This window comes from Amborella trichopoda, chromosome 3, assembly GCF_054954075.1.
Source record: "Amborella trichopoda isolate Santa Cruz 75 chromosome 3, AtrichopodaSantaCruz75HAP2 v2.0, whole genome shotgun sequence".
NCBI lineage: Eukaryota > Viridiplantae > Streptophyta > Magnoliopsida > Amborellales > Amborellaceae > Amborella > Amborella trichopoda.
In genome coordinates, this window is record NC_142338.1 from 16,606,496 (window position 1) to 16,667,030 (window position 60,535).

Sequence of the window (60,535 nt, forward strand, 5' to 3'; positions counted from 1 at the left end):
TTTCTGCTCCACAATTAGATTTAAATGCTCGGGCATAAAATTCATTTTTCGTTCGATTATTTTGAAATTTTGTTGAGTTAAATGGCCTGCGACTGAACCACAACATGACGTCAATGGTTCCAATCTTACTGTTAACATGTCAAAAAAAACAAAAACCAACTACTGACAAAATGGTCATTTATCATCCACTTCTAATAGGGGAAAAAACATAAAGGTAAATCTAAATCCATTGTTTTCTAGTCGAAACAAAAATGCTAATAAGTTTTTTAGACTGAAATACACCCTAAGTCACTATCACTCCTAATCCACTTCTGCCCCACATCCATGAATATAGAGCTCCAACACCAATCCTTAGCTTTGAAATTTTAAATACAGTTTAAATTGCAAACTTGGGTTAATTTTCTAAACCATTCATCTCTACCACCTTTTTTTATTTCCTAACCAATATGTTTGCTTGGAAAGAAAAAAACAAAGACAAAAAAAGAAAAGAAACATATTACATTTTGAGCACCCTGATCCAGATAAATGGAAGAATCCCAAAGGCATAAATGTGCACCGATTGCAACCTTTTGTTCTCCATGAAGTAGCAAACTAAATTTGAACAATTCCAAATTTAAGGCTAAATTTAGAGAAAAATGATCAAAGGATAATTTGGTATAGTCTTTGATTAATACTTAAACCCCATTTATTTAATTTTTTAGCTCAATTTTAACCAAAATTGCCTTTCAAAATGTTAATTGTCAGAAATTGTGGTAAACAGCGAGTGAGTTTTCTTTTTCTTTTTCTTTTTACCATGGTAAAATATGTGATGAGTCCTTATTATCAACCATGGATTTACGGTCTGGATAACCACATCAGAAAAATTCAGCCCCAAAAGTTAACATTAATAAAAATAACAAAAAGGGTCTAGAGCCAAAAGAACTGGCTTTAGCATATAACACTAGAGGCTTTGGCATGAACTGAGTAATGCATGCATGCCTGAAAATAAAAGGGGACAGTTTTTTTGAGTCCTAGGACTCATATGTAGATATGAGTGCCCTCTTCATGATCCATTTTTTAGATGGATTTTGGACTGAATTTTTTAGATGTATATAATATTTAACATGGAGATCATGAATGTGTAAAAAATATTAATAAAATAAAGAAATAAATAATACTAAAAATGATAATTTTTGAAGGAAAATTACAAATCATTGATTTGCCCTTTTTGTTTCAAGATCGATCTTTAAGATGGATGTGTGATGCCTCGGAGGATGCAAATGCAAATGTAGTTACGCAGGGATGCATAAACTACTTTTCCTTCAAAAAAAAGAATCCCCAATTCTTCTAATATATTCAAATAACTGCCTATCCCTCGAAACAAAAGAAGCATATAAAGTGAACAAAAAGGAAATCACTGAGTTCAGAATCCACAAAACCATGGAAGACAAATGGGTTAAAATATTTCAGAACTGCAGCATACTACACGCCACTGCTTTAAACCTTGATGGCGGATTTCCTTTTGGGGAAATATTTCTCTTTCTTGCTCTCCCTCTCGGTCTTCAAGGAAGCCTACATATAAAGAAACCATGATGGCAAAATAAAAATTAATGCTCTCTGCAAAAATAAAACTAATATAAGCACCACCCTTCATAAAAAACTGAATAACGCGCAAGCACCATAGAGACACAAGTGACATAGAAGAACTCTTGCAAATCCATGTTTGGCAAGTTACACAGTTCAGAGGACTACGAGGATAAAGAAAACAGTTCTAGGAATTCATGTTTGGCAAGTTACACAGTTCAGAGGACTACGAGGATAAAGAAACAGTCATAGGAAGCGCACAAAAAAAAAGGGATAGCAAGATACTTCTATCACACACCCAATGTTACAATTGATTCCAGAGTTCAGAGGACCACGAGAACAAAGAAAACAGTTCTAGGAAGCGCATAAAAAAAAAGGGTAGCAAGATACTTCTATCACGCCCAATGTTACAATTGATTCCAGCTAATATGTAACTAGTGTTTTAAAAACCGGAGAGCTAGGTTGGAAACGGTGAGTAGGTGATCCAGTTCTAAAGACGCCAGACTCACCCGGTTCTCACCTGTTTTTTCATTTAAAAAAAATACAAAAAAAATCTTCGGAGAACTGGCAACCCAGGGCGGAACCTGCTGAGCCAGCTAGGTTCAGCCCTCAGTTGGGTTTCTAAATGACTACATGGACCCAAAGAATAAAAGGGAAAAAAAATTTTAACTTTATCTGTCTGTCATTCATTCTCCAAAATTGTAGAAACTTGACAAAAAACAATAGGAAAGCAGAATGAAAACCTTTTCCCCTATCCAAAAATCGAATCAACTTCCTTTATATTCTTCTCTTTCTTTCACAGGTGAGTTTCGCCTCCCAATCTGTCGAAAATTCGAAACTACACAGCCCAAAGAAAATCATATCCTTGATTATAGCTACTTAGTCAAAACATCCTTACTCAAAACTTCACAACATCATTCCACTCTTTTGCCCTTAAAAGAATTCCAAAAAAATATCCCTATCCTTAAATCACAAAGATATCCCGAACAAAGCTACAAGACCATATTCTCAAACTAATGGTGTGTCTAAGCTTCTTCTTTTTTTAATTATTGTTAACAACATTTAAGAAACATCATTTGAGAAACATGGGCTCGAAAACAAAAAACAGGAGAGCTCAAAGCACTAGAGTCAAACCAAATTTTTGAAAGTAAGGTTTGTTGTTTCAGATTACGATCTATCTCCATTAGCAAGCTGCCTGATTAAAAAACAAAGCAACTTCCCAAGCTTGTAGATGACAAAGCTATAAGAAGAAAAAGGTCTAATGTTCTTATACTCAACATAGCCTCACTAAACATACCCCAAATAATTCCAAACAATACAGCAATATTCATCACTAATCGATCACTATGCAAAAATATATTAACTTTTGGGATTGTGTATTATGAGACCATTTATCTTTGGTACAAGGCGGTTACAATTAGTCTTACCCATTATATGTCAAATTGGATGGCTTGGGGTGTGTCACAAAGTTATAAAAAAAAAATTTTAACTTTTAGTCTAGTCAATGACCAGTGATTCAAAAAGCAGACCGCGCAGCGCCTAAGCAGTCCAAAAGGCCTGGGCGCATCGCCTAGGCCTAGGCGGCCAATCTGGGCGGCAGTCCCTGAGCAACCGCCTAGGCGAGCGGCCAGCCCAGGGCGGCCACCCAGGCCTGCGCACTGCCCAGGCGCTACGAAACCCGCCTAGGCAGGCGCCCCACCTAGAGGCGAAAAAAAAAAAAAATTTTGTATTGATTTCTTTTAAAACTATAAAGGGTTAGAATGATGGTTTTAAGTTCACTTGAAACATAAAACTTATTGAAGCCCATTTTAGAGAGAGAAAGCCTCCAAAAAACTAGTTTTTGGTGATTTCTTTAGGATTGAAGGATTTCTCAAAGTTGACAAAAATTGATCAAAATATCACCCATTGATATTAGATTTAATTTTTGATGTTTTATAAATCTCTTGGGAGTTTTTTAGAAGATTTTGAGTCCCTAGAAGAATCTTTGAGGTGGAAGTTTGAAGATTGAGCAATCAAACTCAAAATAAGTGCCCTAAATACCTAATTTTAATCCTTTTTTTATTCAAATAGACATCCTTTTTTTATTCGACTGGGCCACCCAAGTTCTGGGCGCCCGCCTAGGCGCTAAGCGGCATGGACCCCCAAGCAGCCTAGGACCCGCCTAGCATTTTTTGAAACACTGTCAATGACAATCTTGCAACACCCGATTTGAAATGCGACGGACAAGAGTGGGTAGGACCTCCTTATACCAAAAGTAAATGGTCTCATTATATACTTTTCCTTGACTTTTTCTATAAATCCTTATACGCAAGAAACAATCCAACAAAAACAATAAAAGTTATTTCTAAAGCCAGATTACCATACAACATAAGCAGAAGAGCACAACATTTTGTAGAAATCTCATATCACTTGCAACAATTCACAACAAGTGGTCAAACTATAATCCGACCCGATTTGAAATGTGACAGACGAGTGAGCACGACGAATACCAATTCACAACAGTCTAGTAAGTGACACTCTTATAACCACCCATTTTGAAAAGTGTGTGTGACCTCCTTGTACCAAAAGTAAATGGTCTCTTTGTATACTTTTCCTTAACTTTTTCTATAAGTCATTATACAGAAGAAATAATCCAACACAAACAAAAAAAGGTATTTTCTAAAGCCAGATTACCATACAACATAAGCAGAAGTAGAGAACATTTTGTAAAAATCTCATATCACTTGCACCAATTCACAACTAGTGGTCAAACTGTAATCCACGAAAATGAATTTAGGCACAAAACCAAGATAAAGAAAGGAGTGAACGAGGAGGCCAATAGGCCCAACAAAAAAGAAAATACCTGATGCTTAGTGAGACGGCGTCGAATTGCACGAGTCTTCTTTGGGCGGAGATCCAAGGGGAGGAACTTTTTCTTCTTGTAGGCTTCCCTCAGTGCAGCTTTTTGCTTCTGAGAGATGACAGTGAGAACCTGGGCAATTGAGAGCCGTACCACCTTACTGCAATGAACCCAAACAAAGATTAAAATATTGAGGAAGTAATTACCTGGAGAAATTTTAGTTGAGCCATGCTGGTGGACAACCAATGCACTAAGTAACTTAGCGAAAAGTCACTTACCAAGAAAGAAAATAAAACCTTTTGTAAAGTTCAAAAATATGTGAAAAAAAAAAACATTAACGAATCATATACAGAACAAGATGACCCACATTTTTGAGAGCTTGTTGGGGGCACCCCCAGTGACCTTGGCAACTCTGAGCAATGCAAGCTCAGCCTTAAGCTCTTTCAGTTGGTTAAGAAGCTCTGTCTTGGACTTAGTCCGTAGTTCATGGACCTTGATTCTCGCTGAACCATGGCAGAACCCACAACTCAGGGTCAAAAGAGAAATAAAAAAAACAAACGCTGCACCATGGCAGAAACCACAACTCAGGGTCAAAAGAGAAACAAAAAAAACACATGTAGATATATAATAACAACAGAAGTCCCACATATTTCCATTGAACCTGCTAACTTTTACATAAGATAAAATGACTGCTCATGATGTTGAAGAGACAGACTGTGTGAAAGAGCCTTATGCAACCAAAGTGATTTAAAGCACCTATTCAAACCTACAACAAAATGTAAAGAAGAACCATGATTGGAAAAAGTTCAGTAGGAAGAAGTGAAGAGAAAATAATAACGATGATTATAGGAGATGATATTCTTAGCACATTCACCAGGACTTGAACCACCGAAACTGCCCCGGGATAGTCAAACAAGTCAGTCGACCTTATGTTTTAGAATAAATGACTGGCCCCCCAACATGAGTGAATCCCCTAGAGAAAACTCTAGATATATACAGTTCTAAAGGAACAAGAAATTTCCATCGCAAATCTAGCCTAGGAATAGTGACCCCCCACATAGATAAGCATTAACTGGCCCTAGGCAACATGAGAATGATGGGCAGACATGATGAATCTTAAGAAAATGATCATAAACTAGAGGAGTTCCATAAAGTATGCCATGTTCTGCCGATTTAAGAGATGTTCTGCAGCCACTACTAATACATGCTGGTTTTTGTGGAAACTCAAATTGAAACAAGCAATGCATAGTAGGGCTTAAAAGCTTCATGGTGAGGCCAATCCAATGCCACCAAACTAACAATACCCAGAATCCCTACTCAATATGGACCACCTATTCCATTGAGGCTAATAAGTACGCAATGGAAAAGGAAAAAAAAGGCCCCCTTTGCTCCACAATAACAATATCCCATTAGGACCTGGAAATGTCATAAACCAATAACATTGCAGTATATCCAGAAAAACAGCAAAAAGAGAGTACATTTCTCCACAAACAATGAAACAAAAAGATCTAAAAATAGTTAATTCCAATAATGTGCATAAACAATGAAGGAGAAACCAAGATTTCCACTAAAACTTAATTGGAGCCTCCAAATTCACATAAATTCTATGAGTATGCAGGCGTCCAACTTAGATAGTTAGTTGGGAACATTCAATCAAACCCAAAGATGCAATCAAAACAAAAAATAGCTGAAATAACTGATAGAGCATATGGCTATGTTTATTACTAAGAATATGTTGAAAACATTTTGACGGGACAAAACCAACACAGAGAGCTATCTACCCCTCACCCACAAACCCACAAAACAGGCCATATGAACCCCATATCCTCTGTTTCAACGAACTACAAATCCATAAAAGTCCCTAGAAGCACTATTTGCGTCATCCATGAAACCAAGCTTCCATTTGTGAATATATGGATAACCCTAAATAACCAATATAATCACGAAAAAACTAAACGCATTAGAACAAGATATGTCAAAGTGGAGAGTTGCAGAAACATGAGAAGTGTAATCACAAATGAAAACCTCAGAAAAAATCATTGATAGACACAAAATGCCAGAAAGTTGCAGCTTCATAAGACTCAGAAGCACCATTGAAAGTTATCCCTAAACATTGAAAGTCACAGGAAGCTTGGAGTCTCACCCATGGCGCCCTACGGTTTCTGATGAGGAAGACACGCTGGAAACCAAGGGGAAGGAGAAGGTCGCGATTCTGTAGTAGGGCTACAAATGGGTCGGGCCAGGACCGAAAATTATTGGTTAGAATAGGCTCGAAAATTCAATTTGGGCTCGGCTGTAAATTTTACAATCGAGGATCGAACCCGGTGTAGCCCGGCTTGTAAAATTTTAGGGCCGCGCCGAGGAAAAAAATAACAACTAGAATTAAGGGCGTGGAACGGGCTAGCCCTTGGCTTTGACGTGGCCCCTGTGCCATACGGGCACGTTGTGTCTGCCAATGTAGAAATTTAAAGATAGATAAATATGATAAATAATAATAATAGGATTAGGCCGAACCTGGCACTACACTAGCCTAACCCTCGGGCCATAGTTTGTGGCCCATGCCCTATTTATTTAGAGCCAGTCCGGATTCCTTTCTCTTTTTTTCTTTTTTTTTTTTTATTCCTTTTAAAACTGTCATTGATAATCTCAAACTAAAAACTAGTTAAATCAACCAAATTACCTTAAGGCTAGATATTTTACAGGCTCTCTTATTATGAAATGTAAACTTTGATGAGATAGGAGAAGTTTCGTAATTTTACCCACCTAAGTGACCCGAGTCAAATGGCATAGGTATCACAACTTGTTAAAAACAAGGATTCCAAGTGACAAAAAATGAATCTAGAGTTATCAAACCTGGATATGCATTAGGGTTTAGGGTCACGCAATTCAAGCAAAATGTCAATATTACTTCTCCATGCACTGAGCTAGGAAACCAGCACTCACTTTTCTTCATTGATAATTATTGTTCCAAATCTTCTTTGGTAGTTATTGTTCCAATGTCGGTTTATGGCTCCCTACTTGCATGGAGAGGGGTAGGCCACTTTACCATCCTCTTTAAATTAAAAAGATTTGAAAAAATATTCTTGCTCTATATTCCTAATCTTAAACAAATGTGTTACCGCAATCTACAAAATGATGCACACTAAGAAAGGAGCAATGTCCTTCAAGACTAACATAGAAAAGGCATTTGACAAAATGGATCTGGACTTTCACTTCCAAGTTATGTCGGCCTTTGGTTTTGCAGAGAACCGGTCTAATCAAACAATGCACCAATCCGGGATCTTTATCAATTTTGGTGTAAATGCCAAAATTTTTACGGGTGAGTTTCCATTGACTCGCAAGCTGCTCCAACAATTCCAATAAGGAAGCTTTCAAGGAATCTTGTATTGGTTATCAATGATTCAAATATTGATAGTACACCAGAAAGTGATGATTTTGCCGGAAAACATCATAAGAGGAAGAGTAGGCGTCTCCTTTAGAGTGTATCAACTAAGCAAGATAATATTTTGTATAATTTTATTTAGCAGCTGTGCTGAAGCTCTGTATAGGCCTTGAAATATTTTATGCAGTTGGTGCTGGGAAATATTGTTATAGATCTGTATCTTGCTAATGTTATTTTCACAAGTTAAAATCTTTTAGGTAGATGGTTTTGCAAATTATGTCTACAAATAGTTGTTAAATTGTGTCAAATCATGATCTAGATTCTCCACAGTTCATTTTTGTATTTTGGTGTGGAATTAATACGAATTGATTTGAGTGGTGGTGGTCATAATGTTTTGGGTGGCAAATACGCGTTATTTCATGAGGTGTAAAGTGACTTTCATATGCTTGACTATAACAGGCCGTTTGGATGCCTGAAAATATATTGTCTGTAAAATATGTTACCGGCATAATACATTATTTGCAAATGAATTGCCACTGTTTGGGTAGTATTTAGATGCAACTAAGGAAATATATTGTTATTGTTTGGCTATGTCGAGAAGAAATAAGAGAAATGCATTACCAACATTTTTTTTGTCCTTTTTTAGCTTTATACCCAAAACATGATTGAGCGTACAATCCCTATTAATATGTGGCTTAAACTTTATAATTGCATCAAGCATAAGAATTAGCCACACCTTTTGTATGCCTTTGCGTCTTGACTTGGAATATTTAAGATGTAAACACTTTGGAACAACATACTTTTATTATGATAAGTCATCAGATTTTTTATGTTTTTTTTGTTGTGCTAAAGCATTTTGATCATCTTCTGAAAAAAAAAAATTCAAACACACTAATTTGACGATTTACTGTGAGTGAACTCAAGTATTTCGAATTTATCAGCAAACAATTGCAGCAAAAAAAAGAAAAAATAAAGTCAAAAAAATAAACACAATGATCTTAGAAGAGAACTAAAATCCGTTTATTTTTTTAGAATAATATCTACAAATGTGTTGCAGAACCCAAAAAATTGAATCTTCGATATTGGTAAATAAACAATAGCTATAACTGTGGTTGGCTGCTGTGTAATTTTTGAGATTTGAAGATGGGGTATGTGATTTTTGAAGTTTAAATATCTATGCAATTCTGTTTGCAAACAAAGATAGCTATTGGTTATTGGTTAAAGAAGATGAGGCTATCGCAAGTTAACTGCTGATTGAAGAAAACATTTTCTTTTTTGTGTGGTTTATTAGGAGGTGAATCACCATTTTTTTTTTTTTTTCTTTGTGGTTTATTAGGAGGTGAATCACGGTATTTATGATAGACACGCCCGAAAGATTTCCCCCGATTATCAGTTAAGCACGTAATAGATTTTTCACCCTTAACAAGGCGTAATAGATTTTCTGATTTTTTGGAAAATCTCGAGTAATCTTTTTCATTTTCTTTACTATTAAATTTACTATTAAATTGTACTCAGACAATAGAAATGTTACATTTCCGTATAATCTCTTTTCATGTAATAGATTTTCAGGTTCCCAAATGACTCTAAAGAAATGCTTAGCCATGAGTAAATATTTGGAAATGCTTTTCAGTTTTCATTACTATTCTCCCTACACTAAAAAGACCCATCTCGCTATTTACATCACTTTATGTTCGATTCTTGCATGAAGTGGGGCAAGAATACATTATGGGCAAAGGGAAAGAGAAAAGGAGAGACTTATGGAAAATGATCCTATGAGACCCCCTCATATCCATGTATGAGACCCTCCTATATCCATGTATGTAGGACCTAAACGATTACCATTAAATTTGGTACATATCTCTAGAGAAGTTATCACATGGGTGTGAGATTTGACTTTTATAGAGATTTGTGTCAAATTTAATGGTGATCTTTTGAGGTCCTACACACATGGGTGTGAGAGGGTCTCATATGATCATTACTCGAGACTTATACGAAGAAAAGATTATAGAGTTGGGAAACTCACCAAATTTAAAAGCATTACTTTATTCATTCATTCCCGAATTGAAGAGAGCATTGTCTATACAAAAAGCATTAATATTATCGCTTTGTCTCAAGGTTTGAAAACGGGAAGAAACATATAAAATGAAAATAATGAGTTTTAGGTTCCTGAGCTTGACAATCGAGGTTTCATTTCACATTTAGCTGGTGCAGCCTTGGCGTAATCCAAATGATATAAATCACACTTCTTGTCAATGTTTAGGAAGCCAAGAAAGGAGATTTTAATATAAAAAAGCTTGTTTTAGATTCTTAACTTTAAAAAACTAAGGATATTCAAATCATTTTCCCTTATCCATTTACAAAATTACTAATATCCCTTAACTTGTCCAGAGTCGTCTCCTAGAAAGGAAATGTGAAAAATGGTTAAAAATCAACATAAATTAAAAAAAGTAATAGAAATGATTAAAATACTACATAATATGAACAAAAAAATTATAAAATATAGATTATTGAAATTTTTTAATTATATCACGAATATTTAAAAAAAATATAAAAAACAAAAAATAAAAAATTGGACTATACGATAAGAGAAGTTTCCAAATCATCTTAAAAGCCATCAAAATCATCAAATAACATATTTATAAATATTTTCTGTTTTTTTTACATTTTTTTGTGTATTTTACATTTCTTTTTGGTGCCTAGTGAGCTGGGCACCCCAACGCAACCCTATTTGTAGACTAGGGTTTAAAGTTTTGGCTAGGTGTGTTGGGTTACGTTTGGGATAAGTGGATTTGGATATGGATTGGATAAATTTTATGTATTTGGAATGAGTTAAGATTAGAATGGTTGAGGAGTTTGATTAAAGTTTAGGTATTGGGAATGAGTTGTTATTATAATGGTTGAGGAATTTGAGTAAGATTATTAATCTTAAGATAGTGAAGGAAGAGTTCTTAAAATGGGTTTGGTTGGAGTAAAGAAATTGGGGATTATGGTAGATTTAGTCCTGTGGTTTTAGGGCATGGATTGCTGGATAAGGATTCATTTGGATATGGCTAGGGGATGTAGAAAAAGAAGGCACGCCCCTCTTTGGGATATACCCTCTCTTGTATGGTTATTCATATGGGGCTGTTTAATGTCCTTTTTTATTTTTCTTGTCTAGTTTCGAGATCGCTATGGCCTGGTCCAACTCTAAAAAATTAATATCTGGACTACCGAATATGGCTCGAGGATGGGGCCCGAGCTAGGGAATGCTGGTAAACTGTCTGGAGCCCAAAGTGCTACCACATAATACTCTCCCATATCTTTTATCATGGTTGATGAACAAAGTTGTTAGATTCGAGCGAAGAGAAGCAGTAATCTCTACTGAAGTAGAAAACAAAAAACCATGAAATATGGGCAAAATTCCTCTATATTGAATTTATTTTGGTTTTTTTAGGATCAAGGGTTCACCTAATGTCAGTTTTGAATGCATAAAGAAAACTAATATAATATTGAATTATTTAAATATATGTGGTAAGTTTAAATTTTAAGATTAGAAATAAATAAGGGAAATTTATCAATTTAACGATTTACCAGTTTGGAACTATTCCAACTCATAACTTCTTCTTCTTTTTTTTAATAGTAGTTAATTGGTCATTTGAGTTTTATCCCAACTATTTGGGGTCGGTTACTCAAATCTTATTCCGCCATTCATTGGATTAGGACTCATAAAATAGATGTAGCAAAAGTTTGATGTTGTCTGCAAACCTAACACAACCCTCCGCCTTTCTCCTCCATGTGGTTTTTTATAGTGTTTTGAAATAAAATCCAAAGATATAGACAAAGTGTTAAATCTTCAAGCTCCGATGGGTAATTCGATAAATTTTTCCAATTTTATCTTGGAGAATCCCAAAATTTTCATATTTTATGCCATGTCATTTTTATTTTTTTCCAAAATACCCTCGGTCTAGTACTTGAAGCACCAGGCCGCATCTATAACTTTATTGTTTTTTGGTGTGACAACTGGGGTCGACACTTAGAGTACTAGATCTGAGTTCTTCGTAGATAATGCTAGGTCGACACTTGGAGTACTAAGTCTGGCAGGTTCAAAACAAAGAAAAAAAGAGGAGGGGGGTATATAATCCCAACCCACATCCTTCACTTCTCTTTCTCTCTCTCCATTATTCATTTTATTTATTTATTTTTATTCTTGGTTTTGAGTCAATTCGACGTTGAAGTTTCATATCGATAAGGACGCACTCTGCTAGGTATGCTCTCGGCTCTATTTGCTCGTTAGTTTTTCGCCTTACATCAAGGCCCTCGCATCATACCCTTTTTCAACCAAATGAAGAGTTTGTAGTGTGAAACCTCAGGGCTCAAGAGAATAATACAATTTCCGTAATATCATAGCTAAAATTTTTTAGAGAAATTTACATTCCCTTCTACTTGAAGAAACTAATTGATAAAACTTCTCAAATTAAATCAACATCGGAAATTTATTTATTCTCAAATTAAAAATTTCAAATCCTGATGCTAAGGTGTGCGAGGTTTTTGAGAGGCAAAAACAATAGTCATATGGAACTTACGTTGTATTTATAATAGAATGTCTGATATTATTATTTTGTAGCACTAACATTTTCAAGGAAGATGAGGATGAGGTAATCTGGGAAAGCAAAAATGATGGGTTATTCTCCATTAAATCTACATATAGATTGCTTTCTCGTGACCTCATTGGTTGGAATAATAGGCACCTTAGTAAAATCTAGAAATGGCACATCCCTCAGAAGATTAAAATCCTTATGTGAGTTATGTTGCAAGGTAGATCTCTAACTGTAGACAATCTTCGGAAGCGAGGTAAGATTTTGGTTAATGTTATGAAGAGTGTGGTGATCATTTGTTTCTCCATTGCGAATTTACCAGTTCCCTTTGGAGCTGGGCTTCTTTAGTTACGTGGTGTGACTATGATCTTACCACAAAATCTTATGAACATTGTAGATTAGTTCGTATTGTTAGGTGTATTGAAAAAATGGAAGGTTTTATGGAATGTTTTGACTGTTGGGGGAAGTTGGGTTTGAGCCAAATAGAAGGACATTTGATGGTAAGATAATAGATATACAACATGTTAAGGATAAGATTTTGCACACTACTTGGTTGTGGCTTTCAGTGACTAAGGAAGGTGATGATACTTAATAGGTGGATGTTGTTTTGAACTTTGCAAGTGTAATGTGGCAATCGTCTAGAGTTTGTACACAAGTGGGAACATGGATGCCTCCAGTCAGTGGGTGTATCAAGCTAAACTTTGATCATAGTTCTCCTTGTAACCCTGGGCCAGCAAATTTTAAAGGTGTTTTTAGAGATTTGGATGGTTCTTTTTTGTGTTGCTATTCTGGCCCTTGTGGTCACTCTACGACTAATAAGGCTGAATTGTCTACTTTACTGTTTGGGTTGAAGGTGTTGAAAGAGAGATTTTCAGGTGTTTGATGTATTGTAGAAGGAGATCCTCTCAATGTAATAAACTGGTGCAAGAGGAATTGGAGACCTCCCTGATCACTCAGATCTATATGGATGGAAATCTCATATTTACTTTTTGGTATGCGGATTGAATTCCTTCATGCTTACAGTGGGGTAATGATGTTGTTGATTTCCTAGCAAAACATGGAGTCAATAGCTCCTAGTTTGTAACTAGTGACACTCTTCCATTGTAATTGTAATGGTTTTTCTTATTATCAATAAAGGATCATGATCTTGTCAAAAAAAAAAAGGATGCATGTAGCAAGCTAAAAATATGATATATGTACCATCGTGTGAAAACCCTCCCTCTCTCTATGCTCTGTCGCTCTCAAACCTTCATTCTCTCTCTATATTTTGTTTACATGACTCCCTACTTCTTATGCGTTTGTCAATCACTAATTTAATTAGATTAGAAAAATAAAACTTTCAACATAAACATAGTAGTTTCCAAAAGATGTATTAGATTATAGGGGTGGCAATGGGGTCGAGTCTGGTTGAACTTGGACCCCACCCGTCTAATCCCAAAATTGGACCCATGCCTGTACCCACCATGTCCCGGGTCTGGTCCGGTCCATTACCACCCTATGACTATGAGCATCTTTTTTCTTTTTTTTTGCCCTTTTTTTTTTTACCATCATTTATCCATATTATTGGCAACAAGGTCACAATCACCTGCCAATTAGATTTCAAGTCGTCTGATTTGTCATTTAGTTAAAGATGATTACGAGTTCTTATTTTATACGATCCTTAATACACCCAAATGAATAGGCTTAGAGTAGAGTATTTTTTTCTCCGACGGTTTACGAGTACAGGTCCTGGACCCCAATAGTGTTTGGGTCTAAGTTTTGGACCCGAACTGAACCTAATGGGTCCAAATATTCGACCCATACCCGGACCTGACGTCGGGTTTACTCAGTTGGGTCCCGGGTCAGGTCGGGTCCATTGCCACCCATATTAGACTAGGATATGCAAATCCATCCAAATCTCCATATAAGATATAGATAATTTCTAAAATAGGATGCTAAACTCTTCTCAGTCTCAAGAGGAACACAAACACTATCTCTCTTCTATATCACCTAAATCCTAGAAAATGAATTTGATTTATATCTAATTAGAAAGGTATCTTACCTTAAAATCTATTTATACTGAAGGGGTGGATACACATCGCAAGAATAAAAGGAGACCCTATGCATAGGAATAGGGTAGGGAACTGCCCTACGAATAGCTAGATTTTCCATTTAAGAAAATTGTTGCATAATAATGTAGTATAAACAATGAATAACATGACTTCCATATGGAGTAAATAAAAAATTAGGAGCACTCCCATTTTTGTAAACTCCATTGACTTTCCTCAATTCATAAGCTCCTCTCACTTTCTAACTCCTCAAACACATTCAAAATTTACCGAAGTTTTTCTGCTTTGCCATGATACATCTATAATGGAATAAATAGAACCTCCTTTATATTAAGTCAACTATGCCAAGAAACTAAATATTTGAGATGCCTTGGTGGAAAGCTATTAAGTTCCAAGTAGGGTATTTTCATCATAAGTGGCATGAGAATGTCATGCTAGGGGATTCATGATAGTAAAAATAGTTCTAGGGTCTGGTCTCATGACTTTAACATGGATGGTGTAGTGAAAAAATACAACAAATTGTATTTCTAATCCAATAATACAAAATCAATAAGCCTATTTTGTCAATATACTCCATATTTTGCATATTTTTTCAATTTTTTATGTTTATTTTCTTGACTTGTGGAATTTTTCTAAACTTATGTGAAACTTCCCTAGTTCGGAGCAACCCTCCCTCTCTCTAACATGTCCCTGAATTGCTCTCTCTCATCCTCACCTCATGTCCATTTTATCTCTTCTTTGAAAGTGGGTTTTATTTGTAATATGAATGAGGCCATTCGTTTTGTTTCTTATCCGATTGTAATTGGTGGGGACTTTAATCTTATTAGGTGGCCTGATGAATGCTTAGCAGGCCACCCGATAGATACTTCTATGAGAAGGTTTAACATGTTTATAATAGATAATGCCCTGATGGATCCGCCTATTATTGGCTCAAGGTTTACTTGGTCCAATAATAGTGCGGGTAATCTTGCAATGTGTAAATTGGACAGGTTTTTATTGCTGCGGATTGGGCAGAGATTTTTCCTCTTGTTTATGTGAAATCTTTTGTATGCTTATCACTTGATCACCTACCTGTTTTACTCAATACGGGGTGCCGTAGACGTGACCTGAAACCTTTTAGATTTGAGTTAAGCTGGCTGAAGGATAAAAAGGTGGTCGATCTTATTAGAAGGACTTGGTTAAATACTGAGGTTGTAGGTTCAGTGGATTTCCAAATCCACAAAAAATTGTTGAATATTAAACATAAACTCATTGAGTGGAAGAAAGATACTAAGTGGACCTAAAGGCTAAGATCGATAGGATTTTAGCAGAGATTGAGCTGATCGATCTCAATACTCAAGTGAATGGAGTGTTAACTGAACAGTTGGTGAGTGAGCGCAGTGTGAAAATCAAGGAGTTAGAGGAGTTACGGAGATCTGAGGAACTCTATTGGAAACAAAGATCTAGAAATAAGTGGATGAAGGAAAGAGATATGAATATGAAGTATTTTCATGAAATTACTAGTGCTAGGAGAAGGTAAAATGATATTTCAGGTCTCGGCATTCCTGAGATGGATTCTGATGATAATGTTGCCATGAAAAGGGGTATTATTCAGCACTTCAAAACTGTTTTTTCTAAGGAGGTAACTCTGATCCCTAATTTTGCTATTATTCCCTTTAAGCTACTGGATGTGGAGTGTAAAGTTCTTTTGGAGAGGGCTATCACCTATGAGGAACTAAAAAATACGATTTTTGCATTGCCCGGATGGCTTAACTTTTTTCCAGAAATTATGGAATCTTGTTAAGGATGAATTATTGTTGATAGTGAAAGAGTTCTTAATCAAAGGTCACATTTTTAAGGGAATTAACTCAACGTTTTTTGTTTTGATTCCTAAAAAATCAATGATTAGTAAGCTTTATGATATCAGACCTATCAGTTTGCTTACGAGTGTTTATAAACTCACTGCAAAAGTTCTAGCTGAGCACCTCAAATGGGTCATTCCCTTACTTATCTCAACCACACAGTCTGCTTTTATCCAAGGTCGCCAGATTATTAATAGTGTTTTGGTGGCACAAGAATGTATCCATTCTCGGGTATTGAGTAAGAAGGCGGGTGTGTTGCTAAAATTAGATATGGAAAATGCATATGATGCGGTCTAATGGTGGGTGTTGTTAGAGATTATGAAGTTGATGGGTTTTGGAGCTAGATGGAGGAGTTGGATTTATGATAGCCTTTCTTCTGCCTATTTTTCTGTGATTTTCAAAGATAGTCCTACTGGTTTTTTCAATGCTTCTAAAGGTCTTCGTCAAGATGATCTGCTCTCTCCATTTTTATTTACCATTTATGCTGAATGTTTTAGCCTAATATTGACCAGGGTTGGGAGTTTGGGTACCTTTATGGGTTTCAAAATTGCAAATTCTAATATTTATGTCTCTCATCTACAATATGCTGATGATACACTTATTTTTTGTGATGCGAAGGCAGTACAGTTGGAAAATATCGTAAGATTTTTAGAAATTTGCGAAGTGACCCTGGGGATCAAAGCTAATTTTCATAAATCATCCTTGGTGGGCATAAATTGTGCAGATTCGGTATTACTTAACCTGACTCTTGTATTGGGATGCAAAGTGGATTGTTTTCCCATTTCCTATTTGGGGTTACCACTTTCAGATTCAAAAATTTCTATTGCAGTCTGGGATAGAATTATTGAGAGGGTAGAAGTCAAACTTGATATGTGAAAGCATACATATATATCCCTAGGGGGTAGGGTAACACTCTTAAGATCGTGTTTGGCCAATCTTCCTATGTACAAGATGTTTGTGATCTATATTCCAACCTCGGTAGGGAAAAGAATCAAGAAAATGATGAGAGATTTCTTATGGGTTCATATGGTGAGAGCAAGAAATCCACTTGCTAAGATGGGATAGAGTTTGCACCCCTATGTGTGAAGGCGGTTTGGGTATTCGGAATGTTAGAAAGTTTAACCAAGTTCAGTTGTGTAAATGGTGGCAGCGAAGTATTCATTTGAAGGTTCATCTTTGGTACCAAGTTTTGGTTACTAAATATGGGATGAATAGTTATGGGTTTATGGCTTGGTGGTGGCAGAGGTAAGGAGATGTCTTATATGTGGAGGGTTATTTCCAATTGCAGGCCTATGATCTCTGGTTACTTTAGATGGAATGTTGGAAGCGGTAGGTATGTTTATTCTGACATCACAAATGGCTTGGGGATTTTCCCTTGAAATCCGTTTTCCTAGACCTTTTTCGTGTGGCTTCTAACCCAAATATTTTAATTTGTGATGCTGTGAAAATGAGAGGTCAACGGCTTTCTTGGAATATATCTCTCATATATAGGCACTTAAATAATATGTTGTTGTCCCAATGGTGCTAGCTTATGGAACTCTTGGATAAAGTGTATATCTCATACCAAGTAGATGATATATAATATGGGAGATTGAAAGTAATGGTATATTCTTTGTTAAATCCTGCTATAACTTGTTCTTTCATGATCAGTGGAGATGGTCTTGCCCTAGTATTGCTCAAATATGGAAATAGCCAATCCATAACAAAGTCCAAGTCTTTGTTTGGTTGGCTGCACAAGACAGAATCTTGACTATTGATAATCTTTAGAAAAGTAGCAAGATTTTGCCATATATTTGTCTGCTTGTAAACAAGATGGGGAATTAGTTGCACATATCTTGCTCCATTGCCCTTTTACCTCAAGATTGTGGCATTGGTTGACGGGCTTAGAATGAGTTTCTTTAGTGCTACCTCAAAGTTTGCTCGAGTTTGTTTATCAGTTTAGTCTTCCATTCCTACCTAAAATTGGTTGCGTGATTTGGAATATTACAAAATGAATGATCCTTTGGGAGGTATGGAAGGAGAAAAGTAAGAGAACCTTTGACGGGTCCACTTTGCCGCACAACAAGTTATTCCATTTAATCAAATTTTCTATTTGGTTGTGTCTCTCAGTATCCAATGAGGGTTGAGGGATCTCTAAAGTTGATGTTATGGTTAACCTTTCTAACATGTTTTCTCTTGGTACATATAGATGTCGGCCAAAGGGATTATGGTTAGCCCTGCCTATGGGTTGTTTGAAGCTAAATTTTGATGGGAGTTCTCTAGAGAATCCGGGCCCAGCTGGTATTGGTGGTGTTATTCAAGATTGTTTTGGAAGTATTGTGTTAGCCTATGCGGGACCGATTGGTAATGCTATGGCTAATTTTGCGAAATTATGCGCTTTGCTTAGGGGTGTGGAAATCTTCAAGGATAGGAATTTGGGTACCACATGTCTGATTGAAGGAGATTATTCGAATGTCATTCGATGGTGCATGAAGGAGCATAAGGTACCATGGGAACTTCGATCTTTATGATTGCAGGTTATGGATGCTTCTACGTCTGTATCTATATCTGTTTCTTTCTCCCATGTTTACTGTGAAGCTAATGGTATTGTTGATGCCTTAGCAAAGGGTGATGTTTCTCTTGTCTCTCTTACTATTTCTGATGATATAATTTCCTTTTAATTTATCAATAAAATTCTTGAATGTTGATCAAAAAAAGAAAACTTCTGCATCGAAAACTCAAGCTTGATAAGGGGTGGTAATAGATTTGGGTCGGGTTCAGATCAACCCAAACCTGCACTGTCCTGGCTAGGTTTCTCCTCTCCCATACTTAGGTTGAGTCCAAGTAGCTTGGACTCGATCCCAACCAAGGCACAGGTCGGGTCCAAGTCATTTGGATCTGGGTCTTTAAAGTAAAAATAAAAAAACTATTTTATATATTATTTAATATATATTTTATGTTGGGTTCAATCAACTCTCACTTGACTTGATAAGGTCTATGACAAACCCAGACCTAGATCTGACCTGGACTCAGACCCGAACTGTTGAGTCCAAAACATGGACCTAGTTTGAGTCACCCTACCGAGTCGGCGGGTCGACCCTGCCTAATTGCCACCCCTAAAGGCCGACAGGTTTTTACAAGAATTCATGCTCAAGCGGATTAATCGTGGCCTTGAATTGTGATTTTTATGGTTGGGGACTCGAGGAGAATAAGATAAAATATGGGTCAGGATTTGGATTTTTTAGTGGAGACCAAAAAGCTTCATACTCTTGGGGGAGTATGCTCTCCATATACTCTCCGGGATAAATCCCAAAATCCAACATAACAGTAATATAAGAACCTCAGATTTTTGTGATGTAAATAAAAATAAAAAATTCCAAATTAAACTCGTCATATATTTTAAAAAATGTTTATATAAGGTTGCAACTTTAAAATGTAGAATTAAATATGCACCTCCCAAATCCATCAAAAAAGGTTGTTTTAATGTTGAAAAACCATCTAATTGATCATCTCGACATTTGAGATGTATGAATATGAAAAAAAAAAAGACGAAGATTTGTAGTCCAAAAAATAATGCATCTTGCAACACATTATCTAGACTATCAATTTTCAAGATTTTCATACGTTTATATGTCTACTTGATTTTAACCATTTTTGGAGTTTAAAATTTTATAATTACATGTGAAAATGGATTTTTAGATAATCCTAAAAATATTTTACACCAAAATTATATGTTATGATAAAATTTGAAGGTGTGCCTTAATTAGATTATTTAAAAGTTACAACCTTATAGAAACCACACTCATACTAAAATAATAGTACTTTCATAATGAACAAAGGCCATCTAATTTTTGAAGGGCAACATCTAATAATATGAAAGGAAAAAGTTTATATAAGGATGCTACCTTATAATATCGAATTACGGATGCCCCTAAAAAATCCATCAAAAAATGTAGTTTTAATGTTGAAAAACCCTTTGATTGATCATCTCGACATCGAGATGTATGACTATGAAAAATAAAAAGATTTTAAGTCTTAGAAATAGTGTATTTTACAATATGTTATCCACACCTTCCACTTTCAAGATTCTCATATGTTTATAGATCTACTTGATTTTAACCATTTTTGAAATTTAAAATTTTATAATTAGATATAAAAATAGATTTTGAGATAATCCTATGAACATTTTACATCAAAATTATATACCATGATAAAATTAGAAGGTGCACCTTACCTCTACACCTACATATGCATCCTTAGGCCAACTGCACTCAATATGAAAATACCAAAAACAGGAACTTAAACTTCGAATTTTTTATTTGATAATAATCATCTAGTAATAATCTTTTCAAAATTTCATATTGAAAAAGTTTCATTTGACTGCGGGAGTAGATGCACAATATGCGGGAGTAGAAGCACAATGTGCTTACGCGGGAGAATGGCTTACATGCTCCCGGAGGTTTGGGGATGCGGTACGTTTGGAAGAGGGGAAATTTCCCTTAATTTTCACAGTAAAAATCGTTTTTCCAGTTTTGCTCTACTTGTTCACTCTTAAGTATCAAACCTCACTTGCATTGCATCTGTGTTTTTTCAGTCTTATGATTTACCAGACAGAAGAATCCTTTGTCTGCAATCTCCTAGTGTAGTTTTCTCGGGAGGTGATCTTCTTACTGTAACCAATGGAAACCCTAGAAGAACCAGAAGAATCCACTCAAAAGGTGAACTATAATCTCTCTCACTGTCATGAATTAAGCCATCGCTGCCGTGTTATTTTAGTTATTTTTGCATCGACATTGTGATGAATTATTTCTTGTTTGGAATGGAGTTTTCTTTTCTTGGTCTAATACTCAATGGACACACAGTTCCTTTGATGTATTAAGTTTTGAGTTCGGTTTTTTTTGGGGAAAGTTCCGTTTGAATATTTGGTTTTAACCGTTCATCGTGGCCTCTTGTAATTTTGTGAGCCTCTTGCAATTTTGTGACATAAAAGCAATGTTGGATCATCGATAAGGAGAGGACATTGAGCATCATTTTTTGATATGTCATTTTTATTTTTCTGAACACCCAATCTTTTGAACCTTTAAATTTCCTAAGAACTAAACTGTGTTTCATCAGTGTGATATCTAGCTCAAATTCTAGTAAATGATTATGTATAAATCAGATTTACCCAAAAAAAAAAGAAATAAAATCATGTATAAATCATGTGGCTGTTCCTTTATCATGTCATTTTTATGTTCACTTTTGTTGTTTAAAAGCCCCATGTTTGTTATAAGTTCGTGAATATGCAATTATCATCTCTCTGTTTTGTCTCATATATGTGCATTTATGTGTTTAAGTGGTGTGTGGTTACTGGTTATGAAATTAATGAGGTCCCTACACATGAAATGTAATGATTCGCAGCTTAAAGATTTTGCTTACAGCTTTCCATATATGAAGGAACATGTTGAAATAGATGAAGTTTGTGCTTTATTGGTTCTCTAGAGGCTGCAGAAGTAAAATACAATTGAGGGAGATAAAAGAATCAACTTTTTTGCAAATGATCATTGGGAAATATGTCCCTATATTCTACTTGTATCAAAATTGTCATTTTAGTGGCGCCATTTAGTCTCAATCAAGAGAGGTTATTAGTTTTTGAAATAAAAATCTTTACACCCTTAGAAAATTTATAAAATTTGTCTCGTGTCATCTTGTATTTTATGTGTAATTGATATTGAGAAAATTTAAAGAAAAAGAAAAAATAAAAACCATCATAAAAGAAGATCAAACCACAAGTAGTGACAAAACCAGACTTACGTGGTTTGCTTACTTTGTTGAAGGTACTTCTGTGCCAAATCCACAAATACCAAGAAAGTTCTTGTACATGTTCTCTCTATATTTTTCTTATCTCTGTATGCCCACTGCACTAGCATATAGAACAGGATATCTGTGTTCCCTTTCTAGGTCACAATATGCAAAAGCGTTAAGATCTAACATGTTTTGCATCATTCATATTAAACCTTGAGAGAACCTTCTTAATATAATTTTTTTTGTGATATCCACAACTTCTCATTCTTTTTATCTCTACAAATTTCCACTTTTTTTTTGTTGCATGCCATAGGTCTTTCGTTTCAAATTCTTTACCATACTGAGTCTTTGATTTATTTGTCTAACTCTCTTTTTCCTGCAATCAACAAGTCATCCACATATAATACCAGAATGGTAAATGCAGCACTTTGAAGTAAACACAATAATTATACTTGCTTTTGGTGTACATGCTTTGTCATAAACATGTCGAGTCGCATGTACCATTGTCTAGGAGATTGCTTGAGGTTCTACATTGACTTCCAATCTAAATATCTTCTCTTCTTTTCTTTCTCCATAAATCCTTCAAGATGTTGCCTGTATTTCCTTATCAAGATTTCCATGCAAAAAGGTTCTTTTCATATCTAATTGCTCTAAATGTAAGTCATGTAAGGCAACTATAGTGATAACAAACCGAATAAAACTATGTATTTTTTTATTAGTTAGATCTTATTGAAAGCTTCTTTCGGGTCATATCCCTTCGCCACAAATCGTACTTTATAATTTTCTCCGCCTTCATCATTGCACCCTTCTTTTATCTTTTATCTTTTATCTTGGACACGGACTTATAGCCCATTGCATTAAACAAGTGCAGTACAAAAGTATAAGCTGCACTCCTTTATACCTCTTAACAGTAGCCTTGCACAAAGTTTTGCAGGCCTTGTTGACTCATATGCTCCAAGGGCATATTTCATAACTTTGCTTGATCTGCTGGCTCATTTTGGAAGTAAATATACCCACTTTGCCTACAACTATTCTTCTTGGTAACCTGTAGAGATGTATGTTTTTTATGCCTTCATGATGACAAAGTCCCATCATCATATTCGAAATCTCACATTCCAATACTATTTTATAACCAATAATATCTAAAGCACCAAAGGACATTAAATTCTTTTCTAGTTAAGGTACATGTTTGGCATCGCTAGAGTTTTCTCAATGCCATCAGCCATTTTAACTTTCATTGTCCTCGACCAATTGTCTTACAGTGTGTATCATTCCCCATTAAGACATTCCTTCCATTACATGACTTCTCCTTGCGAAACCACTTCCTAAGAGGACACACAGGAAAACTGCACCCAAAATCAAGGACCCATTCATTAGAAAGATAATTGCTGTATGGCCTATAGAGAGAACATTCCCAGCACTACCATCAGAACTCTCCTTTGCAACACTAGCTTGCATACTGGAGTCTACCATTCCTTTCTCCTTGTCTTTTACGTTTTTGCAGTCCTTCTTTATATGCCTTATTTCATTCAATGATGACATCTCACCTTGTCATTTCGTGTTCTTGACTTCAACCTAAATGTGCCTCTAGATGATCCCTTCTCACTAATCTTTCCCTAACCACCAATGCCTGCGTAGATGCCCCTTCACTAGTGGTCCTTTTCCTTTTCTTGTATGATGAGAGGGCTGTTGAACTGTCTATGGCATTTTTGCCATAAATTAAGATTGTAAGCAAATGATCATACGAAGAAGGGAGTGAGGTCAAAAGAAAGATGGCTTTTCCTCTTTCTCTATTTTCGCATATACAGCCTAGTCACAAATAATTTTCTTGAACCCATGGAGAAGATCCATAATCTGCATACCTTTTTTCATCTTTAGGGTATATAATTGCTGCTTCAAATACAGGTGATTTGAGAGAGATTTTGTCATATAAAGGATGTCAAGGTTTAACCAAAGTACAGATGTCGAATTTTCATCTATCGTGTCCACATTGTACACATTGTAGAGATTGTCATCAGAGAGGCAAAATCAAATGGTGCTAGCAATTGTCACATACTTAGTCTCCCAATTTTCTTTTGATATGCTTCTTGGCCTTTTCCCCTAAGCTTTGATGTATCGATAGGTCCCTTGTCTTCTTCTTCCATATCCTGAAACTGTCTCTCCCACTAAACTACTACAAGATCAAACTTCACGTCGGAGGTTTTGTCAGCCATCCCTAATCATTGCTCTTATACCAATTGTTGAGAAAATTATATGGAAAAGAGAAAAGAACAACATCAGAAAATAAGATAAAAAATAAAAGCGGATTTCCATGGTTCACTTCTTTACACAAGCTACGTCCAAGGGAGGAAATGGCCAAATCCACTATTCACCAAGATAGCTTATTGTGCATGTTCTCTATGTTTTGTTCCCTTTCTTTTCCCAATAAAATGAAAATCAATTTTCCACTCACTGGTTTCTCTTTCAAGAAACCCCTTTTCTCCAAAGGTGCAAGGGTTTTTCTTCTCTCTATATAAAGCTTAATCCTCATCCTAATCACTATGGCTTTATATACCCAATGTTTTAAAAAGGCCTAGGCAACATCTAACCAACTAGGGTGGGGTGGCTGCCTCTGTTTTGATGCGCCCTAATATATGTGGATATATTTTGTGTATGATTACATATAAATATACAATGAATATAATTACATATAAATATAAACGCATGTAACAAACTAATAAATTACTATATTTTAGATAAAGTTTATCTACTTGTATAAATGGTTGAACATTAAAATTTTAAGTGGAAAATCCAAAGTTTGAAAGAAACTAGGTGTTGAATCACATTTCACACATCTAAGATTTAACAAACCACAAAGATAATTGCATTTCCAAATCTCAATGTCTTGGATGAATTTCGACCTTTAAATTATTGAAATTTTCCATTTGTAAGCTCTATTGATATGCAAAATAAATCAAATAAAAAAAATGGATTTGAAATCATTTCTCAAAGTTCTCAGTTTTTTCTTTAAAATTTTTTTAAATTTTTTTTTCCTGATGTTTATCACAATAGGAAACATTTAGAAATCAATATTTTTCCTTATTTTATTTTTGTTACTTTATCTTTTTGGGGTGTGTGCGTGTGTTTTGGGGTGGTTGGGGGGGCACAATGTCTTTTTTCTGTTAATATGGGGGGAAAGACCATATTGCCCATGCCATGAGGGCATTTTCTATCCTTAAGCCATGGGCAGCCCGACACGGGCAGCTTGGCTGAGGTGCTAGGCGGCGCCTTGAGCCCCTAGGCATGTGCCTACCATTATCTAGGTTGCTTGCCTAGCCCTAGGCAAGGTGCCTAGGGATCTGCCCTGCCTCAAAGCACTGCCCTGGCGCCAACAGCAACTGCTTTTTAGACAGTGCATATTCCCATCCTATAGAAAGAATACAATCATGTAAGTAAAATACCCTTTATATTAGTGTTTTTACAAAAGAAATGAGAAACTCCAGCACCAAATCTCCAACTTTGAAAAATAGCAGTTTCAAATTGAAATTCTAATTCAAGGCTGGTCATCACCTCGACAAGACAAGGGGAGAGAATTCAAAACCATCATGGAGCAATTAAAAATAGGAACATGCTTAAATCATTCCCATAACTCTGATTCTATTAATTACATCTCTGTCTCTCTGTCTCTCTCTCTCACTAGAAAGATTGAGAGAGTGATCATTGCAAAAGATAAGAGGGTATTTTTTTGTTATAATTTTTTTTTTTTGAAGCTTTTCTGTTTACTTTTTTTATCCCTCCGCCTCCCCCCCTTTCCCCTCTCTAAGGCTTTGGTTTTCTCATGCTTTTTTTCTTTAAAGGCTTTGGTATTATTTATTTTCTCAATTCTATTTAATTCTTTCTGTCGTTTCTCTAACTTTTTTTTTTCTTTTTGTTTATTTTCTGTGTATGTGCTCCCTTTACAGTTTTGTTTCCACTCATAATCTCATTAGACTTCTCTTTTCAGTGTTTTGGTTTTCTTTCTTAGGGCTTTCTATTTATTGACATGTAGGAAATTAGTTTCATAAATACTATGGGCAGAAAGAACCTTGCAGGCAACATTACAAATGAGCAACAGAAGGAAATTTGTGAATATCATGAGGCCAATCCTGTCATAACAAAAAATGGATTAAACTTGGACTCAAAGGGAATTCTAATTGTTGAAGGCACCTTCTCAAAGCACTATTTCGAGGGGAGAAGAATTTAAAACAATGTCAGCGTCAGGCTTGAGACGTAAAAATCAAAGAATGTTTTGTGCTTGAACTTGACACTGCCCATGCGAATTAGGTTTGGCAATGTGAGCATGAAGGTGTACGTCTGATAGGGGACATGATCATAGCCGAAGGAAAGGAGTTTGCTGAGATGATGAGGCTAACCAAAAATAGGACCCCAGAATTTTCTAATGGTTGGTTGGAAGCTTTTCAAACTGCCACAGTTTTCAATATTTCAAATTTCGAAAGTGGTTATCAATATTGTAAGGCAATTGAAATAGGCTTTCCTTAGATACATGAATTCAGTGACAAATACCTCTTGAAGGACATAATTTAATATGGATGAATCTTGTTTATTTTGGAGCATGGCACTGGATCATACTATAGCATCTCACCAAATCAAGGGAATCAAGGCCATGAACTCCTATTTCACTTTGGCATTTGCAGTAAATGCTGATGGTTTAGAAAAAATGCATCTATTTTTTTATTGCTCATGCCAACAAGCCGCGATGCCTCAAGAAGAAACGTGCCAAGCAACTAGGCTTTAACAACTATACCCATAATGAAAAAGCTTGGATGACTGCAATTCTTTTCCAAGATTAGATTAGAAATGTCAATGAAAATGAAAGCACAGAAAAGGAATACTCTATTGTTACTAGATAATGCGGCGTGTCAAACATCCAGCTCATGGATATAGGCAGCATTGCCTCATTCAAGCGTCCCTATTATCTGTACCAACTTCAATATGTTGGATGGGGATGAAGGTCGAGAAACGGGCCTTTATAAAATTGAATGGCTTCAAGCCATGCGATGGTCAAAAGATTGCATGGAATGATGTGCCATCGGACAGTATAAAAAAGTGTTGGTAGCATAAAACGATACTATCTTCCTATGGAGATGCTTGTTGGCCTCTATGGTTGCAAGATAAGAATAAGGATGGTATCACAAGTATGGGTAGTTTGGAGTAGTGCATAAGGCTAAAACGTCTATATCTCTGTGTTGAAGAAAAAAGAATTCGAGAATGAGCTAGTGAAATTCATAGCAGCTCTTAAATTACAAGAGCAGATGTCTATTGAAAGCTCTTTAAACCCAGTAGTTGAGCTAGATACCTGTGAGGAACACACTGACAAGGAGCTTGTTGAGGTAGTATGTTCGTTGACCAAGATGCATATAAGGAGGATGACCCAGATGATGGAGATCAATCAGTGCTAGACCTCAGAATCAAAGACAAATTGACATTGCTTCATGGTGATTGTGAAGATTGAAGTTGACATTATGGAGGATGGTGGAACCAAATTGAGGTCCCTATGTGAGATGAACTAAGGAGAGAACAGACTGATAAGAAAATGCTGAAAAATTTCATGACTATTTTGCATAATCTTGTAAATTTTTTAATATAAATTTATTGTTACCTTTTGTTTTTGCAATTTAATACAGACAGTTTTTACTCTCTTAGCCAGTTTTATATGGTTTTCTTTGTAATTGTAATATGGAGTATGAAATTTTTGAGAGCTCATTGGTTTTGCATATGTTATGATGGGAAGGATTTGTATCAAATTTGAGAAGATATTTATTTCAATGAGATTTGTTTAGACAGCTATTTCTGTAAATAATATTAGTGTTGTCATTTTTCATGGTGTCAACCTTTTAATTGTGGCTTCCAAGTCCATCTTATATGAACTTATGGGTAATACTTTGTGATGATATATTGTAAATTTGTTGTTTTGGATGAAAACTAGGGAAGCTTTTCTATTTCTGTTATCTCTTCTGAGATTTTAGAGTATCTCAATCTCTCACTATGTCAACTAACAGTAGGTTTTTAAGATCTTTTCATCTAGGGAAGCAATACAACAGTGTTTTCGTAAAGCATTATCATTACTCTGTTTCAAACAAATGATATGGTAATTTATAAGAAAGTTGGGGTTTCAGGAAGAGGAAAACTTGGGATGGATGAAGCTTTTATAGGAAGTAATTTCCTCATGTTTGAAGTTCACAGACTCCTAAGGAGCGCAAAAGGTTTGTGGCAATTACCAAAGGCTAAGGGAGTGCCACATTGGCTTTGGCTGCAGTGCTTTGTGTCTTGGAATCCTGTAAAGGAATGTGAATTTATAGCTGCATATTCTCTTGTTGGTAAGAGAATAGTTTTTTGGCTCTCTTTCATTCTCCTTGTCCTGTGTTTAGGTTGAAAGAGTAGGTACAATGAGCCATGCATTCCCCTTGTCTCCTATTCAATGTTCAATAAGGCGGAGGCAGCCGCCTAGGCGGGGCCCAAACCCAAAACGCAGGTGACTTTTTTTTTTTTTTTTAAATTTCGATCCCCCACACCTCCCCCCATTTTATGATATATTTTATTATTTAATAAGTAAGTTTTGTATATAATATATTGTTAAGTTGCCGGAACCACAGATCAAACCTAAACATTTACAACTTTAGATTGTAAATGAAATAATTATAACTCAAAATGAACATTAAAACACATTGCACCTACAATTATTTAATAAGCAATTAAGAATTAAGCAATTATTAAACTAACTAATAAAATAATAATCCAAGATTCCAAATAGACAATAACATATCAAATATATATCACAAAGTATCAAAGAAAAATAAAAATACATCATTAGACATTAAGGGAAAAAAAATACAAAACCTAATGAAAATTATTGAAATATACCAACCTTCTTGAAGTGGACTCGATTTCAGGCCAAACCGAAATGTTTGGGATCCCAAATCTCCTCTTTTACAACCCTTATAAGCCTCAAAAAGATTGAGGTTGAATATCCTTTAATATCGTGACCATTCGAGGATTTCGAAGAAGATTTCGATCTCTCAAAAAATCTTCAAATCGACTTTTTTTCAAGTCATTTCTCTCTATTTGTTTTGGGGGGCAAGAATGACCCCCCAAACCCTTATTCCCCCTTTTAAGGGGGTAAATTGTCCTTTTTTGCCCCCCACCCAAAAAACATTTTCCGTCAAGGCTCTGCGTGCCGCCTAGTTCCACCTTATTGACCGCCTAATCAGCCGCCCTACCACCTAGTTCTGGAGCCTAATTAGTCCGACCTTAAGAACCCCTAGGCGTTTTTTAAAATAGCCGCCTAGGCGGTTGGGTGGCCAACTTTTAGAACACTGCTCCTATTCATTTGGAGAATAAATCTTCTTCTCTCTTATTCCTCATGCTTGACCCTTTTATTTATCATCTCTGGGCCGCTCCTCTTCCTTGCCTTTTCATTTATGTCTTTGTTGTCAGTGAAGATGCATTGTCAGCATATGTCAACTTATATTTGTTGATTGTTTCCTTTTAGTTGTTATTTGTTGATCTGATACATCAATTTAATACTGTATAAAAATTACAACAGAACCTGGATTTTACATTGATTATGTGCTCGTCCCTGTTGTTGTGTGCAAAAGATCTAGAAAAAGATTTACACGCTTGTGTATTCATGGTTTTGTGAATTTCTTTGTCCAAAAGCTGGGTTTTGACATGTTATGAGATGATATTAATATGCTAGTTTTTTGGATGGTAGGTGAATAAAATTTTTCGAAAGGGGGTCTATACGTGTTTGGATATCGTGAGTTTTTCCTTTTTATAAGAAAATTAGAAAGCTGTCCATTCTAAGGTGAATTTAGCATCTAAATATATTCAAGTCGGACTCAAATATTTTTGGATCATCGCACTCTTTGGGCTTCTGCTTATCGGATGCTGCCTCTCCTCTTCAAACACCCCCAGCACCTCTCCCATGCCCCTGCAACTCTGAACATGGTAAACCCCTCTCTCTCTCCAACAAAAAACAACACGCAGCAAACCTCTGTACCTAATGCCCCAAAATGGAGCTCCCTTTTCCCAGAGCTCCAACATCGAAAACCCTTCTTCTCTAAACATATCAAAAGCCAACTTTTCTCTGTGCTCCAACATCAAAACCCTTCATCTCTAAAAATAACGAAAGCCCTCTTTCAAATTTTGGGCTTCTTTTCTCTGTAAAATAGGTGTACCTTTGCAAACCAGGGCTTTTTTTTTTCCTTGTAAACTTGACTCCTTAGTGTCCTCTCTCCAAAAGAAAGGCCTGAACTTAATGGGGTTGCTGTCACTTAGTAAACTAACATTCGGGAGGTTCTACCCTCCAAGGAGCCGGGAATTTGAGATTTTTTCTTAATTTTTGGTACTGGTCAGAGGAATGTTGCTGGGGGATCAATATGCTTCGTTTTAGAGCTCAATTTTGTAAGCGAGAAGCTCGGGTTACAGGTTCTGCATTGAGTACAACCTCTCCCTCTCTAAAACCATCTCAAAAGCAAGACCTTCTCTCTCTCTTCAGCTCCCTTCTTAGGCCATCCTCTGAAATCCTCAATTTCTGAGGCAGTTTCTTTGTCTACCTTTTAACTCTTTGAGGGTGTCCCCAGTTTGGTTCTTTGGTAGCCCTCATCTTCCATTCTCGTGTTTTTTTCTCTTGTTTCATGAAGAGAAAAACCATAAAACCACGATTTACTTGAATGGAGGTTTTAGGGGTATTGGTCTTTCCTTTCAAGCAGGTTTCTTTGGGTTTTATGGTCCTGTTGATTTTTAGGGTTTTTGGGTGGGAGTTTTTCCAGGATATTTTGAGGTGTTCGACTTTTAGAGAGAGAAAGTTGCATGGAATTTAGGGTTTTTGGGTGGGAGCTTTTCCAGGATATTTGAGGTGTTTAGCTTTTAGAGAGAGAAAGTTGTAGGGAAGCGGATTTTTGACTGATGGGAGGGATACAGGAAAACCTTTTGGAATGGCAAGCCAATTTTGAAAGGGTGGAATGCAAACTCTAAACAAATGTCGAACAAATAAAATCTGCTTTTCGTATTTTCACACTCCATCCAAACAGTCCAGCAGAATAATAAAAAAAGATGACTATATTTCTCAATTAAGGATGAAAAAACTTACATTTTTTTCAATGTGAAGGTTTTTTATTTGACATCCAAACTGGCCCTTAATGGAGGTTTTTCTAAGGTGGCAGAACTGTTGTGAAGCCTGGATTGGTTTCTGGATTATTTTAATTGTCATCTTGGAGTGAAAACATTCTTTTGTTTTGGTTGGCTATAAGACTAGGAAACACAGCATACTGGATTGAACCAATGAAAATTTGTTGGAACCAGAGTGATGGATCAGTTAAACTAATTTAGATTGTATTTTTCCTATCTTTTGTCTGTCATTTTCTTGCTGACCTGTTGGACAAGCTATGAACCGGTTAATGTTGGATGGGTCACTTAACCTTTTGGTGCCCGATCTGGTTTTTGTGTAATGGTGAATTTATTAAAGGGAAATTTACGTACAGACCGGATTAAAGGTCTGTTATAACAAATGGCCCAAAAATAGGCCAATATTACCAAGAAGGACGGAATTCCCATTTTTTATTTTTTTGGACAAGTTTGCCCCCAGTCTTGTTTTGCTTAGAAATTTCAACAGGTTTTTGTTTCACTTGGAAAATTTGTCAAATTATGTTTTACATGTGCGAGAGCTGAGTTCCAACAAGTTAGAGCGAGAAAGAACACAAGGAAGAGAGCGATAAAAATCGAAGTTCTAAATAGCAGCTTCGATGAGGCAGCAAGCGCCTTGCTGCTATTCATCTTTCTAATCTACGAGTTGTATCTCTCTAGCTTCTCCTTCCCATCATCCATCGCCATTGATCCTTTTTCTCTAACTATTCTCTCTCAGACACTTGCTTTCTCTCTCTATGATGCTGGGGTGCATTGCGGGTTGTGGATGGCTATATAAATGGGCGGCGGAGGATGTGGTTGGGCCCCTCTAGTGAGAGAAAGATGCAGGGAATAAAAAGAGCTTGGCTGGCATGAGAGAGAGAGGATTGCCTCGTGTTCGCTTTGGGTTTTTTTACTTTTTCCCCCTCTCTCTCTAAAACTACTGGAATTGATTGGCCCATTGTTGTGGGCACACAATCTTTCTGGAGGCAACATAAGGTTTGTTTGAAAATATGGTCCGATGTTAAAAACATCGGACCGCTAATTGTTCTTTATTTTTATTGAAAACAGGGCCCGATGTTAAAAATATCAGACCACGAACTCTTCTTCTTTTTGATTGAAAATAGGGTATGATTTTGAAAACATCGAACCGCTTTGAAATGTTATCGAGCGGTCTGAGGTTTCAAAAATTGGGGCGAATTTTCCAAAAAAGGAAAAATTTCGGAAAAAAAGCAGTCCGATGTTTCTAAAATCTGACTGGGGGCAAACTTGGAAAAAAATAAAAAATTTGCGGTTTCTGTTCCTTCCAGGTAATAATGACATATTTTTGGGCTATTTCGTAGCACTATTAAAAGCCAATCCGTACGTAAATTTCCCTTTATTAAAATACACTTAACTTATCAACTATTTAACATTTTAACGATTTTCAACTATTCCAACTCATGACAGTGTGTATTTTGATGGGCTTTTTGATATTATATCAAAAGATAAGAGTGAAATGTTAAATGGTTCATCTCCTAGGTGTGCGTTGATAAATTGCCCTTGTAAAATAGGTAGGTAATGGAGAAGAGTTCATTGAGTCCATCTGATGGCTCAACATTGCCAGTGAGTTCAGTAGGTGGACTTGATTACGTGACTTGTAAATCCTTTAATGAGCAAGTCACTTTGGTGTTTCTTGTTGTGTCAAGGTGACTTTGCATGCAGTGTTAAATAAAGCATAATTTCCATTAGATTCTGATTGTTGTTTGTCTTTTTTTCTTGTTCTTGCTTTGATGGTAATCTGATTCAGACCTTTGTGGAGGATCTTGTTATTGTGTGCAACTGGGTTAATGCCTATACATGTGCATCTGTTTTGTTACTAATTCTGGCAAGATTGAGACTGTCTTCTCATTTCCTTATAACTCTGTAATGAAATGAATTCAGTAGATTCTTCTTTGTAGACTGAGGGAGTTATTTTTACATCTATTTTTAGGAAAAGGTCAGTTACAGGTATAAAACGAGGTGATAAGTGTCATAGAAGTGAACCTGATGTTGTAATATATGAAAACAATTCCTAAACGTATGCTTTACGTGCTGGGATGTTGACGAGCCACTGGACTTTCTATTGCATGTAATTTTTCCAAAGTTGAGATTGAGTTATTGAACAACACAAGAAAGAGTTGAGAGATGAAGATGGACCATTTGGTGTGCCTTGGGTGATTCTGGCATCAGTATCTATTATCATTAGCAGTTTGTGCCTCCTTTCAAGGATCATATGATGCCACCCCATAATAACCTTGCTCATTATGGCATATGAGTGGTTCTTGGGGACATCAACAAAGCAAATGGGGCCTAGTTATTTGTGTTTGAATATGACACTTTATAAAATCATGAAATTAAACTGAATATCATGCAAGGGAATTCACCAATGAGATTTAAATTAAGAGTTTTTTCGAGTGGTACTTTCAGATTGAAATAATTGAATCCTCAAACAGTGATTCCAGATATTGAAAATTAAACACCATCAAAACAATGAAAATGTCATAGTTAACCGTTTCTCAAAAAAACAGTGAGAATGTTATTTTTAAGTGTAAATGTAAAAAGAACAATGTACTGTGGGTAGTTTTATTTTTGTTTTGGAGTTAAAAGGTCTTCTTAATGGGCAAATCCTAGATTAAAGTTATACTAGTGGTTTCTTATTGTCTAAATTTAGTGTGAAACGAAAAATATAATTGACTAGTGATGCTTTAAAAATGTTGCTGTACTTCGTGCTTAAAAAATGGAAGGGTATATAATTGTCTCTTGGAGATGAGAGTGACGAATTGAGGTCCACTTCCTTGTTTTTTGGCCTGTTTATTGGACATACTTTGAAGGGGAAACATCTCCCAGTTGAGGAGAGAATTTTTATTGTTGCATTCAGTGTATCAAAAAGCGCTAGGCGGGTCCTAAGCGGCCTGGGGGGTCTAGGCCACCCAGCACCTAGGCGGGTGCCCAGAGCCTGGGCGGCTGCCCAGTTGAAAAAAAAGTAAAAAACATACCAAATTACCAATATACCATAACCCAAGTTAAAAAAAAAAAGATAGACGTCGAGAAGAGAATTTTGATAATCCATATTGTTAAAATAGTAAACTGTAAAACCATACAAGTTTGTAGGATATAAAAGTCAACACTCAACACAACAGAAATATACAGTCTAACATAAGATAATAATCATGACTCAACACAATGGTCAACAGACTCAACAATCAGCACCAAGAGGCAAGAGTCGTCATTCGTCGTCATCATCATCAGAGGGAATATCAATAGGGCAAGCCTCATCATATGCCTCAGAGTCGAGGCCATCATCATCAGAGTCTTCTCCCTCTTCAATATAAATGTTCGTCCTCCTCTGTTTCTTCTGAATCTACCTCTTCCTCCTCATCTTTTTCTACCTTCCTCTTACTAGTATGTGCAGTCTGTGCAGATGAGGTCCTAGGAGTCTTGGCTGCTCTATCATTTACTTTGTGCTTCTCTGAACTCAAATATTATATAATTTTCTCCTTGGTAGCCTCAAGAACATTTTTACACGGGCAGCATTCCCCTTAATATCGGCAAGGTGTTTTGAAAACGGTAAATGCCCTCATTAGTAGTCTTGCTACAATAATTACATTTAATATGATTTTATCACTTGGATTTGGGTTATAACCATACTTCCAACCCCAATCACCACTCCGACTAGAGCCTGAAGAAGACACTTCGATAGAACAAGGCTTATTTTCATCCTTTTCTGGTTCTTCAAAATTCAGAAAATATCTAATCTCATCCCAAATTGCTTCAGGAACCTTTGTACAAGAAGCAACATTACCTCTAACACCGGCAAGGTGTTTTTTGAATCGGCTAATACCCCCATTGGTATCTTTTTCACAAAAATTACACCTTGTACAATTTTTATCATTTGGTTTTGGGTTGTACCCATACTTCCAACCCGAATCACTTCTTCTAAAAGTAGCATAAATAGAAATAGATCTATGACAAGGATTTTGTTCTTGTTTTTGTTTTACATAACTATAAATTGCTTAATCTCCTCTCTGATAACTTCAGGAATTTTTACAAGGGCAACATCCCTTTTAATACCGGCAAGATGTTTCTTAAACCGGTTTATACCTCTTTTTGTATCATTTTCACAAACATTGCATTTAACGCAATTTTTGTCATTTGGATTCGGGTTGTATCCATATTTCCAATCCGGATCTTCACTCTGACTAACTCCTGAAGAAGACATCTCAAAATAAAACAAGCAATCTAAAAAATGCACTTACTTTGGTTGCTCGAACTCCAAACTTTGATAAACACTTCGATGATTCGATCCAATGAAATTTAGTTTTTTGGAGGTTTCTTTCTGTCTAAAAGGGGTTCTTGTGGGTTTAGGTTTCAAATGAACCTAAAACCCATCATTCTAAACTTTTATATCTTGAAAAAAACGAAAAAAAAAAAGAGGTATTTTTCCACCTCTGGGACCACCGCCCAGTTTGGCCGCCTAGGACTGGGCGATGTGCCTAGGCCTTTTGGACCGCCTAGGCGCTGGGCAGTCCGTTTTTTTGAACAATGGTTACATTTAATATATTGTTACAAACGTACATAAAGTTCTTGTCAAGTTGTGGGTTCAGATGCGGTTTGCTCTTTTTTCCATTTTATTTTTTCTGTTTCAACTTGTGTTATTTGTTCACATCTCCGTTCTTAATTATATGGTCTCATATTTCTTAAGACGTTCGATTTTGTTGCTCTGGGCATGCATTTGTTGTTTCTTCAATTTAATTGTTCATGAACCAACTTTTGAAGTTTTGCTTGTTCTTATATTCAATGTTCAAAAAAATGCTGGGCGGTGCCTAGGCAGAAGGAAGAACAAGGGTAGGAGGTGCATTAGGAAACCTAGGTGGCCTAGGTGGAAGAACATGGCTAGGAGGTGTCTGATCTAACTGCTTTCGGTAAATTCTGTGTAAAAAATGCATAGAGGCATAACACATTAAGAATGCACAACATATAGTCCATACATAGTCTATGCACTCCATACCATTTGTCCATGCTCCATATACATGGTTAAAAAAAATCTATATTGAGGTTCAAACCATTTGAGATTTGGACAATTATCTAACAACACATTAAGAAAAGGGATAGACCATTTATTTTTTGTACATGGAGATCACAATCATGCCCACTCATTAGATGTCAAATTGAATGGCTTGGGGTGAGTCACGAAGTCCAAGAAATTTTTTTTTGAACTTTGTTTCTATTCAATGAGACTCTTACAATCACCCACCCATTTTGAAATTTAAGGGACAAGAATGATTGTGACCTTTATGTACAAAAGATAAATGGTCTATTTGTAGACAATCCCTTAAGAAAATACGAAAATATAATCCAGCATACAAATTCAGTTCTAGACAATACATAGTCTGAAGTCATACACTCCATACTCCATACTCCATCTGCATAAGAGGGAAAAAAAGGATAGAAATATAGAATTGAAGACTCAAAGAGTCTTCAGCCATCGTCAGAAAAAGTGGGGTCAGCTGCATCATATGCATTGGAGTCGTGCTCCTCATCATCAGAATCATCTCCCTCCTCAACATAACGCATGTCATCCTCTATTTCTTCTAAATTTGCTTCCCCTTCCTCGTCCTCTGTGAAGATCTAGTGGCCCTAAGAGGGTTGGCTGTTGTACCCATAGTTATCGGGATCTCCTCCCTTGCTTGGTGATCCCTTGTAGAACTTCGATCCTCTCGATCCCAAAGCGGATCTCGCCTAAAACTCAATTTAGTGTTTTCGGGATCTCGTTCCATCTTATAAGGGAACGAGTTCGTTACAATTTAATTTCGTGTTCGTAAACATTACAAGATCTAGTTCCATAGTTTTATGGTTTGTGCTCCAGAGTGCATTGGGGATCTAGATTCCAAAATAATGGAACACAAGCATCGCCATATATGGCATCCAGATCCAACCAATATGGGATCGCTTTATAGTTCCATATTTATTTCATAGAAGGACTAAGCCTACATGTTATTGGTTAACAACGCTGAGAGCTACATTTTAAAGCCATGGATCCTTATTACCTACACAAGGTAACTTGTGTTCTAAGAAAATGGAGCTTGTTCCTATAAAAGTTATACTGCGCTCCATAATATTTTGGAACCTTTTTAATAATGCGCTCCTTGAGTTGAGAAACTCAAAAAAATGCCCTTCTGAACTTCCCTTCTTATGTATAGAATCTCACACCTTTATATAATAATTTTCGATCCTATGTAATAAAGGAGCTCGATCCCCAACACACATGGACCTCGATACCGACCTTTGAGGCTGTACAGGCATCGATCCCTAACACAGGGATCTTCAGTATAGCTTAGATCTGCCGATCCCGGCCTTGATTCCAGAACTGTTCCCGTTCATGTACCCAACAACTATGGTTGTATATGAGGTCTCCATAACGATAACCATATACCATATCAATCTGTCTGACCTCATCATAATCAATTCATCATATCGTTGTTGGAAACGTCTGTGATTTTGAATCGTTTCTGGAATCGGAATCGCGAAATCGCGTGCATCAGAAGTTTCGGAATCTAGGAATCGCTGTCCGTACGATTTAGATTTGAGAAAAATGATTCTCACTATTTTGGAATCGAGATTCAAAAAATTTGGAATCGTGTTTCCTATTTGTAAGAATCGATGTCCCTTGATGTTGGAATCGCATTTCATACCTATATGGAATCTCACATGACCCCACTTGTTTCGGTGGTTGCTATTATCGTGATTCCTAGAAATATGGAATCGTGATTCCTAAAATTCTACAATCGTTGTCCTCATCAATTTGGAATCAACATTCTCACCATTCCGGAATCGTGATTCTCCCCATATTGGAATCTAGATTCTCCCCTTACTAGAATTGGAAACCAATTCCCTCCGGTATATAAGAGAAGTATTCAAAAAATATATAAACTTACCCATTACTACAAGATCAAATTTTGATATGTATATACTCAGTCCAAGACTCCAAGTATTAATGTCAACCTTTATGATATCTTTGTGGACAATCTCATACAATGGACTCGGTCTATCAATAACCCTATTATATCAATCCTATTATGGCTACAAGGTCTGGAGCTAGTCTACGGCATACAAAGAGTGCGAACAAGGGTAAGCTCATTTTATCTCCTTTCCTTGAATTATAAAATACATACATGACATAGTAATTCTTCTTTGTTAAATGTAGTTTTGAGTCTTTTGACTTTTGAAAATTGAGTTATTCAATTTTTAGTCAATTTCTCCGATATTTAATGATTAATTTAATCTAAGACACCACACAAGGCACTTTGCTCATATCGTTATTATCTTCTTGTTCTACTTGAAGAAAAACATTTTTATCCTCTTATTCAGCTCTAAGAAATGACAGTGCCAATCATATATTAAACATTATTACATTAGTAGTTTAGTACCCTCACCATTACCAAACATTATTAAATTTGAAGTAACATTTTTTTAGTATTATTTATCCTTGATAAGTGTTCTTAAAAAGTAACATGGAATGAAGGATGGGAATTAGTAAATAAGAAAATAAAAAATTTAACATATTACTCATATTTTAAATTTTGATTTTATTGCCATGTACAACAACTTCAAATTCTCTCACGCTCTCATACATGTTGCGCTCACTCATGATTGAGCACACATCTACTCTCCCTATGCTCACATTACTTTTATGTATATATTATTTAGTTGAACACTTGAAGTTCCTATTCTCACGTTACTTTCATGTTATATTATTTAGTTGAAGACTTGAAGTTCCTATTCTCGCATTACTTTCATATTATGTTATTTAGTTCAAGAAATGAAGTTTCTATTCTCACATTACTTTCATGTTATATTATTTAGTTGAACACTTGAAGTTCCTATTATTTAGTTCAAGAATCGCATTGTTGTGTAGCAAGGAATCACGATGTCTGCGATATAGAAACTTGATTCCAAACAACATGGATTCGCAATTTCAAAAAGTTTGGAATCAACGTTTCTCACAAGGAGAATCGCATTCTTGTATAGCTAAGAATCATAATGTCCGCGATATGGAATCTTGATTTCGACAATCCAGGAATCGAGATTCCTAGAATAGGTGGTATCGCAATCCGCAAAAAATGGAAACATGATTCCTTTATTTTAGAATCGACTTTCGCTTAGAGAAATGTCGAATCAAAATTCCGAAACAGAATCGCTACCCTCATAGGCGATTCGATAACTATAATTCATCATCATCATCCAACATCTCCATAGCATTCTCCATGTCTTTTGTTCTAAGGGGGTCACTTTTTTCTCATTTAGCAAATCTTTCCTTCAAGAATTGTTTGAACTTGACATAAACTTACTCATTTAGCCTCTTTGATTTAAACTTGTTTCTTTTCTTTGTATGAATCTGTATGAAAAATTGAAAACACATGTAGACACCCTATTTTAAAACTGACAAATTCAATGGTTTTCTAGCCTTAGACAGCCTTAGGACCACACTATAAACCATAGACCACTGTAGTCCATAGTTCCTGCCCTATGATCTAGAATCCTGTAAGACTACTAGTTTTGGTATAAAATCAACCAAAAATAGTAAAACATCGTGTTTTGACCCAAATTTTGGTATGCAACAACTTAAAAACCTAAAAATTTATGGGGGCGACACTACCCGTGTCACCCAACCCTCATACTGCCTTTTGACTTGGAAACGGATTTTAGAAGCTTTTGAACCTTCCTAACCAACCCTGACCAGGTTCAATGAACCTGGGCTGGGCGACACTGGTAGTGTTGCCCAAGCCTTTGACCACCAAAACTTATTGTTATGGGTTGTTACCTATTCCAATCAATTTTCAGCTTACATAAACACATTTCGTCATGAAATTTGAGAGACTTTAAGACCTGAGAGAAAACCTTGTGTGCTAACCCTAGAACTAGGTAAAACCTCTTGCAAACTTTAGCCATTAGACCTGCAACCTTTAGATTAAGAAAGTCATTCAACCAAGCCAACGCTTGGTCAACATTGAAGAGAGACACGGAGGATTCATGGTGGAAATTACAGCTGCGGTCTTGATATGCGCGAGGCCTTGAAGCCTTGGATTTGTCGGGCCAACTGGCTTGGCCAGGTATTTTTCTTACCCTCTCTTTCTTTTTCCTTCAGTCATTTTACTAGATTTAGGGTTTCTTTATCAGATTTATTTTAGTATTTCGTGCTCTGGATCAAAGTTAGCTCTGCCACTGATCTAAGAACAGATTTGCTCATGGTTTAAAAATTGAAAGTTGAAACATAAAAAAGCCAAACATGGTTTAAAATATATAATCAAGCTCTACCATGTTAATAAATTGTAAGCTATTTGTGTGGGAAGCGGGTGCTTGGTATGTAATGAGGACGGATGGAAAGGGTTGTCTGCAAAAAATTCATATACTTGCGTTGCATCAGATGAGTCTCATTTTCTCTCAGAAAATCAATTATTTTGACCATCTACCTCTTCAAAATCAACTGGTGTGCTTTATCCTTTAGTTATATTGTAAATGATTTTTTGGAGATGGACACTTGAATGATTTTTTAGATAAAAATGAGAATCAAAGGCATCTAATGAGGTATTGGTCATTCAGAAAAGAGAAGATGAGCTTATTGTTAAATTAATTTATTTGATAATTTCAAAAGCAATTTATTTACCTTTGTGTTTGGTGTCCAATTTTATGGTCTTTAAGGACCACTATCATTTTCCCTTAACCGCGGTGAAGTGGTGAAAAATCCTGCCCTTTTCCTCTCTTTGGGCCATCCCACATGTTATTATACATCATCATCATCATTATCGCTTTTTCCCAGCTAATTGGGGTCGGCTACATGAATCCTGATCCGCCATTGTACTCTATTAAAGGCCATACCTTCAGTGAGGCCGTAAGTCCCCATATCCTTTCGGACTACTTCCAACCACGTTCTTTCGGACTTACTCCTTGCCTTTTTTAGTTCTTCTACTTGAACTAACTTAGCACCTCCTAACAAGTGTTGTACTTGGTCGGCGCCACACATGGCCAACCCACTTAAGTCTACTCTCTCTCATCTTATAGCCTATTGGTGCCACACTCCTAAATTCTCCTGAATGGATTCGTTTCGAATTCTATCCCTTATTGTCTTGCCACTCATCCGTCTCAACATCCTCATCTCCACTACACTCATTTTATGGGTATATTGTTTTTTGCCCACCCAACATTCCGTCCCATAGAGCAAAGCTGGTCTCTCAGCTATCCTATAGAAACCTGCCCTTCAGCTTCATTGGTATGCGGCACATTATATTATACATATATCTTTTATTATTATCCTCTTTCCCTTTCCTTTGCCACGCTCATAATTATGTGGCTTCTCTCTCTTCATTATATATCTCACATTTATCCAACATGAAACTGAGAGTTGGATTAATATATGGGGAAGTGACATGAAGACAGAGAGAGAGTTTGTGACTTTGACAAAAACAAAGACTTTGTACTGTTAAGATAACAGTGGGAAGGGAAGAATGGAACGGAGAGCAAAGAAAAGTTGTTGGTTATAGAGAGGTCCATTAATCGTGACCTATTTGAGAGCAAGATCAGTGACACTGTGATTTTAAGCGACTCTTTGAGCATGCAACTTAGAGACTCAAGAAGAGTTTCCTAATCTGGCTGTATCTTGGGGCTGTTCTCGCGGGTACCATTTGCATCACGGTATCCAGCCGCGTTGAGGGCATCAAACACTTCGAAGAAAGTGAGCTCCACTTATGCCTTCAGATCCCAGACTACTTTTATCATCCTATAACCTCTGTAACTTGATCTGATTCGTATGGGAATTTGACTTGAACTGGGAGTATTTTATTTGTCATCATAAACTCTCAAACCAGATTGAATCTTTACAAGGTTTACTAATAACAAAATTTTCGGATATTTGTACAAATACTGACTCTGGTAAAGGGGAGGTTGTGCCAAAATTTCGAGGCAAGGGTGTTAGTAAATACTAACATTTACTCATGATCATAAAAGGTATATTATCTTTAATAAAACCTATGTGAAGAAACCATAGACCAACTTTAATTTCTAGAAGTCCAAATCTCATTTATATTATTTAGAGAAATACTCTGCCAGAGTTATTTGTGATTGGTAATAGGTGAATCATTTATTTTATAGTTATACTTGATTTTCCATATTTTGAGAATGCCGTATCAAGTTCCAGGAGGCACCTAAGCAGTCTTGGGGGTCCTGACCGCCCAGCTCCTAGGCGGTCACCAGGTTTTCAAGCAGCCTAGTGCCTAGGTTGAAGAATAGGGGCATGGGAATACGAGTAAATACATCATAAAATATTAGAAATCTCATAATCCTATTTGTTCCGAACCGTTGTAAATTTGTAATAGATAGACTACTAGTACAACAAAAAATAAAATATAATAGTAATTAATATTGGCACAATCCATAATCCATACTCCATAGACCATTCTCCATGCTCCATAATTCATATCATTCCATAATCCATAGTTTCATATAATAATACAACTATATAGGCATACACATAAGTGTTGATCAACATAAACTAGAAAATACGAAAAAGAAAATGATTCGTCTTAGATTCGAGTTAGGTGTCTTTAGTCAACATCAGAAAAAGTGGGGTAAACCTCATTATATGCATCAGAATCGAGTCCACCATCATCAGAGTCATCTCCCTCCTCAACGTAACGCTCGTTTTACTCTGTTTCTTCTAAATCTGTCTCTCCCTCTTCTTCTTGTATCCCGCTCTTACTCTGTGCAGATGAGGCCCTATGAGTCTTAGCTGCTTTACCTGGTACCTCTCCACCCTTTTCTTGCTTTTTGTGCTATACTGAACTCAAATATTACTTAATCTCCTTCCTGCTAGCCTCAAGAACATTTTTACATAGAGGAACATTCCCTTTAATACCGGCAAGGTGTTTCTTGAACCAGTAAATATCCTCATTAGTATCATTTTCACAATAATTACACCTTATACAATTTTTGCCATTTGGTTTTGGGCTATGACCATACTTCCAACCTGGATCACCACTTCTAAAAAAATCGGGAAAAGATATTTCCATATAACAAGGCTCCTTTTCTGGTTTTACTAAATTCAAATATTGTCTAATATCATCCCTAGTAGCTTCAAGAGCCTTTTTACAAGAAGCGACGTTCCCTTTAATACCGGCTAGGTATTTCTTGAATCGGTCAATACCCTCATTTCTATCTTTTTTCACAAAAATATACCTTATACACTTTTTATTATTTAGATTAGGGTTATAACCATAATTTCAACCCGGATCACCATTTCTTGAAGAACCAGAAATAGACTTATCCAAATGACAAGGTTTTCGTTCCTTTTTCTATTTACCGAACTCATATATTGCTTAATCTCCTCTCTAATAGCTTCATAAACAGTTTCTACAAGGGACAACATTCCCCCTAATACCGACAAGGTGTTTTTTGAACCAGTTTATACTCCCATTAGTATCTTTTTCGCAATAATTACATCTTGTATGATGTTTCATTTGGATTTGGTGGGTTATAACTATACTTCCAACCCGATTCACCACTTCTAGAAGAATCCAAAGAAGACATTGAAGTAACAAATAAAATCTCCAAAACAAATTTTAACTAATGTTTTTGCTTGATCTTGAATCTGCAATGTTTGAGATATTTTCCAATCTCAAATACGTCCCAAGAGCCCTCTAATATGCTTTAAAAAATCATCAAAATCAGATCTAAATAAAAAAGATGATGCTTTGATCGATTTTTTCAAAACTCTGAAATACCCAATTGATCTCTTAGAAATGTAAAAAGGTAATCATTTTCAAATTTTTTCCACTCTAATAGTAAACAAAGGGGTTTAGGTTACATAATAACCTAAACTCCCTTTTCCCCCTTATTTAGGGGTAAAAAGGACAAAAAATGCCATTTGTTTTCCCTTGGGAGGGGTGCAAGCCTGGGTGGCCGCCCAAGGCTGGGCACTGGGTAGCCGCCCAAGGCTGGGCTCTGGGCGCCCGCCTAGGTTTGGGCACTGGTGCCTAGGCAGCCACCCAAGGACTCCCCCTAGGCCTGGGCAATGCTCCCATGCCCTCTTGGCCCGTCTAGGCGCTAGTCGGGCTGCTTTTTGAAACACTGGTAACTATTGCTTCTAATTCTCTATGTAGTAATCTATGATCTTCTTGAACATGTTAGCCACCCAAACTCAAATGCTGAATCTGTGGATTTGCTGATCATCAATTTGTTGTCCCGAATATCATTGCTTTTGCACTTCTAATTAATTGTTTACGTTTAGAAAAAGGAAAAACAAAGAGTTGCCCCCTGACATCTCTAAGCATCTGCCTAGGTTACTGAAAAGAAAACAGGAACAGTGAACTGGGGTACAGCAACAGTAGTTGGAGTGGTCGCAGGCTTGCTCTATGGCGGTAGCAAGGAGGCTGTCGCATCGGTGGTGAGTTTTACTGATCCCTGTACTTTGTCTGATGTGGGTCTTTTCTTCAGTTTTTTGAGAAGTGACTCTGCAAAAGATTTGCTAGTTGATAAATAGAAAATCGTGAAGCCAGTTCCAGTTTCTGGAAGTACGAAGAAAAGTACAATGTTATAACTCGAGGAAAGAAATTCTTGGCCTTGGCAAAAAACTACAATTTTCAAGCATGAGTGGATGTGTTTTTGCACATGCGCGTGTGGTGGATGCCATAGTGGCTGCAAGCCCCCTCTTTCTTGCCATTTGTGTATCGTGGAGTTTCCTACCCACGTCGGTGTCCAAAGCTCTCTTATTTTTTCCTCCATTTCTTGAAAGCACCAGCATAACATTCTTGTTCTATGAATCATTGAGAAAACAGTGCCTCTATTTTCTTAGGTAATCAGTGAAATATTAGTAGTCAGTAGTTTCCAAAAAGAGTCTTATTGCATTGGACGTTGCAAAACTTATGGCCAGTGTGGTGTCAGAGCAAAGATGCAGAAGTGATGCTGAAGCTTGGTAGCACCCCTGACAAGCGAGAACAGTACAGGCTGATGAGGGATGCAATGGAGAAGAGGTTCATCCGTGTCACACGAGGGTCCATTGTGGGTGGCGTTCGCCTTGGAATGTTCACGGCGACATTTATTGGGTTGCAAAACGTCATAGCCGAGAGACGTGGGGTGCACGATGTCTTGAATGTTGCTGTAGCTGGCTCAGCGACTGCTGCAAGTTTTGGCCTCATATGTAAGTACTGAAATTGTCTCTTAAATGCTCATTCGCTTTGGTTCAATAAATATTCCTCTTTTAATTCTTCTAGGGAATTCTATTATGATGCTGCAAGTGGTACAAAATGGTATGTGAATGCTACTGATTTTAAGATAAATGTGAAAATAGTGGTTCTTGAAATTATGGCTGTTGTTCTGTTTCCAAGCAGTGAGAGGTGGTAGGCTGCAATTCTCACTACCCCTCTCTCTTCAAAGAGAGGGGTGGAAACTCTCTCCCTCTCTCTAAGTCTCTTATTCTGGAGCAATAGAGTGAGGCTGCAGTCTGCGGTATTCCCGCCCCCGCCAGCCCAACAAAAAATGAAATAAAAAAGAAACAGATTCTGTGTGTTGTATGTATGTGTGTGGGCAAGAGAGAGAGAGAGAGAGAGAGAGAGAGAGCAATGACAGCCACATATTTTGCTTGCGTAGGCTTTTGAATGATGTCTTCATTTTCGTTTGCCTATACTTGTTATTTTTTAAACTGTTGGTGCTCCCTGTATATCTTTCACCAATGACAGTTCTTATGTTATTTTCTAAAACGTGGTGGCATTTGTGTAGTTTACGCTGCATCTTTGCTAGCCTTGCTAATTTGCCCTCGGCTTCTTGTATTTTTGTGCGCTGTATGATGAATTATGACCCCATCTCTACTTTGGGCTTAATAGAAGGAAGTCATCATAATGTGATTCTCATGAATAGATGCTATTTGAAGAGTGTTTGTTCCAGGATAATCCAGATTGTAGGTTCAGTGAATAATGTGCTTCATGGCATAGTTGCAGGAACCTTAGGATAAGGCCACAGTCCCACCTTATGAACTTGAGAACTTAGAGGGAGTTGGGTTTGGAAAAATAGTGATCTCGCTCCCTATAAAATGGGATCTCAATCTACATCCTTGTAGAATCCCTCCAAGGCGAGGAGCTATAATATTAATCGATCTACTTCTCTCCTTGGTATTATGGATGTATTTATTTATAATATCACATAGTGGTATACTAGAATTATGGTATTAAAAACTACAGTTTAATATATCATAATAAGCCAATTTATGCTATTAGTAAATTGTGTTATTGTACTAAATTGGAGTACTATAATTATGTCATTGATAATAAGCTAAGATGTATGATAATGAATCGAGTGGGCATTAGCTCGATCCTAATTTTATTATATGCTAGTAATTGATTTCGTTTTATGTATAGTGGAGTTTAGACCCCTCCGAGTCAAAACCTTGACCCCGGTGACATGGGATCTCGTTCCCAAGTGTCTTTGGATCTAGCTCCTTAACCCTAGGAAGCTTTCACCTATGCTTCATGGTAGGACGCTTTCACCCATGCTTCATGGTACTTGTTTGTCCATGTGTTTTGCTGTAAGTGATCATGTTTTCAGACTTAAAAAAATTTCTGACAACCTGTTCATTTTGTGTGTAATCGATCTATGCTTCATGTTTGGGTGGTGTATGCATGTGTATACTGATGTGTATATATATATATTGGTATGTGTGTGTGTTCGTGCATATATGTATATATGCGTGCATACCTATCTTAATGGTTTATTTTCGCAGTGCCAGGATCTCTAATGTGGCGTGCTAGGAATGCCTTGATGGGTTCGTTTCTGGGGGCAGCCTTCTGTTTTCCTCTAGGTAATTTATATATTATGGTCGCATCTTTTTTGCCAGTTCTAATTCTCCTGCCATTGCCGTCTACTTGTGAATTGTTTTTTTAAAATTGTGATGTCTGAGTCTATTAATAAGATTACCCAATTATCAATGCAATTAGGGCATGTGTATATAGGGATGTATTTGGTGTTTCATTAAATGTTTTTTGTTGAAACTTATGATTTGAAGGTAGATTAGTGCTTTTTACAAGTTTTGGGAACCCACATGTTTCTTCCTTTTTCTACTGCATGTATAGGTTGGGTTCAGCTGAAGCTCATTGAGAAGGCAAATGAAACCTCCGAGTTACAAGAAAGTGGTGAATTGAGAGGCAGTGGTGGGGTTGGGGCTGCGATTGAGAGACTCGAAAGCAATCTAAATAAACAGAAAAACAAATAAGACTCTGTGGAAATGGAATAACAGAAGTGCCTAAGTGAAATATGCAAAGAGGCCCTACAGCATGGAAACCCACCCATCTCACCTCCATGAGTGCATATGCATTAAGCATGTGGTTATTAGCTCTCATCTTGAATGAACAGAGGGTGAGATAGGTGAGTGGATGATTTTTCCGAGCCCTGTGAGACATGTGATATAATCTTGGCTTTTCACTCGTACAAAACTATATATAGGGTTTTTTCGGAGCCCAACTGCTCAAGCATTTCATTTTGTTGCAGTTGAGTATTGTGAACCCTTCTATGCTTTCCTGAGGAACTGCTTTTTCCTTTCAAATTTTATGTTGGTATGGGGCTTGGATAAAAATGTACTGTTTAGCCACAATTTTGGAGCCTTGTACTCAAGTAAACCGACTAAGAAGCTCTTATTTGATGAGAGCAAACATAGAATTTCATCAACCGCAGCTTGGTAATATATTCTGGGAAAATTGAGAAAATGGTGGAGAATTTCTGTATCTAATCTGATTATGTCAGAGGCTTAGGCAGCTTGTCTTCTTTGGTGATTTTCCCGATTTCGATGGTGGGGTTCAATTTTTTTTAGTTATTTGTCACTTGTTTGGTTTTTCAAGAACAAGGTGATTATCCAAAATGTACACTGGAAGGTAAACATGCTAGACATGATGGAATTAAGGGAGAATGGAGGCCCTTCAGCTTCGGACGTTGTGTGGATTCTTTTTGGTGAGCACTGCAGTGCATGGGAGCTCTAACTAGACTATAATTTGAACTACGGGCAGTTGGGTCACTTCTCTTGTAGTGAAGAATTGATCCAAGGCCTAAGAGTTTGTTTGCTTGATCAGATGATAATGATGACTTATTTTATGAGCCACGAACAGTTGTAGGCCGGTCGGACATATTGACGCATCTGATGGCCCATGTTCACTAGTAGGGCCTCCAAATTTTTTAGGGAAAATCATATAGAGCTGTAGTTCCTTATATTATTGCATGGTAGACCATCCTTCCGTTTTTCTTTTAAGCGGTATAAAGAAACTCCTAATGATTTTATCATACCTTTTCGTCTTTTATGTCTTTGTTTTATTGACTTTTGATCATAAATATTAACTTCAAAAAAATATTTTTATACAATTTCCAATTTTTTTTTAATAGTTGAAAAGCGAAACGATGGTTAAAAAGGTTTTTGGGTTGAAATGGTATAAAAAAATTTGTTGACACTAATTTTTATGATCAAAAGTCAATTAAAGAGGAAGATAAGAGATGTGAGGGGGTGTGGTAATATCTTTAGAGATTCCGCTTGAAAGAAAAACGGAAGGAGAGTCTAATATGAGGAATTAGGGTTTTATATGAAAATTTCCCAAATTTTTATTATCGTTTCTTTGGTGTGCTTAGGTCTAGTTCATCTACCTTTAAAATTTCAGGTCCAGAGAATTATTTAGAAAAAAAATTAAAAATAAAACAGTGACGGTATATGTTGGTTGTTGGTACTATTCTGTTGTACTCTTATACTTCCTTATTATAAAACAAAGCTAATAGATCTGGTCCTATAATGAATAGTAAGCCTTGCTCTCAATTGTTAGATTTCAATCGGATGGTTTAAAATACATATGCCTATTTGAATTTTAATTTTTCTTCTATAAATTGGATCAAGATGAAATTTTGGATATATAAAAAAATATTTTATAAATTTTAAAATGACCAAATTACCCTTGAAATATGATGGGTTAATTTGATCGTTTTAAATTTTTTATATATTTTTTTTATATTTTTATGTGGTGCAAGATAGTGTCAAGTGTATGCTCCCAAAATTTTAAATAGCATTAATTTTTATAAAAAATATTAAAGTTCAAATAGTGACTTGTATTTTCAACCATCCGATCAAGATCTAATGATTGGGAGTATAACCTAAGCTACTATTTATTTTAGGTATGGACTTATCCATATCACATGCTATCCATAGTTTGCGTAGAGCAGGTTGGGGATACAAAAAAGTTTATATAAGGTTGCAACCTTAAAATATATAATTCAAGTGCACCTCAAAAATCCATTATTGAAGGTCGTATTGATGTTGGAACAGAAAAAAGATTTTGAACCCTAAAATAGTGTATCTTATAACAAATGTGGACCGTCTATTTTCAAGTATTCACAGATCTACTTGATTAGAATTATTTTTAGAGTTTGAGATCATATAACTACATATGTTCTTAAGCCATCTTAAAAAAAATTTACGTTTAAATTATATTTATGATAAAATTTGGAGGTGTAGCTTAATTTGATTGTTTAAGGTTGCAGAATCATACAAACCACCCCGAATATTAATTGCCTCATTGCAGGTTGAGAACAGAGTGGACAGATATTTGCTCCGCTCCAACAATGAAAAACTGGCCCGACTTTTCAATCCACGGACATATTGGATGGAAATGGAAGCTAAGAGCAACCAGGTTACCCCACCAATAAATCAAGGATCAGCGGTGAAGCTTACTTTATGAGTTAAATTGGGCCTTAGCTACTAGTATAATATTTTTTTTAAGCTATTAGCTCCCCACCATCAAATCATCATATCACCATCTGAATTTCAATCTTTTTTCTAGAAATCAAATAGTAATAAAGTTTTGGACGTGTCCTAAAAAATAAGGAGCACAATAAAAAATATTTCTTAACATATAAAATGACCAAAATACTTCTGAAAAATGACGCGGTAATTTGATCATTTTAAATTATTGAAAGTAATTGCTATAATGATATGAATTTTAAACCACACAATGAAATATCTGACGGCTCGAAGTTAATAGCTTATACTATATATTATAACTAGTAGCTTAAGAAATATATAAAAAATATTTCTTAACATATAAAATGACCAAAATACTTCTGAAAAATGACGCGGTAATTTGATCATTTTAAATTATTGAAAGTAATTGCTATAATGATATGAATTTTGAACCACACAATAAAATATCTGATGGCTGGAAGTTAATAGCTTATACTATATATTATAACTAGTAGCTTAAGATATATATATATATATATATATATATATATATATATATATATATATATATATATATATATATATATATATATATATATATATATGGGTTTGTCTACAGTTAACAACCCCTCAAAATACCCCCTCAAAATACAAAAGTAGAAGTTAGAAGGGGTTGTGATGAGTGTATTTATCAAAACAATCATTACTTTTTTATTAAAAATTATTTAAATAAGTAACTTTATCATCAAGCAATGACAAATTTGAAATTTTCAAAAAAGTACAATAATATTTTGGAAATTGGTGTCATGAAACTTTATTTGTAGAGTACCCTTGTTCTTTAGTTAAAATTTCAATTTTACCCCTCTTGACGATGACAAAAGTTTCATTTGTCTTGTAGTAATATTTACAAAATTATCCCACAAAAATAACTTTTTTTAAAAAATAGACTACAAAATTACTTCACAACTCTCTCTATCTTGAGCCTTTGTAATTTGAAAGGTTGAGAAGTTTAGAATATCCAGATATATATATATGTATATATATATATATATATATATATATATATATACATATATATACATATATATATACATATATACATATATATATGGGCAATGATTTCTTGCAATCGTTGTATAGTAATATGATGCAACAACATTAAAAAACCTTCTTATGGTCATTGGTTTGATCCAAAGTTTGAAATATACACTCTTTTCATTCTAATGAACAATCACATAAAAAAAAAAGAAATTAAAAACATAACCTAGAAAATATTTTTTAGCCCAATTAACATATGCCATTCATTTTGGTGAGATGCTTAAATCTAGACCTTAGAAGGATTTTTTCATTTCCAATTTTTTTGGATGGCTTTATCATCGTTAGACGAACAATGTTAAAAAAGAAAAATATGATTTTGAGTTTATAAAGGCTAAGATCCTAAAACTCACAAAATGAATGGTCTAGATTCGTTTTTGGAAGGGAGTCATTTTGACCATATCTAGAACTCAAATTGAAATTTTTTTTTTTTTGGGAATTGATTATTGAGATGAAGAGAGTGTGCAAAATTTGGGGTTACACAAATACCACACACATAGTTTTCTAAAAGTGTCGTTTCATTATACTATGATACAACCTTTGCATTTGAACATTGCTATATATATATATATATATATATATATATATAAAGGTTTTTTGGGGAACCTTGTCCGAACCCATGCTATCCCAAAACCAGTTAAGTACCCATCAATTCCTATCTAAATCGACAGTCAGGATCGAAAATTACCGAGTTTTAAAATACTGGTTCCAAGTGACTAGTGAGAGGACCACAAGGCCTTATCAATGGGTATTTTTGCATCAATAGTCTTTTTGCGTTAGACAAAAATACAGTGACGTGTCTATTCTTGTATACAAATAAGGACACGGGTCTTCAAACATATACCTTGAGGGCCACATCTAGTCAGAGAAACACATGCAACCAATTTCCACTTCAGTCGACTGTATTCCAAAGCCAACTTATCACAAATCCAAAGGAAACGTGAACAGTGATAATTTATTGTAACATGATACATATATGCTAAAAGATATTATGCTCCCTCGAGTAGATCCCTATCTGTATTTACTCCCTCGGGTAAATCCCTATCTAAAATTAATTTTAGAATCCCAAATTTTGAAGATATAACCTCTTCAACTAAGTTAACTTCAATAAAAATAATAATTCCTATTTGCCCCTTTTGTATACGTGAAGAAAATTAATGTTTCAATATTAAATAGAGACCATCCAATTTTTAGAGGATTAGATCTTAGTCCTAGAAAACTCAAAATTTAAAATTTTCATTTTGAGAATAATCCTCTAGTGATTCTTAGGTGGTTGCCAAAATTTCATACTAAAAAAAATCCGCCAAAGTAGGTCTTCTCATCGAGGAAGTAGATGTACACTATGCTCCCAACTTATATAAAATGAGATTATATAGTATAAAGTTATTTGTTTTTTTTTTTTCTTTTTTTTTTCGGAGAAAAGTTCATGCTCGCTTTTAGATGTGAGATGTGAAATCAAGTCGCCAAGGTTGTGATTTTTTTGTCCAAAGTTTAAAAAAAATGTTCTTAAATTTTCTGTAGAATCAATGATTTGCCGATAGCCACTTACTTCAATCAATGTGATTATGACCTTCTTATACCAAAAAAATTCAATGTGATTATGACCTTCTTATACCAAAAAAATTCCTATATATCATGACTCTTTTTTAAAAGGTATTCCACTATAGCATGTACCCATACATGCAATTCCCTTGTGATATTAAAAGAGTGAGAGACAAAATTGTAGGGCTATAGTTCTCGAAGGTAGCACTTTGAATCTGGTTAAACAAAAAAAAAATTTAAAAAAAATCTAGCTATAAAAACGTAGTTTTAGCATAAAAAAGCTACAAATCTATCATCTTGACCTCGATGATATGGATCGAGAAAGAAAAGAGAAAAAAAAACACAAAGATTTCAAGCCCTAAAAATGATCTATCTTTTAGTATAATATTTGAATCATCGATTTCAAGAGTTCACAAATCTATCATATCTGCACTATTTTAGAGCTTTAGTTATTTTACTCAAGGGTTAGAATGGACTTGTTGGCCGTAACAAGGGTTTGTGGCCTTGAGACCCAGTGTTTGAAATGTCAGCCGAGTTGTTTCGACTCCGCTGCGTTACTCGAGCTCGTGGCCCTTGACTAGCCCGAGTTGTCCCGAGTTGGAGGTCCAACTTGGGGATCTTAAAAAAATTATAAAAATCCATAAAAAGTAAGAAATATATTACAAGTCTATCATCTTGACCTCGATGATATGGATCTAGAAAAAAAAGAGAAAAAAATATATATTTCAAGCCCTAAAAATGATCCATTTGAATCATCGATTTCAAGAGTTCAAATCTATCATATCTGCACTATTTTAGCGCTTTAGTTATTTTACTCAAGGGTTAGGGTAGACTTGTTGGCCGTAACAAGGGTTTGTGGCCTTGAGACCCAGTGTTCGAAATGTCGACAGTGTTATTTCGACTCGGCTATTTCGACTCGGCTGCGTTACTCGAGCTTGGGCCATTGCCGAGCCTGAGTTGTCCCGAGTTGGAGGTCCAACTTGGGGATCTTAAAAAACTTATAAAAATCTCTAAACAATAAGAAATATATTTGTAACATGTTTATTTATATTTTCATCATTTTGGAAAAAATTAGAAAGTATATTGGCTAGAATACTTATTTTAACATTTTCCCGTCTTTTCTAAAAAAAATTGAAAATACCCTTGGTAATTAAATTTTTTTTAAAATATATTTTTCACTACTTTTTTAACCACAATTAGTTGTGTTTTGTTAAATTTTATTTAAAATATATTTTTTCTATTTTTTTGACTTTTTGTAATTTTTTTAGTTTTTAATAGTTTTCAGCTGCTACAGTACTCTGCCCTACTCGAGCCGAGTTACTCGGACTCGAGTGAGTATTCGACTGGGGCATGGGCCTAGTAATCGGCCTGAGCCGACTTTTTGAACATTGTTGAGACCCCATTTTTGTTGGGTTTATGTGGCTTTTAAAGGCCTTAGGAGTGTGTATTGAAATACTTTTATAGTGAAACATAAACTCAGTGGGAGTGTGGTCCTTCGAGGATCATACTAAGCGAATGATGTTTGTTTATACCAAATTGTGTTTATTGATCTAGGCCAGTCGATTGGAAAACCCAAGGTACCTGGGCATAAAAAATTAATCGAGGAGGGTTTTGGGTTAGCACTTTATAGGTCAGAGTTTATGCTTAGATGAGATAGTAGAGGAACTGTGTGACCCTTGTGTGTGATGGTAGGCCTACTGAGATGGGGGCTAAAACCTCATCCATATTCCATCACACGGTATGCATATTGATAGATCGTTCGAGAAAGCTAGATATCCACCTTTGAGTGAAGTGTATACATGTGTGAGAGATACCCCTATACGTCATAGAGCTGTGGTAGCATCAGGTCGTGGTGACCATAACTCATCTCTAGGGGAGGACCTGTAATCCACAGATTGAGATAGCGACCCCTTGATTCATCGACCTAACTTTGGTGACCCGCTAATGAGCCCCTGTTTAGACTGTGGGTCATGGGAAACACTAGGTCAGTTCGATAAAGCTAGTGTGGTCTGTAGTCTACAATTGAAAGTGGAGTACCCCATTATTACAAATTAAATTCCTAAAACCATATGGATCATTTTCCCATCATATTAATTTAAGTTTGTGCATTTTATTATTGAAATGATTTTAGTTTTATTATTTGAATTTTTATGAATCTCTCAACATTTTAATTATGATTTTTGGACTTATAAAAATACATTTATTGATTTTATAAAGTTGTAAAAATTCAAATATATATTAATTAGTTTTATTTAATTTTAAAACTATTTTTTTAAATAAAATTCCATGGGGACCCAAAGTGCACATGGGCCCACCATGTGGCATGTAGGTGAGGGCCCACATGTGCCACAAAGGGGTGGCATGCCCCACCCTTTGGATTCTCTTTAATTGCTTTGTGTTCAAGACTTTAAGTTAAGGTAAGTTTGATTTGTGGCATGTGATCAAATCTTGGAAGGGAAATATTGATCATGGCTTTATTTGTTTTATAGCAAGTTTGTTTTAAAGGGATATGGTCAATTTGAATAGATAGTAAATATTGACCTTATCTAATTTATATATTTGGTAGTATTTATTTACTTAATAATATTTGACATATCCTTATGGAATATGTGACATGGATCATGTAATTTTATGGAATGCATGATGTTTATTTTATTTAAATATATTGATGGGAAAATGGTTTAAGAAAAAGAAGATAATGGTTCAAACACCTTCCATAATGTTGATGGCCCATCTATGGAATGGATGGCTCACCCCACAAGTCACATTGATCAACGGTCTAGATTCAATCTTATCAAAGAGACAAACTATGGGAAAATCCTAAGAAACCCTAAATCTAAATATCCACTATAAATAGGGGTTTCTCCCCGCCCCTATTCTCTACACACAACCTCTCTCTCCCATACCTCTCTCTCACCTCTCTCCTAGAGGGGCCTCTCTCTCTAATTTTATCTCTCTAAAACCTTAGGTAGTACTCTCTCTCATCTCTAGACCTAAGTTAATTTTAAGGGTTAGAAAATTAGAGGGGGGCCTAAGTTAATTTTGGGTGTTAAGTTTTAATGGATATTTTAAGGGGTGGTTACCTAGTTTGGCCGAAATCAGCTATCCCAGTTCGAAATTGAAGCTAGACCATAGATCTCGTATTATTGGATGTGGTGACTCGATGTGGGGTGTAAGAAACCTGATTGAGGTAATCTCCGACATCTTTTCTTTTATTTGTTTGTTCTTTTATTTTATATTTTCAAGCACAATATTAGGTTGTATGAATGGCATCAAGTAGTTGATATTTATTTTATTGATGTATTAGTTATTTTTGGAATTTCTATTGTTTGTAATAAGACAATCTGTGAGTGATATTGTTGCCAAAACTATAAGGGGTGATTATTATTAAAAAAATAAAAAATAAAAAAATTGTATTTCTCCCGCAAAAGATCATATAGGTCTTTCTTTCATTGATATCAAAGCTAGTTTTACTTGATTGTCATTATGAGTATTTTCTTATTTTTACTTGAGAATAGGAATATATGGTTGCTCATACCTTCATCTCTAAGATCCTGAAAACCGAAAGGTTTGATGAGACCAACTTTGCTTCTTGGAAAAGTAAAATCAAATTTGTGCTTTATGAAGAAAACTTGCATGAGGTACTCTTTAAAGACCGACCTCGTCATCCAACTGACGACTCATCTCAAATAATCAAATATGAGTACGTCAATTGGAAGAGGAGGAACTTGAGATGCAAATACATTCTTTTATGTGCCATGACTGACTCGTATGCTTCTGAGTACGAGTCAATCTATATTGCAAGTGAGATTTTTGATAAACTTGAAAGAGAATATGTTGAACCTTCTCTCATGAAGCAAACTATGCCTATGAGAAGGTACAATGATTTAAAAATGGTAGAAGATACCAAGGTTGCAGATCATGTATACGTGTTTCGTGCGCTAGTCAGAGATTTGGAAGATACAGGCATGAAGCCCAATAAATCTATGCAAGTGATCCATTTAATGAATTCTCTTCCTAATTCATGAGAGACTTTCATATCTTCCATCTCTGGTAGAAGAAATGCATCAAAATTGGAGGAACTCATCACGACCATCAAATCTGAAGAAGAAATGAGGAGTTCAAGACAAACCCCAAGGGATGCTGTGCATATCGTAAAATATCAACCATCTTTTAAATTTAAGAAAGGAAAGGGAATAAATACTTTTGAGAAGAAAAGATATTTTAAAAAGAAGATATTTTAGAAATAAAGGAGCAAAGAGAGAGACTCGAACTTGTTTTATTTGCAAGAAGGTGGGCCACATAGCCAATAGTTGTCGGTTCAATAAATCTGGTGGAACTAACAAGGAATTGACATGTGTGATTTTCGAGTCCAAGCTAGCTAACCTCAAGGGAGCTTCTTGGTATCTTGACTCGGGGGCTACGACCCATATCACAAACACCAAGGAAGGTTACCGTTCTTTCACTCCCATGGGACCAAGACAACAACATATTTATATGGGAGGAAATCAGAAGGCTGATGTACTTGGAGTTGGAGATTTTGAGCTGAAACTGAAGAGTGGGAGCACCTTGATCCTAAAACAAGCACTTTATGCTCATGATATGAGGAAGTGCTTGGTTTCAGTTCCTAAGATGTTTATAGTTGGATTCATAACCACTTTCGTTGGGGAGAAAGTGGTGGTCAAGAATGGGGAAAGTTGTGATTATGACTGGACGACTTTTAGACGGGCTATTTACTATTGAAATGAAAGACAACGTTGTTTATGTCTCGTCCTCTAATGAATTAGATGCTACCCTATGACATATGAGGTTATGACACATTAATATCAAACAAATGGAAAGATTAAAAAAGGACGGGATTCTTCAAAATTATAAGGGAGATATATCGAAAGTGTGCGAGTCTTGTGTGCAAGGAAAACTAGTAAGAAAAAATACCACCAGGCCAAAAAGAGTTACTAGCGTATTAGAAATCATTCATAGTGACATATGTAGACCTATGAATGTGACCACCAAAAATAGAAAAAGATATTTTATCACTTTTATAGATGACTACTCGCGATATGGCCATGTGTACCTTATTCATAGAAAATCAAAAGCCCTAGAAAAATTCAAAAATATAAGGCCCAGGTATAGAATCAAACCAACCTGAAAATTAAATTCTTTAGAGTAGGTAGAGGGGGGGAATATTCATCTGACATTTTCAAAGAATTGTGCATTGAAAATAGGATCATCCATCAGTACATCATGCCTTATACTCCTGAACAAAATGGTATAGCTGAGAAAAGGCATATGACCTTAGTGGAAATGGTAAGGAATATGATGGGGCATGCAAATCTCTCATTGGAGTTTTGGGGAGAAGCCGTATTAACGACATGTTACATCATTAACCAGACTGCCACAAAAGCTACCCCACTTACTCCTCATGAAATCTTCACAGATCGTATTTCCTCCCTTGAACACTTGAAAGTTTAGGGTTGCTCAGCCCATGTCCTTATCTCACATCAAAATAGAACCAAATTGCAACACAAAACTATCAAATCCATGTTTATTGGTTACCTAGATCATGGTAACGAGTATCGATTCTACAATCTTGAAACATGTACGTTTATTGAAAGCCGCGATGCTTACTTCTTCGAGGAATAGTTCCTTGAAGCAAGGGTGAGTAGAAAACAAGCTAACTTTTATGAGAAGGCCAAAAACAAGGATGTAGTTTGAGACCCTAAACCTGAAACTTCTAAACCAACCCAACCTGTTCCTGAACTTCCTAAAGAAAGTGAACCTTTACCTGAACCAAGACGAAGTAATCGAGTCAATAGACCACCTCTTTACCTAGAATATTTTGTCTACCTTGGAGAACATTTTGATAAGGTTGGGGAAGATCCAGATTCAGAACCTAGAACTCACCACGAAGACTTGACCTGTCCTGAAAATGAATTTTGAGTAGAAGCCATGAAAGATGAATATGCTTTCATTAACCAAAATCATATATGGGAATTAGTACCTCTACCTCAAAAACGTAAGGCCATTGGTTGTAAGTGAATTTTCAAGAAAAAGTTTAACTCCGAAGGGAAATAGAAAAAATACAAAGTTAGGTTGGATGCAAAGGGTTTCACCCAAAAAGAAGGGATAGATTATAAGGAAACGTTTTCCCTTGATGCCAAATTTCCATCCATTCGAATCCTTATAGATATAGCAGTCCATTTTGACTTTGAGGTTCATCAAATGGATGTCAAAACAGCCTTTCTAAATGGGATTTAGAAGTATATATTTACATGACCCAACCTAAGGGATTTGAAGAGAAAAGGAAAGAGAACCTAGTATGCAAACTTGATAAATCCTTTATGGCCTAAAAGAAGCATCGCAACAGTGGTATATAAAATTCCAGTGGGAGTGTGGTCCCTCGAGGCCATACTAAACAAATGATGTTTTCTTATACCGGACTGTGTTTATCGATCTAAGTTAGTCGGTAGGAAAACCCAAGGTACCTGGGCATAAAGAATTAACCGATGAGGGTTTTGGATTAGCCCTTGATGAGGTCGAAGTTTATGCCTAGATGAGAGAGCCGAAGGACGGTGTGATCCTTGTGTGTGATGGTAGGCCTACTGAGACGGGAGCCAAAACCTCATCTATGTTTCATCACATGACATGCATATTGATAAATCGTTCGGGAAAACCAGATATCTACCTTTGGGTGAAGCATATGCATATGCGAGAGATACCCCTATGCGCCATAGAGTTGTGGTCGCATCAGGTCGTGGTGACCTTGATTCGTCTCTAGAAGAGGACATGTAATCTACAGACTGGGATTGCGATCCCTTGATTCATCAACCTAATTTTGGTTACTCACCAATGAGCCTCTTCTTGAACTGTGGGTCATAGGCAATACTGGGTCGGTTCGATAAAGCTAGTGTGGTATGTAGTCTACAGTTGAAGGTGGAGTACCCCATTATTACATATTGAATTCCTAAAACCATATGGATCCTTTTCCCATCATATTAATTTAATTGTGTTCTTTTTATTATTGAAATGATTTTAGTTTTATTATTTGAATTTTTATGAATCTCTCAATATTTTAATTATGATTTTTGGACTTATAAAAATACAGTTATTGATTTTACAAAGTTGTAAAACTTCAAATATATATTAATTCGTTTTATTTAATTTTAAAACTTTTTTTTATATAAAATTCTATGGGGGTCCAAAGTACACATGGGCCCACCATGTGGCATGTGGGTGGGGGCCCACATGTGCCACAAAGGGATGGCATGCCCCACCCTTTAGATTCTATTTAATTGCTTTGTGTTCAAGACTTTAAGTTAAGGTAAGTTTGATTTGTGGCATGTGGTCAAATCTTGGAAGAGAAATATTGACCATAGTTTTATTTGTTTTATAGCAAGTTTGCTTTAAAGGGATATGGTCAATTTGAATAGATAGTAAATATTGACCTTACCTTATTTATATTTGGTAGTATTTATTTACTTGATAATATTTGACATATCCTCATGGAATATGTGATGTGGATCATGTAATTTTATGGAATGCATGATATTTATTTTATTTAAATATATTGATAGGAAAATAGTTTAATGAAAGGGGGATAATGGTTCAAGCACCTTTCATAATGTTGATGGCCCATCTGTGGAATGGATGATTCAGATTTCTCACCTCACAAGTTACTTTGATCAACGGTCTAGATTCAATCTCATAAAAGAGACAAACTATGGGAAAACCCTAAAAAACCCTAAACCTAAATATCTACAATAAATAGAGGTGCTCTCCCCTCAATCTCTACACACAACCTCTCTCTCTCCCATAACCTCTCTCTCACCTCTCTCTTACCTAGAGGGACACACTCCACTCTCTCTCCTCTATATTTCTATCTCTAATTTTCTCTCTCCAAAACTTTAGATAGTACTGTCTCTCCTCTCTAGACCTAAGTTAATTTAAGGGTTGGAAA

General features: G+C 35.9%; 2 protein-coding genes across 7 annotated transcripts; one reads left to right on the forward strand and one right to left on the reverse strand.

Moving 5' to 3' along the window:
* Positions 1-1,282: 1,282 nt before the first annotated feature.
* LOC18430446 (large ribosomal subunit protein uL29) lies at positions 1,283-6,857 on the reverse strand. Of its 2 annotated transcripts, none has more exons than XM_006840608.3 (4): positions 6,546-6,857; positions 4,770-4,905; positions 4,406-4,562; positions 1,283-1,551 (listed from the first exon to the last, which is right to left on the reverse strand). In XM_006840608.3, the coding sequence occupies exons 1-4, from the start codon at positions 6,547-6,549 to the stop codon at positions 1,477-1,479; spliced, it is 372 nt and encodes a 123-aa protein (XP_006840671.1). In that variant the 5' UTR covers positions 6,550-6,857; the 3' UTR covers positions 1,283-1,476. The 2 variants fall into 2 exon arrangements, with proteins under 2 accessions (XP_006840671.1, XP_020520680.1); XM_020665021.2 differs by having other exon boundaries at positions 4,770-4,962; positions 6,546-6,823.
* A 13,951-nt stretch (positions 6,858-20,808) lies between these two features.
* LOC18430447 (Mitochondrial import inner membrane translocase subunit Tim17/Tim22/Tim23 family protein) lies at positions 20,809-47,935 on the forward strand. Of its 5 annotated transcripts, XM_020665041.2 has the most exons (8): positions 20,809-20,944; positions 28,166-28,252; positions 28,418-28,521; positions 40,240-40,303; positions 44,524-44,628; positions 45,126-45,381; positions 46,957-47,034; positions 47,306-47,935. In XM_020665041.2, the coding sequence occupies exons 3-8, from the start codon at positions 28,436-28,438 to the stop codon at positions 47,443-47,445; spliced, it is 729 nt and encodes a 242-aa protein (XP_020520700.1). In that variant the 5' UTR covers positions 20,809-20,944; positions 28,166-28,252; positions 28,418-28,435; the 3' UTR covers positions 47,446-47,935. The 5 variants fall into 5 exon arrangements, with proteins under 5 accessions (XP_020520700.1, XP_088716371.1, XP_011621998.1 ...); XM_088860245.1 differs by lacking the exons at positions 28,166-28,252; positions 28,418-28,521; XM_011623696.3 differs by lacking the exons at positions 28,166-28,252; positions 28,418-28,521; positions 40,240-40,303.
* The last annotated feature ends 12,600 nt before the right edge of the window (positions 47,936-60,535 follow it).

Bases quoted from the DNA above. Each gene is read 5' to 3' on its own strand.
- LOC18430447 (XM_020665041.2), top strand. From the start codon at position 28,436: ATGAGCCATGCATTCCCCTTGTCTCCTATTCAATGTTCAATAAGGCGG. The intron at 40,304-44,523 runs GTATTTTTCTTA...GCATCTGCCTAG, and splicing joins GGGCCAACTGGCTTGGCCAG to GTTACTGAAAAGAAAACAGG. The intron at 44,629-45,125 runs GTGAGTTTTACT...GTGTGGTGTCAG, and splicing joins AGGAGGCTGTCGCATCGGTG to AGCAAAGATGCAGAAGTGAT.
- LOC18430446 (XM_020665021.2), bottom strand. The intron at 4,563-4,769 runs GTGGGTCATCTT...GGTTCATTGCAG, and splicing joins CCCAACAAGCTCTCAAAAAT to TAAGGTGGTACGGCTCTCAA. The intron at 1,552-4,405 runs GTATTTTCTTTT...CTTTATATGTAG, and splicing joins GCCGTCTCACTAAGCATCAG to GCTTCCTTGAAGACCGAGAG.